Here is a 72089-nt window from a genome sequence, read left to right on the forward strand (position 1 = left end):
GAAACCCAAATTGAGAAGTTTGGAGATTCAAAGATTCAAAATTGAAACTAAATCTCAACCTAAACCTCTACTTAGTCTTCTTAAACCAATCCATCCATATTTTCATCATGAAAACTCCTCCTAAATATATATAAAGGTGTTTCAAGGGGTTAAGAAAGGTTTTATAGACTAAAGTTGATTTAAAATACTGAAAACAGCCTTTTTCAGCCAAAACCTGCACTTCAATCGATCAATGGATTGATTGAAGTAGTGTGGATCGATCGATGAATCGATCCATTGCGTTTCTATTCACGTAAAATGCCTTCTCAATTGATCGCCCGATAGATTGAGGTAGCTCAATCGATCGGGTGATCGATTGAATGCCTGATATGTCTGAAAGTTGACTTCAGCCAACTTCAAAAATTCTCCAAACATTCTACAAAATTCCAAAAATTATGAAATTTCACGTAGATATTACTTAGGGTATATATTATCAAGGAAAAATAGTTTTCTATGAAAATACTTCTTATTTTCAAAGATTGACATAAACTTGAAAACTTGTAAAAACTTTAGTATTTTCTTCAAGTTTGTGTCTAACTATTCAATGATGATCACTATCAAAAGATAGTCTTCACCAAGGTTTTCAAAAAGTATTTTAAAATCATTTTCAAAACCAATATCCAATAATATTCCTTGGGCTCAATGCACATGACTTGTACATTAGCTTTCCCAATGATTGAAAAATACATAACTATGTGTTTTGATGAACTTAAAACTCAACAAGATGCACTAAATCAACATCTTGAGTTTTGTTCACCATCCTAACATCTCACTTGTATCTAACGTGTATTAAAACACATACAAGTCACCTTATAGTTCTTTGTGAGATGTATATTTGGTCTTGCCCTAAACTAAGGGATCATGCATCTCTATCTAGGCATTGTAAAAATCATGATCATCCATCTAGGATGTCACTTGATATGATCCCTCTTGTTGGAACACTTCCATACATAATAAATGCCTTTTTTCCTTAATTACAAGGAAATTGACATAATGCATGATGATTAATGACATACATCAAAATAAGCAATTTTCAAAAGAAAAGCATGCTATAGCTACATGATGTATGTATGACATGACATGGTATTTTTATATTTTTCATAATAAAATATGAATGCTAAATATAATATCATGGCATATGATGGGCAAACAATCATGGAAAGTTAGCATAAATAAAATTTACCTAGATTACCTATCTAAGTATTCTTAACCCTAGCTAACTCAAAATTTAACCCTAGATTGCCCATGATTTCCCACGAAAATGCCAAAACCCAATTTTGACATTTCTTTTCCCTTTCTAAATTTGTGGCATTTTAAATTAAACAAATTCCTCAAAGTATGACACATTTTACTCTTTCAAAGAGTAAATGAAATCAAATTAAGGCTTAGATTCGCCGTTAACCTTCTAAGAAAATGCTAAAACCCCAACTTGACATTTCTTATCCTTTTCTAAATATGTCAATTTAAATTAAATTCAAATCCTCAAAGTTTGACACATTTTACTCTTCCAAAGAGTAAACATCTTACATTATGACCTAGATTTTCCTTTAATTACCCTAAGAAAATACCAAAACCCCAATGATATGGGTTAGGTTTTATGGGTCTCCCGATGAGGAAAGAAAAGGAATAAAAAAGATAGGTTAATATCGGTTGGGACGTGCCTCCATGATGAAGGAAGGGTAATATCGGCCGGGACATACCTTCAGGAAGGAAATAATCTAATATCGGCCGAAACATACCTCCTAAGCCAAACTAGGTTAATATCGGCCGGGACATACCTTCAGGAAGGAAATAATCTAATATCGGCCGAAACATACCTCCTAAGACAAACTAGGTTAATATCGGACGGGACGTGCCTCCATAGTGAAGGTAGGGTAATATCGGCCAGGACATACCTTCAGGAAGGAAATAATCTAATATCGGTCGAAACATACCTCCTAAGACAAACTAGGTTAATATTGGACGGGACGTGCCTCCATAGTGAAGGTAGGGTAATATAGGCCAGGACATACCTTCAGGAAGGAAATAATCTAATATCGGCCAAAACATACCTCCTAAGCCAAACTAGGTTAATATCGGACGGGACGTGCCTCCATAGTGAAGGTAGAGTAATATCGGCCAGGACATACCTTCAGGAAGGAAATAATCTAATATCGGCCGAAACATACCTCCTAAGCCAAACTAGGTTAATATCGGACGGGACGTGCCTCCATAATGAAGGTAGGGTAATATCGGCCGGGACATACCTTCAGGAAGGAAATAATCTAATATCGGCCGAAACATACCTCCTAAGCCAAACTAAGTTAATATCGGCCGGGACATACCTTCAGGAAGGAAATAATCTAATATCGGCCGAAACATACCTCCTAAGCAAAGCTACACTACAAAAAAAATACCCATATAGGGATGATTTTTTTTACTTTTAAGAGCGGCTTTCAACCACTCCTACACTTTTACCAACAGTTTGAAAACCGCTCCTCTTGTTGCCGTCCCTATATCCTATCGAAGCGGTTTTCGTAACCGTTGGTAAAAATTAAAAACCCGCTCCTATTATACTTTATAGGTACGGTTTGAAACCGATCTTACACATTATATACATATAACAACGATTTCAAACCACTTCTATAGCTATATATTCAGGAGCGGTTCAAATCGCTCTAAAACTCTTTAAGTGTTAGAATGGTTTTAAACCGCTCTTATACACAATGTATATAGCGTGTAAGATCGGTGCGGTTTCAAACCACTTCTATAACAATGGATATAGGAGTGATTTCAAAATGTCTAAATGTCATGATTATAGAAGCACTAATCCTACAGGTAGACTCTCCGACCTCGGGCTCTTAACCGGGTCAATGGGTCAAGTGCCCGTTGACCCTATTTTTATTTTATTTTAAAGTTGGAAAAGAAATTAATTGTTACTGGGATTCGAACCTAGGTCTCCTAAATTATAACCTAATATCCTAACCAACTAGACTACAGCTATTAATATTTGTATGTGTTAGTTAATTATTTAATAACTAGTCAATAGTTTCTTTTGTTATATTGTTATTCTTAGTAATTAGGAGAAGATTAAGAGATTTATTTATTTATTTATTAATTTATAATCACTTACTGATAGATAATTTTATATGCTAGTTAATTATTAAATAATTAATTAATAATTTTCTTTTACTATATATTTATTCTTAATAAATCCAACAATGTCGGGTTTAGTAAATGATTTTGATTACCTATGGGAATAGGAGACTAAGATGATCTATGGAAAGGACTTTGGTTCTAGTTGATGCTAAAAAGTGGAAAGGAAAAAAAATTATGTTAGCTTTACTTGCTATTAGAGGCTAATAAAAGTAAAAATTTAAGAGAAAAAAATAATAAGGTTAATATGTTTTAAAAGTAATGGTTCTATATAAATAATAATAATATTTAATAATATTCTGATCATAAATAATCTAATATTATTTTTTAATTTTAAAATAAATAATTTTTAATAAATGTCATTATAAAATATTTATAAAAAATATCAAAGCTATATTCTAGTAGTGAGAATTAGAAGATGGATAAAATTGAATAAAGAAAGAGAAAGGTTTTTTCAGAGTGAGATTTAGGACTTTGGAGTTGAATAGAGGAAGAAGAAAAGTTTTTGGTGTGAGATTTAGGTTCGGAGTTGAATAGAAAAAGAGAAAAGATTTTTGACATGAGATTTAGAATTTTGGAGATAGATAGAGAAAGATGAAGGTGTGGAGGTTGCGTGCGATGCCAGGAATGAAAGTTATGTGTTTAGGGAAAAAATATTAAGGAAAAAAATTTACAGAAAATGCATATAAGAAAAGAAAGAAAATTGGTATATATAAAATTAAGAATTTTCTTTTAACAAAAATAAAAATAAGAAAAGAATGAAAACCGATATAAATAAAATTAAGATTTTATAAGTTATTTAAAGAATAATTTATTTGACTAATAAATATTTATATTAAATAAATAAATTTAAATTTGAGATGTACAAAATAAAATTACATTAAGTAAATTGTACACTTTAATTGTTATTTTTTAAAAAAAATATTAATCAATTTTAACTTCGATAAGAGTGGTTTACAGAATGGCTGCTAAAAGTGTACTGTTTGATAACTGTTATTAGAAATTAGAGTAATAGAAACAGTTAGTAGTAGTGTTTAACATAGAACCGCTGCTAAATGTATCCAATATCAGTAGTTTCAAGATTGCTTTTAATAGTTGAATCATTAAGAGTGGTTTCAGCAGCGGTTTATTCAAATCGGTGTTAGAACTATTCAACAAGAGTTGTTGCAAAATCGTTCTAAAAAGGTAAGGCATTAGAAACGATTTAATTCAAACTGTTTCTATTGTTTGATTTTCAAGAACGGTGTTAAAATCGCTCCTAATAAACCACTCCTATACGGGTAATTTTTTTGTAGTGCTAGGTTAATATCGACCGGGACATGCCTCCTATGCAAAGCTAAGTCTAACGTCGACCGGGACATACCTCCTTGACAGAGTTAGGTTAATATCGGTCGAGACATACCACCCAGGCAAAGCTAGTCTAATATCGACCGGGACATATCTCCCGGACAAAGTTAGATACAATATCGATCGGTGCATATTGTTCAGGAAGAGTCAAGCTAATATCTGCTGGGACATGCCTCCCAAGAGGAGACAAGACCGGTTGATTGACCTATGATGGGGAAATACTGTGGGTAGAATATAATGACTCCGATCGATATAAGAAATGTTGGTGTATTGAATTAATTATAGCAAGAGGGGTAAGATATCCACAGTGCGTAACTATCTGACAGAAAATATATATTGTTTTGGCGGGAAATACGTTTTCATATTATGTTACAGGTACTAAATGACAAAGAAGGTACATTTGGGGTACGAAAAAGATTCCTTAAAAATCATCTACTACAAGTACGCAGCTGACGTCATCTCATAACGAACTCTAACAAACCGGGGTCCACTTCATGACTACGGAGGTTATATGAAGTGGTATAAAAGGGAGAATCCTCTCCGTTGGCCAGGTAAGTTAACAAGTTCACATCATTGCACACATTCATAACCCTAATTTCCAGCTACTGTTCATCATCTTCCTCTTTCTTCCATACCGAGAGAGATCACTGACTTGAGCGTCGGAGGGCCTAGCCAGGGATTCCCACCCCGGTCTTAGGTCACTGACGATAGTGTTGGTTGGTCTCTTGTGCGCAGGAGGTCTGGGAAGCTTCGGATATGAGTTTTTCCTCTTCAGATTTGGATTTCCTCTTCATCATTGGGTCTTCGTGCGAGGAGGACTCTTGGTAACTCTATTTTTCCCGATCCGCTGTGGGTTTCTCGGATCTGTATTCTGAGGACATCATTCTTCATCATCGCGGTGGGTTTCTTTCTTCCGAATCTCCGTCGTGTTCAGCTTCTCAGACAGGATCACCCAATTTGGTATTTCTTATGTTTTCCCAATTGTACCAAGTTAAATTAAATCCAATTTTCTTAGGTTTTGGCACATGTTACTCTTTCCAAGAGTAAATGATAATTCACTTCATTTTCAAAAGTTAATAATAACCTTGAAAATGCTCTTTGAGTGTCAATTTCATCAAAGTTGGGTTAACTACCCTTCCAATTTGAGTTGACACCCTCTAAACCCATCTAGGGTGTAGAGAATATGCTCCTAGGAACCCAAAACCTATTGGTGCTCCTTGAATGCTCTAGGTACTCACTAGGGATAACTTCCCTAGATACCTTCCTAAGGATCTTTCTAGGCTTCTTAGAAACCTTGGTCACTTCTACTAGTTCAACTTTAGGGATAACTTCCCTTGTGACCTTCTTTGTGACTTTGTTAGACTTCCTCGAGGTTTGGTTTAGGGTTTAGGGTTTAGGGTTTAGGGTTTCATATAGACTTCCTTAAACTTTAGGGATAGTCACATTGGTCTTGACAAAAGTACTCTTAGGGATGACTTCCCTAGTATTTTTGGCTTGACCACTAGACCTAGGTTTGGTTTCATAGCTATATGAAATCCTATAATAGGAAGTCACATTTTTCTTGGCTTTAGGTTTGAATCCCAAACCTCTATAGCCATTGGATGACTCTTGTCTAGCTTTTCTTAGGTTATGCTTATTTTGACCCTTAAGAATATTTTCCATTCTTGCTAGGGTTCTTTCTAAGTTATCAAGTCTTGACCTCAAGACTTGGTTTTCCGTCATTAAATCCATAGATTTGGATTTTTCTTGACCCCTATAAGCATTTCTATATTTCGACATACATCTATTATTCTTAAAGTTATTGCCTAAGTAGTTATCTACCTTCTTAACCTTAGGTGTGGTAAATCTAGCATGAGGAGGGATGTATTTATCCTTAAAGTCATCATGCTTCCTATTCTCATGATAAATAGCATTAAGATGATATGAATTATTTCTAGCATGCTTTTTATCATGTGTTAAAGGAATAGATTCATTAAATGATACCTTGGTTTTTACCTTGGAAGCTCCCTCTAGACTTGTGCTTCCTCCTTTGACTTTAGTTGGCTTCTTCCCTTTAGGACATTGACTTCTATAATGTCCTCTTTGATTGCATAAGAAACACACAATGTGCTCCTTGCTTTTGCATTCTACGGGATCAACCACCTTAGGCTTCTCCTTAACCTTTAGTGTCATTTGACCCTTTTTCTTAGCCAATTTGGGGCACTTACTCTTATAGTGCCCATGTTCCCTACACTCAAAGCATACGATATGATTTTTATTCTTAATTAAACTACTTATACCTTCATGTGTAGGGGTGATGCTTGATTCTCCATTTGATGTAGCTTGCATTGTGGATGTTGCATCATCTTCCTCTTCTTCTCCTCTTGAGGGTGTGGGTGCTTCCACTTCTTCAACTCTTGAGGATGTGGATGCTTCCACCTCTTCCTCTCTTGAAGATATGGATGATCTCTCCTCATCTTCCTTCTCCTCCTCTTCCTTCTTCTCCTCGAATGTTGGCCTTGTGTCAACATCGGATTGGTCCTTCTTTCCTTGGACCAATGAGCCCTTCTCCTTGGGCTCCTCCACTCCTTGAAGTTGTGTAGGGTTCTCATGGTGGGCAATGATATTTTTCCAAAGATCACATGCACTTGTGTATTCGCCTACACTCAAAAGGATATTAGAAGGTAATAAATTTAACAAGGTTTTTGTTACCTCCTTATCCGTCTCCGCTTATTCCCGTTGCTCCTCGCTCCAATGTCGAGATCGGAGGCGCTTGCCCTTTTTGTCCGTTGGAGCTTCAAATGGGTCCTCCAAGACCATCCATTGGTTCCAATCGATTTGGAACCAAGTCTCCAATCGGTTCCTCCAAAAATTGAAGTCCTCTTTGTCGTATGGAGGTGGAATTCGGATATCCCATCCGAGCGGTCCTTCAATCTCCATCTTCTTCTTCCTCTAGCTTCTTGCTCTCTTGGCGGTTAGTCCGTAGAAGAGCGACCTCGCTCTGATACTAATTGTTGAGACTGAAATGTAGCTAGAGGGGGGGGGGGGGTGAATAGCTCGTCGCGATCTCATGCTTGTCGTTGCTTGCTTCTTGTGATGATGTGCAGCGGAAAATACAAGAAACAACACACTACAATGCTAACACGTAGATTTACTTGGTATCCACCTCAAGAAGAGGTGACTAGTCAAAGGATCCACACACTCACACACTCTCCACTATGAAACCCCTCCTTTACGGTAACTACCGAAGGCGAAGAAGCCTTACAAGCTCACAATACAACAATAAGCAAGAAGGAAGTCAAATACAAATAACTCTTACAAGATTTTATACAATAAAACTCTAGCTTCTTCTTCTTCTTGTCGTAACTCGCCTCTTGACTTAGACGTGCCTCCAAGAATCTTCAAGACTGGCGGGGAGAGCTGTGGAAATCGCCCTTGCAAGCTCATGTAGAAAGGAATCAAGTTCTACCGAAGAAATCGCACGCCAATGCCTTTATCTGCGCCAACGGTCGAATCCTAATCAATTGGATTGCTCCCAATAGATTGGGGAGGCTTTGGATCGATCGGCTGATCGATCCAAAGCACCTCTGTGCTCTCTGGAAATCCCCTGAATCGATTGCCCAATCGATTCACTATGTTTCGTGCGATTTCTAGAGATATCGCACGAAAATCCAACATCCCAATCGATCAGCCGATCGATTGGAGGCTCCCAATCAATCGGCCGATCGATTGGGAGGCTTTCTGTGCTATCGACAAAGGCTCCCAATCGATCCATGGATCGATTGGGAGAACCCTTTGTCACGGGTGCTCTCCCAATCGTTCAACCCATCGATTGGGCATGAGCCAATCAATCGGTTGATCGATCCAGCTCCTGTGGACTTGCCCAATCAAGTCCAAAGCCCCCTAAAACCAACATCCGGTCAATCCATAACCTATTGGTACATCATGCCTAGCATCCGACCATACCCAACAAACCTCGAACTAGCCTTCTAGCCTCCTCCATCAACCTTGCGTCCCTCGGATATTTCCCCATCCTTCACGTCTTGCCTTCAAGAGCATCCTTTGGCCTCATCCTAGTTATCGAGTTCTCCTTGCCAAGTCACACTAGGACTTTCCATTGCCTGGCTCCTCACCAGGACTTCCCAATTGCCTGGCTCCTCACCAGGACTTTCCACTTGCCTGGTTCCTCACCAGGACTTTCTCCTGCCTAGCTCCTCACTAGGACTTCCCATTTCCTGGCTCCTCACCAGGACTTTCTCCTGCCTAGCTCCTCACTAGGACTTTCCAAATGCCTAACATCCAGTTAGGACTTTCCCAGTCAAGTCTCCTGTCAACCTTAACCTACTTGACTTGTATTCTCATCAACTTGGTCAACCCTTTGACCATCTCCATAACCAGACAATTGCTCCAGCAATCTCCTTATATTGTTAAACATCAAAACTCAAATCCCGACTCAAGCTTGACTCAACTCAAGCTTAGTCAAACTGGTCAAACTTGACCTAGGGAAATTGCCCCAACAAAACTAATCATATTATTGAATCTAAAATTGATACTTAGAAATACATAGTATAAGGTCTTATATAGTTAAGTTAAGAAACCCTAAACTCTATTAAAAAAATAAAAAAAGTCCAAATTACCATAAAAGCTATAAACAAATAAATATATAATCTAATATCCCCCCTCAAACTCATGATCTTACAGCTAGAAGCATTGAGAGCTTGTTAGATAAGAAACGAAAACGTGAAGCGGAATGTGCCGTGGTAAACATATCAGCAATCTGTAGCTTTGAAGGAACAAAAGGTAATGTGATAGTACCAATCTGAAGACGGTGATAAGTAATATGACAATCAATTTCAATATATTTCGTTCGCTCATGAAAAACTGAATTACGTGTAATTTGAATAGCACTCTGAATATCACAATATAACGGAGTAGATTGATAAAGAGAGACACCCATATCCGCAAGCAATCAACGCAACCAAACTATCTCACAAGTAGTTGAGGCAATGGCACGATAATCAGCTTCTGTGGAAGATCTAGAAATAACATATTACTTTTTACTCTTCCAAGAAATGAGGGAATCACAAAGAAAAATACAGAAGCCATTGGTAGATTTGTGATCCGTAAGATCACCAGCCCAATCCGCATCAGAGTATGCACGCAGCTCAAGAGATGAAGTAGAAGAAAATAAAAGGCTTTAAAATTGAGTGCCCCGAATATACCTGAGAATACGAAGAACAACATACTAATGAACTGTAGTTGGTACAGTGACAAATTGACTAACCACATGAACAACATACGCAATATCTGGATGAATCATGGTGAGATAAACCAAGCTTCCAACAATAGTTCTGTACAAACTAGAATCCGGCAAAGGTGATCCATCATATGGAGAATATCGACCATTAGTCTCAATAGGAGTATCAACAACTCTATTATCAGTAAGACGAGCACGCTCAAATATATCAGATATATACTTTGACTGAGATAAAAGATAACTTTTTGAGGAATAAGCAACCTCAATGCCCAGAAAGTAGCGTAGTATACCAAGTCTTTCATAGCAAAACCATGAGCCAACTCAGACTTCAAGAAAGCAATTCCATCAGAATCATCACCAATAATAATCATATCATCAATATATAATGATAAAAGAATATGGCCTGCACTCGTACATCTGACAAACAATACTGAATCATGATTACTAGAATAAAAATTAAACGAAGTAATCACTGTAGAGAACTACTCAAACCAAGCACGAGGTACTTGTTTGAGACCATAAAGCACTTTACGAAGCCTATAAATTTCACCAGGTTGGTGTGAAATATCAGAAGGAGGTGTCATATAAACTTCTTCATGAAGATCATTGATCCTGTCTGAAAGCTGCGGGATGAAGAGCTGGATGGTGATAGGCGATGATGAATGATGGCTCCTATTGGATCGTGAAAGTCGATAGAGGCGGGGGGGGGGGGGGGGGGGGAATATCGATTTAAAATTTCATCGAGTAAACATAGCAGAAAAGTGAAAACAATGCTAACAAAGTCAATTTACTTGGTTCGGAGCCTTTGACGACTCCTACTCCAAGGCCCGCACACAAGGGTGCTTTCGATGGGCAATCCACTAGCAATTCGAATATTGATTACAAAAATTAAGTACAGAAATGCTAAAAAGAAAATACCGACAATAAACAATAAGAAGAAAAAGAGCATAGCTTTGTCGGAGAGCTTTCGCAACGTCACAGGAGCGCAGGAGAGCAGGTTTTCAGTTGTTGTTCTGATTCCAGCCTTGACCCTCCTTATATATGAGGTTCGGGGTGCCTGGAACCATCAGGGCGCCCTGGTTGTGACGTAGCCGAGCCAATCAATGAACTCCACGCACTGAAATGACGTTGAGGATAAATTTTTGCCTCAGGGCGCCCGGATACCTCTCGGGCGCTCGGACCTCCGGGCGCTCGGGTACCTTCCGGGCGCCCGAACCTTGATTTCTAGCAGCTTCCTCCCTGCAAGAAAACGTTAGTCCGAGACACTTGTATCTCCTGCAAAACAGATTATTAGCACAGTTTATAGTTTAACAGAAAGAGTGTTAATTAGATTTCGTCTCTCCAAGACCGGAATCTAGTCAAGATCTCGACTTAGAATTCTGAAATGATTCTAAGTCAGATCAACTCCTAAGTTCCCTTCCCGGGAACGCGTCCTCACAGTCACTCCCCTCTGGTGACTTACCTTTACCTACCTGCCAGATGTCCGGTCAGCCCTTCGACCCGTCTGGTCTTCGTGCCAGCTATCCGGTCAGCCCGTCGACCTAGCTGGACTTTGTGCCAAACGTCCGGTCATCCCGTCGACCCTTTTGGACTTCGTACCAGCTATCCGGTCGACCCGTCGACCTAACTGGGCTTCGTGCCAGACATCCGGTCAGCCCGTCGACCTGTCTGGACTTCTCATGCACACTCGGTCAGAGTGTTAGACCAACAACAAAACTAACTTAACCTATTTTCTCATTCATCAAAACCTGGGTTAGACCGTTAGTGCTAACTGCACCAACAATCTCTCCCTTTTTGATGGAATGACAACTTGGTTAAGTTAGTGTAAAATGCAAGTAAAACAAGCATTAACATGTTTTTAAGTTAGTTTTTATTTTCAATTTGTTTTAGCTAACTTAACCACCTAACCCTCCCCCTTTGGCATTCATAAAAAATAAACATAGATCAAATAATCATAAATAAAAACACTGCAAAAAAAATACAAACACAAATCAGATCGACTCAGGGGAGTTAAATAATTAGAAATTTTGCTTAAAAAGTATCTCTTATTCTTTTTAAAATAGCTAAGTTATAAGAAATATAATTTAGAAAGAGTAATTTTTAATAACTTTTTAAAATAGCTAAGTTTTGAAAAATGACTAAGTTAGAAAGATAGCTAATTTAGCAACATATCTTAGTAGTAATTTTGCAGATTAATTTTCGAAAGATAATTAATGCAATCATAAAAGATAATTTTTCAACTATGAGTTAAGAAGAATCCAAATTTCCAAACATAAGTTTATATGTTCCAAAATTTTCAAAATAGACTTGAGCCTGAAACATTTTTTAAGCATAAATTCTATAAAGAAAATTTTACAAAATTAAAAGTTTCAAAAGTCAGGTAAAATTCAATGTTCAAAACCTAATTCTTCAAAGTTTGTGAAATCTAATTTGCAAAACTGAGTTTCTATTTTCTTAAATTAATATTCAACATTAAGTTTGAACAATTATAATTTCAAAACTAAGTTTGTAAAATTCGATTTTCAAAACCAGTTTTCAAACCAAGTTTATAACATACAATTTTCAAAACAAAAAAAATTTAACATAAAACTTAGTTTTACACAAGATAGGTTTTTAAAATATTTTTAGAAGAATATTTTCCAAACCCTAATTTCAAAAATATTTTTAAAAAATGTGAAAGTAATTAGTGCTCCCCTTGAACCTGACATTATTGAATCTGTCTAACAGTTAGCTACTTACTGACTATTCAGAGGATAGCAGCTTTCACTTGGTTAGTCAAGTTAAGTCTAAATATCAGTTAGTGTTTGACTACACTGAATAACTTAATTTGATTAATATTTATTTGATATTTAACACCCAGACTTATATTGATGCACTGACATAAGCATCTTAAGTTCAGGCAATCTGCCTATGCATCTCACCCATTTCTATGTTTGACAATCACAAACAAGGGAATCCTAGGGGGTTGGTGAGATGCTCAAATACTAGCCCTAGGGGAACATGATTTCTAAGGAATTATTCTAGTCTAAGGCTAAAACTGTTTTGAAATTCTAAAAATAGGAAATTTTGAAAACATAAAAGCATTTTATCTTAGAATTTAAAAATACCTAATTTTGAAAACAATTTTAAAATTCCTAATTTATTAGGCACATCCCTAATTTTCTACGTAGATTGCTGAATTCACTTTCTGGGAGGGGTTTAGTAAATATGTCAGCTAAATTAGACTTTTACTCAATGTACTTGAGTTCAATGTCTCTTTTAGTGTCATGATCCCTGATAAAATGATGTTTTATTTTAATGTGTTTGGTTCTGGAATGATGCACTGGATTTTTTATTAAATTAATTGAACTAATATTGTCAATTAATACTTTTACATTTGTAATGTTTAAGTTAAAATCTTTTAAGGTGTGCATCATCCATAATAATTGTGCAACACATTCTCCTATGACTATATATTCTGACTCAGTTGTAGATAGAGGAACACAGTGTTGCTTTCTACTAAACCAGCTAACAAGTGATGGACCTAGTAGTTGACACCCACCACTTGTGCTTTTGCGGTCTAATTTGCACCCAGCATAATCTGAGTCAGAATACCCTATTAATTCAAAATTATTAGTTCTAGGATACCAAATACCTACATTTGTTGTTCTTTTAAGGTATCTAAAGATTCTTTTAACTTGAGTCAAATGTGATTCCTTAGCGCAGGTTTGGTATCTAGCACACATACTAACTGCAAATAAAATATCGGGTCGACTTGCAGTTAAGTACAGTAGGCTACCTATGGCACTCCTATAATATTTTAAGTCAACTGATTTTCCATTTGGGTCATTATCTAGGATTGTGTTCACGACCATAGGCATTTTTATTTCTGTAGTATTTTCCATTCCTTATTTTTTAAGTAATTCTTTAGTGTATTTTTGTTGATAAATATAGTTTTCTTCATTTGTTTGTTTGATTTGTAATCCTAAAAAATAAGTTAGTTTTCCTACTAAACTCATTTCAAATTCTTGTTCCATTAGACTTGTTAATTCATCTAAAAATTCTGAATTTGTTGACCCAAAGATGATATCATCTACATAGATTTGGGCTATGAAAATATCCTTTTGTATTAACTTAACGAATAGGGTTGGGTCAATTTGACCTTGGTTGAACCCTTTAGAAATTAGGTAAGAAGTTAGTCTTTCATACCATGCCCTAGGGGCTTGCTTAAGTTCATATAAAGCCTTCTTTAATTTAAAGACATAATCAGGGTGTTCTAGATTTTCAAACCCAGGCGTTTATCCTACATAGACTTCTTCTTTTATCAGTCCATTTAGGAAGGCTGACTTAACGTCCATTTGGTACAGTCTAAACCCTTTGTGGGCTGCATAACTAAGTAACATTCTAATGGACTGCATATGTTTCATCATAGTCAAGTCCTTCTACTTGACTGAACCCTTTAGCAAGTAGTCTTGTAAAATACCGGAAATAGGCGATTATGAATAAGGGAATTTTCTGAAATTTTTGGATATTTTTCGGGAATTTTTCGGAGACCTTATGTGCGAGTTTATGGGGATGAAAAACTGGGCCCCGGGAAAGCCTGTTTAGGTTACCCATATAATTGAGGAAATGTTTTATTTTCCTTTTTAAATTCTTTTCCTTTTCTTTTATTTCTTTTTCCCGTTTCTTTTCCCCATCCTCGCCGAACCTGCGGTTGTCTTCTCCCAAGCCAACCCGATCGCCACTTCTCCTTCTACTTCTTCCCTTCTCCTCCGTCCCTGCACAAGCGCCGGCGAGCACGAGCCACTGCCGGGCGAGCCATCGCCGCCTGATTTGGCTGATTTCCTGAGCCCTAGGTTGGGTTCACAACCTGACCGAGCCTCCACTCCTTCTTCTTCTCTCCCTCTGCCGGCACAAACCACCCGACGGCGCCACTTTGCTCCGCCACCTCACCGACGCCCCAAAACGAGCCCAGCCGAGCATCCCAGCCGTGCCCTAGATTTGATCGTGCTGCCGCCGAGTCTGTTTCGCCGACCCCCGTTTCCCTTTCTCTCTGCCCTAATCTGCACGCCGGTTGTCTCCTCCATGCCAGCCACTGAGATTCCTCACAACTCTCCTTTTCTTGCTGCCGTCGCCCAAGAAACACTCCACGCCGCATGAGAACAGCAACCTGAAGTAGTTCATTTTGGGTTTCTGACCAAGAAGGGTGTTGCTGATTGGAGCGTGCAGACAACTCAAGAAAACTGATTCAACATTGATGATCATGTTGTTGACCAAGCATCAACAAGTTGGAGAACAATTATTGGTGCTCCAAGTTGAATGTTATTGATTGGGTGATTCTTCTAAGCAACCAAGCTGGTTCTGTTCTGACCAAAAGATGGATGTGCTGCTCCTACTTCGGTTGTGGATCAAGAAACAACAGGCTGTGAGTTTGAGGTAAGAGTTAGGATTTTTGGACTTCGTTGTAGAGGATTTCTAGTGTGTTAGCATTATATGTTAATTTGGATTCATGTGTAGGTTTCAATTGAAACTGAATAGTGGAATGGTTAAGGTTAAATAAAACTAACCCTAGTTAACTTGAGTTATATTTGATTAGGGTTTTACCCAAATTTTAGGGTTAGAGGTTGTATTTAGCTATTTATGTGAAATGTAGCTAAATAAAAAGATTTAATGTTTGATACAGGACTTTAACGCGAGACGAGTATCTCGGAGTCAGATTTGGACCTTTTCGATTGGAGGCGGGTACTTTTGACTTATTGTCTTTGATATGCTTAGTAATGAAAATAATATGTTGCATTAATTGTGTTTCCTATTTGTTTCAGTTAATCACTGCCCAATACATGTTACCTGTTTGATTGATTGTTTGTTTGCATCTCGTATTGATCTTGTACCTGATCTATCATGCTCATGGGTAGTGATATAACCATGTTTCACATGTTCAGGACCTAGGTTTGATACCTTATTGATCAGTATATCTTGATATGATTTATTCACTATGGTGCACATTGTTATATGTCCAGAGGTTGGTTTAGTATATTACCATGCTTAGTGACATGCACCATTTGCATGATCGCATGCTGTGCGATAGATTGCTCCATTATTGTCGAGCACTTTGCCAGTTTTCATCACTGTTCGGTGCTCCGTTGTGACGCTCATGGGTAGCGTGACACAGCGTGGTAGCACGTCAGTTTGACTCTTCCGGTGCTCCATTGATCCGCTCCTGGGTAGTGTGACGCAGCGTGTAGCACGTTAGAGATTCCTCCCCGTCATAGCGTACCGGGAGATGAGAGCATTGCGCTCCCCCATTTATGATTTGGGGTAGGAGTACGTATGTACTCCGACAGCATCCCGTCCACTCGGTCACTCATCAGGGGTAGTGATGCAGAGTGCACGATTGTCACAGCCCTACCCACTTGGTCTCACTTTTGTTATGAGTTGGCTGACTGGCGTCAGGGGTGACCATGACATTGGCATCATATGCATGATGCATTTATTATTTGTGTTTGTGTTTGTTGCACTTATATGCTGCACATTGCTTGGATACCTTGATTGACATGCATACAGGTCTTCTATACCTTTCGGACTGTTTGTCCTTTTACCGGGTCCTGGTTAGTACAGTTTCTCTCCTGCTTACTTCAGTTTGGTATTTACCTTTATTCATCAGGAGACTGTATGCATGATTAGTGCTAGGTGTTATTTCCTTACTTTGCATATCAATTGTACCTGCTGAGTGTTGGACTCACCCCGCCTCCATTGTTGTTATTTTCAGGTTGATACTGTCAGGAGGGAGTTCCAGTTGCTAGTCCCCTGCAGACCTCCAGCTATTTGCTATCGTTTGTATTATTTTTGATTCTCACTTGACTATATTTGGATTTGGATGTTGAATACTTAGATATTATATAAGTTGTCTCGTTGATGGATTGTTTTCAATTTTATACTACTACATGCCTGCCTGGACGGCAGAAGAGGTAAGAAAAATCGGATTTGGGCTTTACGAGTGTAGTTGAGTAGGGTTGATTTCGAGTCAGAGTATTACTATGTTGTTTATTTTATTAACTGCGTGGTTGTGACAGCAAGAGGATGAATACTTATATAAACTGCGTGATGATTAGTTTTATTTACTGTTATTATTCCAGCCGCCTGTGGCTGAGGTATATGGGTTATGTAGAAGTTTCAGATTGTCCGCCGTACAGGGAAGATGTTGCCGAAATTTCTTCGGACAGGGACTCCTCTGGGGCGTGACAAGTCTAGCTTTACTTCTTGTGATTTCCCCAGTTTCACTTAATTTATTTCTAAATACTCATTTTGTTTCTATTATCTTTTTATTTTTGAGTGGTGGCACTAAATCCCAAACTTCATTTCTTTCAAATTAAGCTAGTTCTTCTTGTATACTTATGTTAAATAATTTATTTAATAAGAGATCACGTTTCGTTACCTTTGCGTCGCTTATTCCTTCATGTAGCTCGATCAACTTGTCCCAAAGTTCTTTTGCATTCTTGGGCGGTCCTACCCGGTTCAGCTCTTCCCTTGTTAGTCCGCATTGTAGCGTGTTGACTGCCTTGTACTCTATCGACGCATTTTTCTTCATATCTGGAGTCCACTGTTCCGGGTCTAGTGGATTTCCGGAGTTGTCAACCGGCGCCTTGTAGCCTCTGGTGACGGTGAACCATTGGTCGAAGTCCGTCTTCAGGTAGACCTCCATCCTTTTCTTCCAGTACGAAAAATCGTCCCCATTGAACAGGGGAGGACGTAGTGTACTGAAGCCTTCAAGCTGAGACATTTTAATCTGCACACAATCAAACAAATAGACAAGAGAGGTCCCAAAACTTGGTCTTGGATTAGCAGTGAGATAGGAAATAATATAAAAGCTGAATTGGTGTTGCACCAATTCAGATAAAATGTAACGAAAAAAAATCCCAAAAAGGTAATAATACCAGTTTGGAATAATGCGAAAAATTGAAAACCGACAAGGAAAGAAGAGAAAGAAAATAGCTTCACCCCTATCTGATTGGTGGTTGCACCAAATCAAAGCGGTACCTGCTCTGATACCACTTGTTGGATCGTGAAAGTCGATAGAGGGGGGTGAATATCTATTTAAAATTTCGTCGAGTAAACACAGCGAAAAAGTGAAAACAATGCTAACAAAGTCAATTTACTTAGTTCGGAGCCTTTGACGACTCCTACTCCAAGGCCCACACGCAAGGGTGCTTTCGATGGGCAATCCATTGGCAATTCGAATATTGATTACAAAAATTAAGTACAGAAATGCTAGGAAGAAAATACCGACAATAACCAATAAGAAGAAAAAGAACAGAGCTTTGTCGAAGAGCTTTCGCAACGTCACAGGAGCGCAGGAGAGTAGGTTTTCAGTTGTTATTCTGACTCCAGCCTTGACCCTCCTTATATATGAGGTTCGGGGAGCCTGGAACCATTAGGGTGCCCTAGTTGTGATGTAGCCGAGCCAATCAGTGAACTCCACGCAGCGAAATGACGTTGGGGATAAATTTTTGCCTCAGGGCGCCTGGGTACCTCCCGGGCGCCTGGACCTTGATTTCCAGCAGCTTCCTCCCTGCAAGAAAACGTTAGTCCGAGGCACTTGTATCTCCTGCAAAATAGATTATTAGCACAGTTTATAGTTTAACAGAAAGAGTGTTAATTAGATTCCGTCTCTCCGAGACCGAAATCTAGTCAAGATCTCGACTTAGAGTTCCGAAATAGTTCTAAGTCAGATCAGCGCCTAAGTTCCCTTCTCGGGAACGCGTCCTCACAGTCACTCCCCTCCAATGACTTACCTTTACCTACCTGCCAGACGTTCGGTCAGCCCTTCGACCCGTCTAGTCTTCGTACCAGTTATTCGGTCAGCCCATCGACTTAGCTGGACTTCGTATCAAACGTCCGGTCAGCTCGTCGACCCGTTTGGACTTCGTGCCAGCTATCCGGTCGGTCCGTCGACCTAGCTGGGCTTCGTGCCAGATATCCGGTCAGCCCGTCGACCTGTCTGGACTTATCCTGCACACTCGGTCAGAGTGTTAGACCAACAACAAAACTAACTTAACCTATTTTCTCATTCATCAAAACTTGGGTTAGACCGTTAGTGCTAACCGTACCAACAACTCCAACGACGATGAGCAGAGGATCCGAGAAAACCACAGCATATCTGTAGGTGTTACCTTGTAGAGTGATCCCCGGCAAAGTACCTTCGTGTAAAAAATGAACTCTGATGAAGAAACACCTCAGAGCAGTGAAGGCTCGATGATCTAATGGATGACCTACTCCTCCTGCGCACCACCATACCAACCAACAAAGCGTTAGTAACCTAAGATCGGGGTGGGAATCCCTGGCTAGGCCCTCTGATGCTCAAGTCAGTTTCCGGCGAGAGGAAGAAGAAGAACAATGAAAACGGAATTAGAGTTTGATTAAGATGCAATGCGTATGCTTGCGTATGATTGTGTACCTTGCCAATGGAGAGGATTCTCCTTTTTATACCACCTCATTTAACCTCCACAGTCATGAGGTGGACCCCGATTTGTTAAAGTTTGTTAAGAGATGACGTCAGTTCAACCTGTAAAACTAGTTTAAGGAATCTTTTTTGTACCCCAGATGTACCTTCTTTATCGTTTAGCATACCTGCAGAAACTTCGAGAAACCATTTCCCGCCTAATTAATTGAGATGTCATATAATCACATATTGTTCATATATCATATGCTTGATTAATTACTCAATTTTGACATAAAAATACCTCTTATTACCATAATCATGACCAGTGGTCTATACTCGACCGGTTATTCACACTCGATCAAGCTTCTCCAACTACATTCATATGCCCAGCCGATTTATTATGCTCGGTAGGTTTTCATTTGCCATGCGCGATATATTCTATCGTGCGCAAGGTTAAGGGCATCTACGCTCGATCAAACCTTTATACTCGGCTGGTCATATAATGTCGACCGGTATCAGCTTACCGGGTGCCTCTAAACATTCCGTCTTGTATAAGGTTAAGTACTTCTACGCTCGGTCGAGCCTTTATGTTCGGCCGGTCATATAATGTTGACCGGTATCAGCCTACTGGGCACCTCTAAACATTCCGTCTCGTATAAGGTTAAGTGCTTCTACGCTCGATCGACCCCTTATGCTCGATCAGTTATATATGCTCGTCCGATTTTAGCCTTCCGGACGTATTCATTCATTTTAGGTCACATAAGGTTAAGCCCCTTTATGTTCGGTTGGTCCTTTATGCTCAGCCGAGCACGCATGCTCTATCGGTCTTTGGTTGCTAAACTCATCCGCTAGGGTGACCTTACCATGCATTGGACTGCCTAAGGTTAGGCGCCCTTACACTTGGTCGATCCTCTATGCCTGACCGACCACACATACTCGGTCGGTCTCTTATATTCGGTCGGTCTCCGCCTGCCGGCCTTATATGCTCGGTCGATCCACTACGCTCGGCCGGTCTTTCCCTGTCGAGTGTAACATGTTCCTTCCACTATAAGACTGAGTATTCTCACACTCAACCGGTTGTTCGCTCTCGACCTATCTCAGCCTGCCAAACTCATGTACCCGGTCGGTCCTTTCCTTTCGACCGGTATCTGACTGCCGCATGTATGGCAACATTCTAGCCTGGTCGGACCTCTTACGAGTGGCCTACCATGCCCGGTCGGTCCATAGTCTCTGAGTGCACCACTACACCTTCCTCCTACTATTGTTGACTTTTCTTGTCTTATCATCTTGTTTCCTCTTTGCTATCCTAGGTCCGTTTATCATAACCCATATCAATCACCATTTAGATATTCTCCATCGACAAACAGAAGCAACAATAATCAAAGTATGAACAGTCATCATTTTTGCAACAAGAGCAAATGTTTTCTCATAATCCATGTCGTACTCCTGAGAATAACCTCACTACAAGAAAAATCCTCATAGGCATCGGTGGAACAACAGTGGTTTTAAGTAAATTTTGGTGTCTTTGAGTATTTTACACCGGTTTTTCCTAAAACCGGTGTCTATGAGCACAGATTTTCGCTCATAGACATCGATTTTTTTAGCCGATGTTTATGAGCGCCTTTTTTTCGTTAATAGACACCGATTTTAACAGCGGTTTTTAAAACCCGGTGTCTATGATAGCTTCCTTGTTCTATCTACAAAATCGGATAGTAAAAAACCGTTGTTAAAAGTGGTGTTAATGAACCAAAATAAAATAATTTAATTTTCCCACCAATACTTAGTCAAAATTTGCAACACTTCACTCTTCTCTCCAAACCTAAACCTATATCGTGCCGTCCACCGTATACCGTCGTGACGCCACCACCATTTCCTCCTCCTCGCCATTGGCCGTCCGGCCATCTCTCTCAGCCTCATCTCCCTCTTCCCCTTCCTAGATCGACGCTCGCCTGTGTAAGTAACAGAGAAGTAGGGTTTGGGGGAGCGAATCAGCAGCAGGAGGAAGAAGGAGAAGAAGAAGAAGTAGCAAACATGAGGCCGATTTTGATGAAAGGCCACGAGAGGCCACTGACGTTTCTAAGGTACAACCGGGAGGGAGATCTGCTCTTCTCCTACGCCAAGGACCACACACCCAACGTTTGGTTTGCCGACAACGGAGAGAGGCTCGGTACTTATCGTGGGCACAATGGCGCCGTCTAGTGTTGCGATGTCTCCCGTGAGTTCCTCTTTCTCCGCTGCTCCCGTTTTCACAACTTTTTTGTTGACAAGGTTTGGTTGATAAGACATATCTTATATGCCTTTGTTCGGGAAGGAAGTTAGAGTTTGTCCGTGTTGAGACGCCAATTTTAACAGATTTTTCTTCTTTTCTTACCTTGGACGTGGAGCTGATAGCTCTTAATCTGATGATTCTAGGGGATTCTATGCGGTTAATCACGGCGAGCACGGATCAGACCGTGAAGCTATGGAATGTGCAGGATGGAGTTCATCTTTATTCTTTTGATTTTGACTCTCCAGCTAAATCTGTGGACTTCTCAGTGATCCGTGTATGCAATACTGAGGTGGGTTTGTTTATATTTTTCATTATATATCTTCATAGTTTCCATATATTAGATAAACAATTTCACTATAACTAACGTGTTTTCCTCTGCTATCATACACATTCATGTATTACATATATAACAAAGCTATTCGTTTTCTTGGAATTATTTACCAAAGACTTGATGGATGTTTCTATCTTCTAATTTGTAAATTTATTATTTCATGATGCGACATTACCTAAGTATGGATTTTTTTTCCTCTGATACCATATTAGTCCCCCCTACAATTATTGTACCAGTTCCTAATATATCATTCTTTCACATGGTCTACTTTTCATGTTTGCCATGTTTTGTGGTGACTCTTATCTTTCAAGGAAATTTTATGCCGTTTGACAACATATAATTATAAGAGACTGTTATCATATCTAATTTAACTATCATTTCATTCTTGATGAGCCAAGGAAATCAAATCGGTTGCAAGGAATAGCAGTACAAAATCTAAGATATATAAAATTTTAGACTTATTTGATTTCATTTTTTAATTAGTCAAGACCTTGCCCAACTCTTCATCACAGCACAGTCAATTTCATTCTTGTTGTCATTGGGCAACATGTGTATTCATTGTGGTATTTTTGTGTGAACTTTTCAAACTGGCAAACTGCTGAAGGAGGCATACAAAGAAATTGGTCATCAGAAAACGATTACCTCCCTATCAAAATCTGCAGATGGCTCTCATTTTGTAACAGGTTCATCAGATAAGTCTGCCGAGGTGACAGCCACTTTTATCTAGAGTTTTTTATCTTACACTTCAATTTTTTGTTTACTTCATAAATTTTATTTTTTCCAATTTCTTTGGTTTAGCTCTGGGATGCAAGAACTTTGACTCTTCTCAAGACGTATGTGACAGAATGTCCAGTGAATGCTTGTGCAATATCTCCACTTCTTGATCATGTAAGCAACTATTTGTTACAAAATATTTTCTGTTTACCTTCTCATTTGATTGATTCTGCTTTGTCAATTTCCAGTAGATGAAAGCAACCAAGCATACAAGAAATGTGGAATTAAAAGTATCTACTTTACATAAACAAAGATATTTTCCTTTGTTTTGGTAGATTTGCCCTTTTTTGTTTTAAGCTCCCCGTATTTGCCTTGACATTTTCTTTTCACCTACAAAGCAATACCTTATGACAGAGCTACGTTAAATGAGCTGTTGTAGCTTCAATTTGCAGCTTGAAACCTGCAGTATAGCTATATTGTAATTTGATACTTGAATTAAAAAATTTTGTAATTGCTTAACATCTACCTTCTCTCATTATGTTTGATATTGACACACTGTTTTTTGTATGATAATGTGGGACAGTGGAAACTTATGCTTTATATGGAGAGTGGAATACATGGCTACATTATATGACTTCATGTTGTGATCCAGTGTCTTGAATTGAAAATGTGACATTGTTATTTAAATGGGAATTTCTCATGTTGGAAATTAATTAAAGTTTGAAAGTAAACAACAGTGTACGTACTTAGTAAATATTGTATGCCTACCCTTGTAAATCTGATATTTATATGGGTAGTCACATCAACTTTTCCTTACAGTTGGTAGTTGGCACTCCTTATAGTGTTGCAGGTCTTGAATTCTTGATTTTTAGCTTCGTGTATTGGTTTTATTTAGGTGGTTATTGGAGGAGGCCAAGAAGCAGTACATGTCACTACCACTGACCGCCGTGCAGGAAAATTTGAGGCGAAATTCTTTCACAAGGTGAACTATTTTATTAGTTTCCCGAATGCTATGATATTTATTATAATTTATATTATGTTTTTATTTTAACTAAATATTTATTAATCATTTTTTTTAACTAATAGAATCTTCAAGAAGAAATTGGTGGACCAATAAATGCTCTGACTTTCAACCCTGATGGGAGAAGGTTTGCTGCACTGCTTATGTTTTATAAGCATGCTAAATTTCAACTATGCTAATTGTCTGATAAAAAAAACTACTATCTAATCCTAACCTAATTCTTCCCCCTACATGTTCGTATAGTAGATATAGGTTATTAAGTTGATGTATCGTGCTGTATTAATTAGTTTATTTTACTGCAATTATCCTCCCTCTTCCCCTTCCTCCAAAATTTGCTGCTGCTATGCTTTTCCTTTAGTGCTTGATGTATTTCTATGTAGTCTTTGAACTTCTCTTATGTGAGATAAACAAGTAGATAGATCCCTTTTAGATATTCGTTGCTCCAGTTGTTGCGCTTGGGGTTTATGACTTGATCTTTCATTTGATTTCCTCTAGTTCTACAAAGTTTCTGTCTGGTTGAAAGAATAGTCTTGAATTTGTCGAGTTTGTTCTTAGAAATGATTTCATAAGCCTAGCTCAAAGAGGATAAAGTTTGAAATTCATGTTGACTGGTTTGCATTTTAGCTATTTTCCCCTTGAAATAAAAACTTGTTTTGATGTTTTTGTTTCATTGGAAATCATATAAATGAATTGATGTTACTCATCTTTATTGTTGCTCAGGAATTTATTTACTTTCCATGTACTATTAGTGATAAAAGTTAATTTAATATTTGCAAACTAAAAGTGAATTTATTTACTTTCCATGTACTTTTAGTGATAAACAGTTATGTCATTTGGGTCGACTACTAATGAATTGAATTTGAAAGATTAAAATTGTTGTTTATGTAGTTGGATTCTTTTAAATTTTTAATCAAGGTGATTTAGCCCCTGTCGGTGATTTGTCATCAGCCAATGCGATTTAGGCATTATAGTTAATTATCTTGGAATACAACTAAGTTTATACTCGAACAAAATACATATAGCCCCTCTAGTTGATGACCAAAACTATAAATCTTGTAAGAATATCTATATCAGCAATAATTCTAGTGAAAAAGACTTACAGTTCAGTATTCAACTTGTGAAGAACTGATGTTTAATACTAAGGTTATAAATTGCATATATTTCAACAAATAACCTTCTTTTTATAATGTTTTAGATATTCAGACTTGGTGAAATTTGTTTTTGTTTGTATCTTTCTACTTGTATATAGTGTAAGTCGTAAATAAGTACTGATTAATTAAATTGCAACTATGAGAAAACTTCGTTGCAATAATTTCTGGTTTGGATTATTAAGTTCTCAGGAATGATAGATCTATCACTATATGATGTGGTTGAGATAATTGATGAATGTTTCTCTTTTTAAGCATTCCAATTAGTTATCTTGTTACCTGGTGCTCTTACTACTTTTTCAACTATGATTTTTGGTCTTGGTTTACTAATATATTATTTATGTGTTTTTACAGTTTACAAATCTCAAGTACTCCAAAGTTGAAATTGATGAAGTGCGGTTTGAGTGGGCTGAATGCATGCTAGATTACATTTGAGTAGATAAGGTATTTGAATTTTGAAAACTTTGGATGATGCATGCATTTGCATAGAATGTGTATAATATCTATTACCTTTTGATGTTGTAAAAAGAATATTTATGTATTTTATGGATACTGACTTGATGTGTACAATATCTATTACCTTTTGATGTTGTAAGAAGAATATTTGTGTAATTTGTGGATACAGACTTGATGTGTACAATATCTATTATCTTTTTATATTGTTAGAATAATATTTATGTATTGGTTACATCGATATTGACTTGGTATGTTTAGATACACTGATGTATAATAATATTAACTAAATTTTATACTATTAAAATGTTGTATAATATCGATTTTTCACTGTTTCGGAAATCGAATCGGCGTCGTTAAACAATACTGATATTATATCGGTTTTCCACCACTGTTAAAACTGGTGTTATTAACATATATTACATCAGTTTTACACCGTTGCTGAAACGGTGTCGTTAAGTGATGCTACACCGGTTCATAACTGATTCAAAATTCGGTGTCGTTAAGTGATACTACACTGGTTATAACCCGATGTCTAAAATGGCAGACTTTTTACATCGCCTTCATAGACATCGATCGATTTTGTAATAGACAGCGGTGGAAAACCGATGTCTATGAGGATTTTTCTTGTAGTGTAATAATGAATTACCAACCAAATCATCATGAATTTTTTAAAAATATATATATATTTTAGATAATTTTTTAAAAAAAATATTGTAAAAAATTACCGACCAAATATATATTTAGCCGTTATTTTAAAAATAATTTATCAGTCATTTGCTTAGTTGGTAATTTTTTTAAAAAAATCCGGGCAAAATAATAGTCAAGTAAAATATTTACCAAACCATGGTTTACCGATTAAATCCTAGCGAAATTTTGTTGCCGGTAAAATGGATTACCGGTTATTTTTATTTGTCAGTAATTCTATTTTTTTCTCATAGTGTCATAAAGTATATATAAAATAGGTGAAAGAAGATAGATTCAGCAGATCTAAAGTCGTCAGGTCAAGTCTTCTTCAGTAAATTCTCCTAGCATCTCATTCAACTTGCTGAAAATTTGTGGGTTAAAAAATTAATTATGAGATGAGACCGTTGGAGTAAAATAGGTGATATCGTTTATCTTAAATGGTCTAGTGTCGTTGGTCTCATTATAAAAAATAGATAGATAAATCATGGAGAGTATTTTATCCTACTGTGATGATTCTTTGTATGAGCAGGATTCTTTGCATGAGTAAGGTCAGATATCTAATAAGGTATGAGGATGAGAAAGTGATACTTGATGATGTGATGCATAATTAAGATATCTCGAGAAGCAACTTTGTGTTTTGAATATCTAATAGTGTCTATGTCATCCTTAAGTATCCTTCATATTATAATATGATCATTTTGACAATTCTAATTTAATTTTGTTCTCACTCTAGTTGTCATGAAATTAATTAGATGAAATATATAATTGTGTTAGCCTTGGCAGTGATCAAGAAGGTGCTGCGATATGATTATGTAGTGATATGACTAAATTTATCTATACAGGATAAATATTTTTCATAATATATTATTTTTAACAAACAAATAATTAAACGCTGGGATAAATATACAAATGGTAACAAAAGATTGAATTTGTCATCCTAACGGGCCTCACAGTTATAGATGAGAAGGTAAATCGAAAAGTTATAATTGACTAGTATGGGGAGAACTTTTTTTTCTCAATTTTATCGAGATTCGAATCCTTATCTTATAGTAGTAATTTTATTCCGTACTAACCAACTCAACTTTATTCTGAGGTTTGAATAGAGGAGGGTTGTGGAACCAATTGTGTGAGATGGATGGGATGACGAATTCCCTCTCGTATTAAGTATACAAATGTACCATAGATAGAGGAGGGTTAAAGATTTTACGCAAACATGCACGTTATTGTTTCAGTCAACCAACCTAACATAATGGGCATTTTCGAAGAAGCAGTTGAGAGGTGTCTTTCATGTTTGCGCACATAATTGACTTCATTTATTAGACAAAAAAAAAAAAAAAAGAGGACATTTTCTCTTTCTCTTTCTCTTGACATCAAATCTTCAGCTATCATTTCCTTAATACTCGGTTTGGTATCTTTTTATTAATATTTAGTTGTTCGTTTGAAAACATTATAAAAATTAAGAGAGAGAGAGAGAGAGTGAACAAGAAAAATAAAAGATAATGTTACAGCAGTTTTGAATATATATGAACTTGAATCACCGTGAGAAAAGGAAACTAATAGCAATTGAATCTAACTAAATAATATTTGTAGAATTAATTGGAAGTTTTAGTGATCCCAATGAACCATATCAGTTAATCCTTCTCACTTGACTCGCTCAACTCATTCATCATGTGTATATAATAGAATGTTTAATTTTTTTTGTTTGTTCTTTGCATTTCTTAATCTAATAGTACTCTTGCATCGGTAATTCTTTCGGTTGTATAAGAAATAAAAACGAAAGAGAAAGAGGAACGAAAAACAGAAATAGAAATTAAAGAAAAACCGAAGAGAAGGAAACAATATATTTTTTTGGACTGCATTGAGTTTGTTTATCTAATTGAACTATCCGATTTTAAAAAGACTTTGACTGATTCAACCAACGAAGGTAATGATAGGTCTCTATCGAAGAAGAGCATATGCAAGAAAGATTTGAGACAATAAGTGGGTGATACGGCGCGTAAAGGAGAGGACGTGGTAGTTAAAGTCAAGAGGATGTGACAGTCAAGGGTGGTCCAAGTCATGGGGACGTGGCAAGTAAGGACGGTCAAAGTCAGGGAGACGTGACAATCAACGGTCAGAAGGAAGAAGCCAGCTCACCATAAGTCAGGGGTCGTATAATCCCCGGTCGGGTATCCCGGGCCCACAGGGCAGGAGCTCTAGTACCAGCAGCCTCAGCATTGTCCAAGAGCTTCGTACGGGGGTCCTGTTTCCTGACGTACCAGTGCATACCGTGGAAAAGTCCTCTCTTCGTCAACACTAGTGTCATCGTAACCGGCCTTCCTCTGACTCAAATTCTGGACAGGATCAGTGAGTATTAAAAATTGACTTAGATCTATTGACAATAATATCCTTACACGAACCAACTGTATCAGTCTGTGGAACATTTGTCCCTCTGTCTCTTGAGTCTATAAAAAAGATGTCTCTCCACTAGCCTTGTCAACCCTCCATCACTACCAAAGCTTCGATTGGCCTGCTGCTAGCCATGGTTTGCCCCAATTTCATCTTCAACATAATCGTCGACAATTGCTTCTGCGGGTTATGGAAATCCGGTGGGCAGCCCAAAACCGATATCAAGAAGTTGAAGATAGAAATGGAAAAGCTTAAAGCTGAACGGAACGATATCAAAAGTAAAATCGAAGAAGCCAGGCGTGAGGGAAGACAAACAAGTGCGGAAGCCAAGCAGCAGCAGCGCGACCTGAAGTCATTGGAAGGCCAAGTAGTTGCTATCTTTGAGGATTTCACAGGGATCAGTAAGCATCAATTCTCCTATACCGTTTCTCTTCTTAATGGTTTACATCCTTCCACGCCAATTCAATAATGAAATTTTAATCGAAGAAAATAATAAACTCTAATAAGTTAGCGAGCCTAAAATAATAGATTTTCAATTCCAGTGTTAATTAACCAGCTTATGTTAATATATAAATCAGTACAATATAATATGTGCATTCATAGTTCATTTTCTATCCTCTCCATATTTTTTTTCCTTTTTGTATTTCGTTGAACAATGATGGTAATTAACAACAACACTAGCTAGCCTAAGCAGATCCAGATTATCCTCTTGCTTTTACAGTAATGACAAATTATATATATAAATATATATATGTTTTAGAGTTTCAAAATAACATCAAGGTTGGACCATGGGGAGTCGCCGGCGACTGCAACTTTGACATTGGTGGATCTGTGTCCCAAATCACAAAGGTCAGACTCCACACAGGTGGCGTCGTCGATAATTTGGAGATCTCCTACATAGTCGACGGGAGTAATTTCGACACACCGACACTAGGCGGCAGCGGTGGTGGCACCTATCACTCGGTACGTGAAGTGACCAACGCTCTACATGGATAGTAAACATCGTTATATCGATCCTTCTTGCAGTTCACACTCGATCCTGGCGAATATATCAACTCGATGGTTGGGTTCGTCGGCGCTTATAACGGCGAAAGTTGCATCTCTCAGCTCAAATTTAAGACCAACTTCGGAAATACGCATGGGCCTTTTGGGGGAGGAGGCGGCAAGGAGTTCACTGTTCCGGTCACGGCGGGTCGAATTGTTGGATTCTTTGGCGAGTACGACAAGTATCTAAAGGAGATCGGAGTCTACGTGGCTCTTAATTAATTAATTGGCCATCTATATAATATTTCAGAATCTCATCGTCTGTTGTCTCTACTTCACTTAATTCGAAAATGTCCTCATATGTGCTTAGTCATTTGTAGCTATTTATGATTTACTTCTTCTTCTGTAAAAAAAATCTAATATTTTTAAGATTTATAATTGATATAGTATATTTGATTTAAAAAATTAATCAAAAGTGTTACTAAGTTTCCTTAGAGGGTGCAGTGCATATAAGAACCAACTACTACACTTGTAATTTAAGATAAATGAAGGGGGAAAAAGTGACAAGGCACTCTATTTGATGGATCTAGTGGTGAATTCCATAAAAGGTACATGAAAATTTGGTACATTGTAGCTAATCAAACTTTACAAATGGACTTTATAAATTTTTCTTGGCATCAGATGCAACTTGTGGATAATTTATTGGTTAGAAAATTAATTAATTATGCGGGAGAGTAGTGATGGTGATGCGTGATGCACATGCAATAGAATAATCTAATTGATCGAGCTTCATCGATTCTATATGGAATAGTGACCATAATTGGCTTGATTTGCCATTTAAAAATAACTATTTTCAGAATTGCAAGTTTAGAATGATCCTAGCTAGTGGATCAGATTGACTTTTTCAATATATATCCGGACAATCCAATTGATCCATCTGGTGTGCCATTCGGGCATTTATTAAAAAAAAAAAAGAAGAAGTTTTTTCTAAGGGTAAAGACAGTTTGTCGTCTTTTAATATCAAACTTTCAGCACGTCGACATATCGACTGCTTTATTATTTCCTAAAAACTCATCCATCCAATTCAAAAATTTTAAGTTCAAGAAAATTGAATCGGATAAATTCCACCAAATTCATGCTTGATTATTATTATTATTATTATTATTATTATTATTATTATTATTATTATTATTATTACATCATGCTTGATTTCTTCTCATGACATGTACCTTTAGTTGTCATCATGGTGGCAAAAATTGAATATGTTCGCTCCCAGTGTCTCGTCAATCCGTCTCAAGGTCAACATGGAGGAGGTAAATCACGGGCGACTATTAACCTTTGAAATAATGACTAACACATAAGAGAGATATTTACTTCGACTGTACCGAGATTCGAACCTCAGATCTCATGATGACAACACTTCATGCGCTAGTCACTAGATCCATTCGAGGAGACTACCTTTAGTTGTCATCATGCATACGAAGAGGGACAAGAAGGATATTAAAGATAACGTTTTGAAAGTATTAAAATCATGCAACTTGAATCAGGCATTATCAGAACCAAAAAGTAAATTCATATTTTATGAACCAAAAGATGAATCATAAATGATGATTCATCCATTTAAATGGACTTAATCAATTAAATAAATAGAGTTCATTCAAATAAATCAATGAATAAAATAATTTATCTTCTACATCATCAAGTACAGTCTCGCCTAATAGGATGTTGTCTTTCTTTCTCATCCGAAAGCGGATCGGATGACTTTTAACATGGGTAACGATATATGCAAAATGTTACATGACTAAGCAAACTCAAAGCAAAAAATTAAACCTCAATAAAAAACAAACGATTTAAAATATAATAAAACGACTCGTTGTTAAAATTAAATTAATTCAATTTGATTAAAAAAATCATCAATTTATTGAAATTATTAAAATTATTTTAATATAGTCAAATTTATATTAGAATTATAATAACAATAGTTAATTAGGTATTACAACGTTTACTAATAATATAGCTAGCGGTCCTACAATTAATTACCTACTGTACTATTGTAATATAATTAAGAGCTATACATCCCTTGGATTGACTCAACTGCCCGGTGCATGAGTAATGGTCATAGAGGTCCGGGGTGGTCAAATCTCGACAGGCTCTTTACTGTATTTACATCTCTTTATATTTATAGGATCAATTCTACTGTTAGGATCTCATCGAACTCAGCAGGACGTAGAGTTAGTTCACACTATCAGACGGAAGATGTCAAAGGCTCGGGACCGTCAGTAGAATTATGCTGATCGGAGACGGAGATCCCTGGAGTTTTCTACTGGTGACCATGTATTTCTAAGAGTTTCACCCACAAAAGGGGTGAAGAGATTTGGTCTTCGAGGTAAGCTAACTCCTGGATATATTGGGTCATTCCAGATCTTAGAGAGGATTGGAGCAGTAGCTTATCGTCTGGCGCTACCACCATCTCTAACTGGCATTCACAATGTATTTCATGTATCAATGCTGAGGAGATACGTATCCGACTCAACACATGTTCTGTCAGATTTATTATTTCATATATCTAGCCTGACATTATTTACGAGCAGGTTTCGGTACAGATTTAGGACCACAGAGAGCGTCAGCTGCGGAATAAGACTGTCCGGCTGGTTAAGGTCGGATGATAGTATCATTTAGACGAGGAGGCTACTTGTGAGCTCAAGGATACGATCCGAGCTCGATACCCCTATCTTTTTACTTGAGGTATGTGGGTTAGAGTTATGTTCAGCATTTATACTGTTTTTCTATTTATAGTGCCTGCTAATGGTAGATAACGAAATTTGAGGACCAAATTTTTATTAGTAGGGGAGAATGTAATATACGATAAAAAAAATAATAAGGTTAAATGGAAGAATAACCTTAATGGAATTTTACAGAATTTTTAGAAATTTTTTGAGAATTTTTTGGAGCTCGTATGACGGGTTTGAAGGGATGAATCGGCGGGTTCGGAGAAAAGCATATTTAGGTTATCCCATTTAAGTGAGAAAATGTTTATTTTATTTATATATCCTTTTTCCTTGTCTTTCCCCCAACCCATCGCCGATCCCGACCTTTCTTCCCGTGTCGAACACCTCCCTTCTTCCTCTCGTTCTCTCCCTCACGGTTTCCCCTCGCGCCGATCGCATCAAGCTCATCGTCGACAGCAATATTCCTCTCCCGAGCTCCGTCGAACTGAAGCGGCGGTCATTCCCTCACGTCGCCCTCGGTCTCCACGGCCGACATCAGACGCCAGCCAACGAGTGCCACCCCGATCCTCTCTCGCGTGGACGACCCGACGCCGACGATCGCTGAGGTTCTACTCACCAACATCGATAATCTATGCCCTGGCGGTGAGTGGATGCTCTTGATTAAACCTTTTTTCTCGCTGTGGTCGCATTCTTATTGCGATCCGTGCCCTAGATCACCGACACACCATTTCCAGTTATCACCTGAGCCGATCGCGATAGATATGCTTCCTTGGGTGTCTTTATCCCTCTGTCGATGCTAGACGGATCGATCTTTCTTGCAATCTGATTGTCGGGAGAAGGAGATTCAACCGAGGGAGTCAAGAAGATGCTGTGGAATTGGCATTAGGGCTTCCAGTAGCAACATTGTCGGATCTTAGGTCATCACATGTAGTAAGAGGGAGAGGTAAGGTGCACAAATGGTTTCTGGAATTAGGTTGTTGTTTGATTGGTGTGTTGAATTGTTGATTTCTTTCTTGATCCGGTCAATGAAGAGGTTTCTAGTAGGTGATGTGTTGTTCAGTGGATCTGGAATTGTGGGTATTCAGTTGCTCCATCTCTAGCTGTGGGGTTTTTTTAGGTCCTGGTGGTTACTCCTTCCAGCAGCAAACAACCCCCTAGTTGTGCAGCAATAGCGGCTGTGAATTAAGGTAAGGTGTAGGAATTTGATCTTAGTTGTAGATCATAGTGAATTTAGATTTAGGTTTGAATTTCTAGTCTAATGGATGATTAGGGATTAGGTAACTAACCCTAATTAACCTTGGATGTAGTTTAGGTAGGCTAATGGGGATGTGATTAGGGTTTTATCCTAATTTAGTCTTAAGGATTTTATTTAGCTATTCATTTGAGTTTTAGCTAAATAAAAGCATATATATATTATTTAATGCAGGACTCTAATTTGAGACGAGTGTCTCGACGTCGAATTTGGCTTAATACTACCTTTTATTTGAGGTGGGTACCCTTTGACTTATCTCTTGATAGTATCTTATGATATGTGTAGTATATATATATATATATATATATATATATAACTAGTGGTAATTGGTAGATTTATCATTTTCCTGGTTTTAGCTTACTTGATACCTGTTACATATTTCTACTGTTAGCTGCTATACATTAGACTTGTATGCTCTTATTTCTTGACATGCGTATCTATGTTCATAGAGATAGATGATATATATATAGTGCTCCTGTATACTGGATTAGTTGCTACACCTACTTGATATGTGTTCTTGGATTCATGTGGCTTATACCATTGTTATATATGCTTTTACCTTTTTGGCACATATATTATGGATGAGGATATGGTTGGATTTTCATGCTGTAGCATCATGCACCATACTGCATGATTGCATGCTGGGTGATTGTCGACTCTATTATTGTTGAGCACGTCGCTGATTACATGGGCCTGCACACAACGTGACCACTCCATGGGTAGTGGCACAACACTCAGGGTGTGTATGGCAGGTTGCTCTGTTAGGATCCGTTGGTCCGCTCATGGGTAGTGTGACACAACGTGGTAGTGGGCAGAGATCCCTCCCCGTTATCGCATATCGGGAGATGAGAGTATTGCGCTCCCTCACTATGTTTGAGATAAGAGGATAGATGTACTCCGACAGCATCCCGTCCACTCGGTCACTCAAGAGTAGTGATGGCAGAGTGCACGATTGTCATAGCCCTACCCACTCGGTCTCACTATCGCGTGTGAGATGACTGATTGGCGTCAGGGTTGACCATGTCATATTGCATCATATGCGCAAATTGCATTTTTGTGATTGTTGCATATTGGATGTTGCATTTTGATGACTGCATATAATTAGCATACATACAGGATACATTCTTATTTGGTCTGACTAACTTTACCTGTTGTATGTTCATAGTTATATGCTCAGATAGAACTTGCTAGCGAGTACAGTTTATTCAGTTATGCATTTCTTATTATTGTTGCAGTGGACTGTATTACATTGTTTATTACTGGTTATTACAATTTATTCAGTTATGCATTACTTTATATTGTTTAGGAGACTGTACTCTAGGTTATTGCTGGTAGTTATATGTTACTGTACATATCTATTGGTTACCTGTTGAGTTCATTGAATTCACCCCGTTGATATTACCATTTTAGGTTGAGGCCATCAGGAGATTTCGGTCGCTAGCCCGTTGTCGTGATGGATTTTAGATTTTCGACTTTATAGTTCCTTGTTGAGATTTGTTATAGGATAGACTGTGTGAGTGTATTTGTAGACTTTATGTCGAGCGTTTGAGTTCGCTACTCTTGTTTTCCGCTGCGGTATTTTCATTACTTCGTGGATTTCATCTTTCTTCGTTGTAGTGGAGTAAGTTTACATATATCTGTCATGCTTTTCTATATCATTGTGTTCTTTTAGTAATATCTGTTGTCAGCTAGAGGCTGCATTATAAACTGCGTGGTTTGTTTTCTTATTTATGTATTGTATTGTTCCAGTCGTGTGATCCGAGTATATGGATATATGTATATTGGGTTTCATATTGTCATCGGTACAAGTGAGAGGCTGTCGGATTTTCGTCTAGCACGGACTTCTCGGGGCGTGACAATAATTTCCGAATTGAGCGAGCTTAGCAATTTGGCTTCATGGGACGAGACTGATCAATTAATTTAGTCAATTTGAAAAATTGAATACCTAATATATGTCATACTATGATTCTTCGTGGGGCTTAGCATGGACGATTGACTACATTCGGGGTGTTCGAAACACATTGGGCGTCGCTCGACATCCGAGCGACGCCCAACATATCAAGTTATATATTTATCTATCTACCTATCTAGATATATATATTTCCGAATTGAGCAAGCTTCATCGATTCTATATAAAATAGAATAATTTAATTGATCGAGCTTCATTGATTCTATATGAAATATTGACAATAATTGGCTTGATTCGCCATTAAAAAATAACTATTTTCTGAATTTAAAGTTTAATTATAATGATCCTGGTGGATCAGATTGAGTTTTTCAGTATCTATTTATCCAGACAATCCAATTGATCTATCTCTTCTTTTAATTAATATCAAATTTTCGGCATGTCATTTAATGATATCGACTATCATTTCCTTATAGTATTTATTTTATCATTTCCTAAAAACTCATCCGATCTGATTCAAAAAATTTAAGCTCAAGAAATTTAATTTTAATAAATTCTCTGAAATAATAATTTTACTCATGGGATGAAATCGAATCGGATAAAGTCGAACAAATTCATGTCAATTGTCAACGTAACCCCTAGCATAAACGGGACATTTTTGAAATTCAACAAATATGTAAGCTTGTTCACTCTCGTCTCGTACCTACTTCTATACGATTAATTAATTAATTAATTAATTAATTTGGAATTGATTGATTATCTAACTAGGTGACGTCGTAGGAATAGATGACGTCATGAAATTAGTTACGTTGTCATATTTAAAACGAGCAGGCCAGAAAATAATTGTGATGTCCTTCCGCTAGCTGTAAACTGGTGTGATCATGTGGTGACAAAAGATGAATGATAAAAGATGAATATGTTTATCTTAGTATTTTTGTTAATTTATTTCAGATTAATACGGAGGAGGTAAATCACGAACAGTTACTAATCTTTGGAATAATAATTAACACATAAGAGAAGTATTTAGTTCGATTTTATCGAAATTCGAATCTCAGACCTCATAATCACAACATCTTATGTATTAGTCACTAGATTCATCCGAAAAGATAAATTGATGCGATCACATGGCATGATGATACGAGTGTAGTGGATGCAATAGTCATACATTTATGGGCTTAATGTTCTGAAAATCAAATTAAAATGACTGTATATTAACTCAATTAATAATTCCGATTTTTAAGTTAATTTTACCTATGTATCTTTAAAAGTCTGTTTGTTTGTTTTTGTTTTTTTTATTTTTATTTTTTATTTTTTTTTATAAACACGAACCAACCTCTTAAAGCTTGTCTCTTCATCATGTCATGTGAAGAGGAACAAGAAGAATAAAAGATAACGTTATGAAAGTACTCGAATCATTATGAGAAATTTGACTTGCACATTACAATAATTAATTCAGCTGATCCATCTGGACTGCTTGTAGCTAGTTTTATGTACGTGGTAGATCATCTCATTTGCTTGCTCTCAGTTCAACTCATTGGTGATGCACATGCATTAGAAAAATAACTATTTTCATAATTATATTGGAAGAGTTTTTAAAGATATATCTTTTTTTTATATATAAAAGATAAATTATATATATGGAGCGAAATGAATGTATAACAACCTATGACGCATAAATTCTCGTCTGTCATATCCAGACCAAAAATATATCTTTGATCCTGTCCGAAATAATATGAGTCAATCGAAGGTCGGATGAGTTATTGCTGGTATTGACGGAGAGGTGACTGGGATATCTTTCTCGTATGCGCCCACAAGAATGGCTCCTCACGTGGTGATGACGGACAATGATGACTGAGTCAACAGTACTTGAGCTCTGGGCACACTCAGACAAGCACACGGAACGTTAGAGGCCAGAAGCCAGGGAAAAATTCCCCGGAGCAGGCCCTCCGATGCTCAAGTCAAGTACTTTTTCCCCAGAAGAACAGTGTACGAAGGAGAAAGAAAAGTAGAAGACAAGTGTGGATGTGCGAGAGAACGTACCCACGCAAGAGAGAGGACCTCACTTTTTATATGACAATGCGTACCTCTAGAATCTGACGGATGTCAGGGAATGTCGGGTGTTAGAACCTGTCGGGTGATGGAGGACGCGTGGCGCCCTTTTGTGGATTGGAAGAAGGTTCTATTCGCAGATGACCACAGACCCTTGGAATATTTCCTGATATACAACAATTATTCTCTGACAGGTGGTTACGATTCCCTGACCTTGTTGTCGTGTAGCACCTTCTATCCTGCCCGAGTATAAATAGGGCAGCTCGGGATGATCTGTTGAAGTCTTATATGAAGGCTTGATGAAAGGATGAGATATGACGAGAGCCTTATCTTTCTCGTTGGATTTGATCCAGACCCGACCGGGAGTACCAGGTCTGTATATGTAGTCTGGGCTAAGGAAACCCGACCGGTAAGAGATGTTGGAACCCCAAGGTTATTTTGGTGTGATCAACAAGTTAAGTTAGGTCCTGTGTGTTTTTAACCTTGTGTCTAAGTGTTAGTTTAAGAAGTCGAGAAGGGTTGTGGTTTTATTTTGCAGGCTATTCAATCCCCCTTCTAGCCGGCCCAGCGGTCCAACAAGTGGTATCAGAGCCGAGGCGCTTCAGGAGGACTAACCGCCAATCGAAGTAAAGATAATGGCCAGAGCTAACATCTATCCACCGACGTTCGAAGGAGAGCTCACTTTTTAGAAGCGACGTATGCAGGTATTCACTACAAAAATACCCGTAATTAACGACGGGAGTAGCGACGGAATTTATATTCCGTCGGTATTTTCCGACTGAACTAAATTCTGTCGGAATATACCGACAGAGTTATATTCCGTCAGTAATTACCGACTGATATAAATAAGCAGTCGGTAATTACCGACAGAATGTAATTCAGTCGGGAATACGAACGATAGGCAACGGATCTGGGTTAGCGGTCTTCGTGAATTACCGACGGCCCTAGAATTCAATCGGGAATTACCGACTGAATTACCGACTGAATTATATTTCCGTCAGTGAGTTTTCGCCCGCACCCGCTAATTTTAAACCCGTTAAAATTTTATACCGATAAGCTTTACTGCTTACCGACGGAATTATATTTCCGTCGATAATTACCGACGAAAGTAATTATTCCGTCGGTAAATACCGACGGAATTATAATTCCGTCGGTATTTTAGTATTAGGGCACCAAATCGGCTGCTTTCCTCTTCGCGCGATCTGCTTCCTCCTCTTCTCTCGGCGATTTCCGTCCACGACTCGACGATTTCCCAGCGCGTCCTTGTTGGTTGCTACTCGGAAAACCTAGAGATTCCACTGTACAAAAATTTTGTACAAAGGTCTGAACCTTTTCCTAGCTACCATGTGTTCTTTTAAATTAAATTTTTGATCGCCTGCGGAACTTAACACTTTTGATCCAAAACTTAATCTATATGTTCTTTTAGGTTTAGACTTGGATCTCCTGCGGAACTTAGCACGTTCGACTCAAATCACCTTAAGTTATTAATTCCATTAAACATTAATTTCCATAATTGGTTCCCAGTACTGACGTGGCGAGGCACATGACCTTCTTGGATATGGGAGCAACCACCACCGACTAGACAAAACCTTTTATGGAAAGCTAATATTTAATTTCCTAAAATAACTTTAGGTTAACCGAAAAGAACAATCAAATCACAAGGAAAAGAAAAACAAAAGAACACTATATCGAAAACAAATTTGAAACACTAGCATCGTAAGCCTCTTGTATTTGGTATTATTTCCAAAAATAACTAGTATGATGCGGAAAGAAAAAATACTAGTTATACCTTCTAGAAAGACCTCTTGATCTTCTACCGTATTCCTCTTCTAACCTCGGACGTTGTGTGCGCAACGATCTTCCGAGATGAGAACCACCAAGCACCTTCTTCTTCCTTCTAGGTTTCGGCCACCAAAATTCTCTAAGAGAAGTAGAGGTCCGGCCACCACCACCAAGCTCCAAGGGATGCAAGAAACAAAACCTCCTATCTCTCTTTCTTCTCCTAGCTAGAACCGGCCACCATCAAGAGCTCCAAGAGGGATTGCCGTCGGCCACAAGAAGAAGAGAAGAGAAAGAAGCTAGGGCCGGCCACCAAGGAGGAAAAGAGAGGAAGAATAGAATAGAGTTGTTCACCATGAAGCCTTCTCTACCCCCTCTTTTATAATCCTTGGTCTTGGCAAATAAGGAAATTTAATTAAAAACTTCCTTAATTATTTTGCCATGAAAAATAAAATTTTATTTAATTAAAAATAATTTCCTTTTTACAAATACAATGGCCGGCCACACCATTTCACAAATCAAGGAAATTTTAATTCACACAAGAATTAAAACTTCCTAATTTGCTTTCGGAAATTTATAAAAATTTCTCAAATAATTTTTCCCTTCATGGTGGTTAATAAAAAGGAAATTTTATAAATTAAAATATTTCTTTTAAACATGTGGATAAAAGAAAGTTATCTCTAAAATTAAAATCTCTTTTAATCTACAAATAAGGAAAGATATCAAATCTTTTCTTAATCTTTTGTAGAAACTTATAAAAGAGAATATTTAATTTTAAACTCTCTTTAAATCATGAACATGATTAAAATTGAAAGTTTTCTTAAAATTTAAAATCCTCCTTTAATCAACAAATAAGGAAAGATTTCAAATTTTAAACTCTCTTTAAACATGTAGATGATTTACAAATAAGGAAAGTTTTACCAAAAATTAAAACCATCCTTTTAATCTACAAATAAGGAAAGAGATTAATCTCTTCTCTTAATCTTTTGTAGAAAGTTATAAAAGGAAATTTTAATTTTTAAACTCTCTTTAAAATCATGATATCCACATAAGAAATAATTTTAATAAAATCCTTTTAATATTCTAGTGGCGGCCACCCAAGCTTGGGACCCAAGCTTTGGCACCTACATGGCTCATCCACTTGGACTTGGCCAGCCCTAGCTTGGGTTCCAAGCTAGCTTGGCGGCCCATTGGATGGGTAAGAAGGTGGGTATGCGGTGGGTATAAATCTCTATATACTAGAGGCTACGATAGGGACCGAGAGGAGGAATTGGTTTTGGTCTCCCGATGAAATTAAGCATCCCGTGTTCGCCCCTAACACACAACTTAATTTCATCAATAATAATTCATTCCACTAAAGAACTATTATTGAACTACCGCATCAATCCCAAATTATATTTTTGGGCTCCTTCTTATTATGAGTGTGTTAGTCTCCCTGTGTTTAAGATAACAAATGTCCACTAATTAAGTAAGTTACTGACAACTCACTTAATTAATATCTAGCTCCAAGAGTAGTACCACTCAACTTCATCGTCATGTCGGACTAAGTCCACCTGCAGGGTTTAACATGGCAATCCTTATGAGCTCCTCTTGGGGGCATTCTCAACCTAGATCACTAGGACACAGTTTCCTTCTATAATCAACAACACACACTATAAGTGATATCATTTCCCAACTTATCGGGCTTATTGATTCATCGAACTAAATCTCACCCATTGATAAATTAAAGAAATAAATATCAAATATATGTGCTTGTTATTATATTAGGATTAAGAGCACACACTTCCATAATAACTGAGGTGTTTGTTTCTTTATAAAGTCAGTATAAAAGAAACGACCTCTAATGGTCCTACTCAATACACTCTAAGTGTACTAGTGTAATTATATAGTTAAGATAAACTAATACCTAATTACACTACGACCTTCCAATGGTTTGTTCCTTTCCATTATGGTCGTGAGCTACTGTTTATAATTTATAAGGTACTGATAACATGATCTTCTGTGTGTGACACCACACACCATGTTATCTACAATATAAATTAATTGAACAACTACATTTATCATAAATGTAGACATTTGACCAATGTGATTCTTATTTCTAGATAAATGTTTATACCAAAAGCTAGGCTTTTAGTATACACTCTAACAGTCCTCTCCTCCCGTTCACCGGCATCTGCAACCAGCAGTCAGGTATGCTCCGTGCCCCTCTCTCTCTTCGTTTTCACACAGCCGGCGGCCGCCTCGGCCTGCTCGCGGCGAGCAGGGCGCCGCGGCCGGCTCGGGGCCAGCGTGGCCTGATCGCGGGAAGCATCAAGGTGGCCGGCGCGGCCTGATCGCGGCCAGCTGGCCGCCGCGGCTTGCTTGCGGCCAGCTGGCCGGCGTTGCCTGATCGTGGCCAGCTGGCCACCGCGACCTGCTCGCGGCCAGCTGGCCGGCGCGGACTGCTCGCGGCCAGCTGGCCGCCGCGGCCTGCTCGCGGCCAGCTGGCCGGCGCGGGCAGCTCGCGGGCCGCTGGCCGGCGCGGGCAGCTCGCGGCAGGCCACCCACCGCAGGCAGGTCCTCGCGGCAGGCCACCCACCGCAGGCAGGTCCTCGCGACAGCCAGTTGCGGCAGCCCAGATTCCCTTGTTTGCGGCATCCCAGCGGTCGCAGGCACCTGCTCGCTGCCTAATCGCGGCCAGCCAAGTGAAGTTGATAAAGTTAGTGTTAACTGTTAAGCACTTTGTTCATTCTCCTCTATATCTAAATTATCCTGCTATTGAACAAACCAAGTGAAATTGATGCAAACTTGATATGTACACAAAAGCTTGTATTCTCTTTTAATGTTATAATTAGAAAAAGTTGTCTTGTAGCAAATCTTCAGCTGCACTACGATATAGCATTTGATTCTGCTTATGTAATGGATCACTGGATCACTAGCTCTCTTCCTTGGTTCTAGTGTTTTATTGTAACCTGCCCTTATTTCTTTCTTTAGTTGTATAAAGTTCTAATGCTTGGAAAGAAAATGTTGCTTAAACTTTCACTTTGAATTCGGATATATGATATGTTAGTTGTTCAACAACAATAAGAAGTCCCTTCCTATTGGTTTTGAACGAAACGGGCATTACTTTATAGTTTGCATTTCGGAGATATATTAGTTTCATTTATTTGCTTTAGTGTAGAGGAGATTTATTGTAATATGATACGATGATTGTGAGATGAAATTGTGGGAATTTAAAATTATTTCAAGTGATATAAGTTTAATAATGTTTCAAATTATATTCTCTTTAGGTTATAACAATGTATATGAACATGTTGGTTGCTACTCGGAAAACCTAGAGGTTCCACTGTACAAAATTTTTGTACAAAGGTCTGAACCTTTTCCTAGCTACCATGTGTTCTTTTAAATTAAATTTTGGATCGCCTGCGGAACTTAACACGTTTGATCCAAAACATAATCTATTTGTTCTTTTAGGTTTTTACTTGGATCTCCTGCGGAACTTAACACGTTTGATCCAAATCACCTAAGTTATTAATTCCATTAAATATTAATTTCCAAAATTGGTTCCCAGTACTGACGTGGCGAGGCACATGACCTTCTTGGATATGTGAGCAACCACCACCGACTAGACAAAACCTTTTAAGGAAAGCTAATATTTAATTTCCTAAAATAACTTTAGGTCAACCGAAAAGAACAATCAAATCACAAGGAAAAGAAAAACAAAAGAACACTATATCGAAAACAAATTCGAAACACTAGAATCGTATGCCTCTTGTATTTAGTATTATTTCCAAAAATAACTAGTATGATGCGGAAAGAAAAATTACTAGTTATACCTTTTAGAAAGACCTCTTGATCTTCTACCGTATTCCTCTTCTAACCTCGGACGTTGTGTAGGCAACGATCTTCCGAGATGAGAACCACCTAGGCACCTTCTTTCTTCTTCCTTCAAGTTTCGGCCAAGCACAAGAACTTCCAAAGGATGAAGAATTTTCCACCAACCAAGCTCCAAGGGATACATGCTTTCTCTCCTTCTTCTCCTTCCTTGATCCGGCCACATCCTCCAAGCTCCAAGAGATGATAGATTTCGGCCACAACAAGAGGAGAGAAGAGAAAGGGAAGGGTCAGCCACCACACCAAGGAAAAGAGGGAGAAAAATAGAATAGAGTCCTTAGCCTTGAAGGCTCCTCTACCCCCTCTTTTATAATCCTTGGTCTTGGCAAATAAGGAAAATTTAATAAAAACTTCCTTAATTCTTTTGCCATTGAAAAGGAAAATTTATTTAATTAAAAATAATTTTTCTTTTCAATTTGTAATGGCCGGCCACCACATAAATTCTCCAAGCAAATAAAATTTTGAACAAAAATTAAAACTTCCTTATTTACTTCCGGAAATTTATAAAAAATTTGTCCAATAATTTTTCCCTTCATGATTGGTTTATAAAAAGGAAATTTAATAAATTAAAATCTTTCTTTTAAACATGTGGATAAAAAGAAAGTTATCTCTATAAATTAAAATCTCTTTTAATCTACAAATAAGGAAAGATATCAAATCTTTTCTTAATCTTTTGTAGAAACTTATAAAAGAGAATATTTAATTTTAAACTCTCTTTTAAATCATGAACATGGTTAAAAAGGAAAGTTTTCTTAAAATTTAAAATCCTCCTTTAATCAACAAATAAGGAAAGATTTCAAATTTTAAACTCTCTTTTAAACATGTAGATGATTTACAAATAAGGAAAGTTTTTACCAAAAATTAAAACCATCCTTTTAAACTACAAATAAGGAAAGAGATTAATCTCTTCTCTTAATCTTTTGTAGAAAGCTATAAAAGGAAATTTTTAATTTTTGAACTCTCTTTTAAAATCATGATATCCACATAAGAAAAAATCCTTTTTAATATTCTAGTGGTCGGCCACCTAAGCTTGGGACCCAAGCTTTGGCCGGCCACCTACATGGCTCATCCACTTGGTCTTGGCCGACCCTAGCTTGGGTTCCAAGCTAGCTTGGCCGACCCCATTGGATGGATAAGAAGGTGGGTATGTGGCGGGTATAAATCTCTATATACTAGAGGTTACGATAGGGACCGAGAGGAGGAATTGGTTTTGGTCTCCCGATAAAATTAAGCATCCCGTGCTCGCCCCGAACACACAACTTAATTTTATCAATAATAATTCATTCCACTAGAGAACTATTATTGAACTACCGCACCAATCCCAAATTACATTTTGGGCTCCTTCTTATCATGAGTGTGTTAGTCTCCCTGTGTTTAAGATAACAAATGTCCACTAATTAAGTAAGTTACTGACAACTCACTTAATTAATATCTAGCTCCAAGAGTAGTACCACTCAACTTCATCGTCATGTCGAACTAAGTCCACCTGCAGGGTTTAACATGACAATTCTTATGAGCTCCTCTTGGGAACATTCTCAACCTAGATTACTAGGACACAGTTTCCTTCTATAATCAACAACACACACTATAAGTGATATCATTTCCCAACTTATCGGGCTTATTGATTCATCGAACTAAATCTCACCCATTGATAAATTAAAGAAACAAATATCAAATATATGTGCTTGTTATTATATTAGGATTAAGAGCACACACTTCCATAATAACTGAGGTCTTTGTTCCTTTATAAAGTCAGTATAAAAGAAACGACCTCTAATGGTCCTACTCAATACACTCTTAGTGTACTAGTGTAATTATATAGTTAAGATAAACTAACACCTAATTACACTACGACCTTCCAATGGTTTGTTCCTTTCCATCATGGTCGTGAGCTACTGTTTATAATTTATAGGGTACTGATAACATGATCCTCTGTGTGTGACACAACACACCATATTATCTACAATATAAATTAATTGAACAACTACATTTATCACAAATGTAGACATTTGACCAATGTGATTCTTATTTCTAGATAAATGTTTTATACCAAAAGCTAGGCTTTTAGTATACATTCTAACAGAACAAAGCTTGGATGTACAATCGATTAGATAATGGTTTTATTAGAGAGGATTTTATTGCTGAAGTTGACCAGTTTGTGACCTTTGCTAAAAGTCATCCAGAATGTATGAATGGTGCTGAGTTACGGTGCCCCTGCAATCATAAAAAATGTCAAAATAGAGCATTTCGTGATGAGGATACTGTAAAAATGCACATATGTAGAAATGGTTTTGTGCCAAATTACTACAATTGGTACTGTCACGGAGAGGCTTATTTATATGAACCAATTGGGCCTTCTGCTGGTTCATCTTCTGGGACTACTGTTACCGCTCCTGAAACATCAAATAATATTGATATTTCAATGCAATCAATGGTTCAAGATGCGATGAATGCAGTTGATTATTCAAATATAGATGAAATACCAACCCCTGAATATCAGCAACTATATGAAATGTTGCAGGCTAGTGAAAGAGAAGTGGGGAAGGTATTCCTTCTGGTCATTCTCAACTATCAGCTACTGCAAGGTTATTGAATATGAAAGTAGAACATCATTTCTCAGAAATGTGTTACAATGACATTTGTCAATTGATGTCAGAGTTGCTCCCTGCTGATAACATAATGACTGATAGCTTCTATGATACAAAGAAATTGATCAGAGGTTTAGGTTTGCCTGTACAGAAGATTGATTGTTGTATAAACAACTGCATGATATTTTGGAATGAAGATAGTGATTTGAATGAATGTAAAATATGTACTCACCCGCGTTTTAAGCATTGTACTCGCCTAGCAGGGAAGAAAAAGAAAAATATTACTTGGAAAGTGATGTATTATTTTCCATTAACTGCTAGACTGCAACGATTGTATGCATCTGCAGCTACAGCTGGCCACATGTTGTGGCATCATGAGCATGAGCATGAGCACGATGGAGGTATAATGTGTCATCCTTGTGATTCTCCTGCATGGAAACATCTTGATACTGTGTTTCTCTCTTTTGCAATGGAACCACGTAATGTGAGATTGGGACTTTCTGCAGATGGATTTCAACCATTTGGCCAGTCGGGACAACAATATTCATCTTGGCCAGTTATATTAACACCGTACAACTTACCGCCATGGATGTGCATGAAAGATGAATTTATGTTCCTTACCGTGCTTATTCCGGGTCCAGTTAATCCAAAAGATAAGATAGATATTTTCATGCAACCTCTAATTGCTGAGCTGAATGAATTATGGAATGTAGGGTCGGTGACTTATGATATTGCAAGTAAAACTAATTTTACATTGCATGCTGCCTTATTATGGACGATCAGTGATTTTCCAGCATACTCAATGTTGTCGGGATGGAGCACGGCGGGTAAATTAGCATGCCCACATTGCATGACAGAGTCCGATGCATTTTCATTATCTTGTAGTGGGAAGGTATCTTGGTTTGATAATCATTGTAAATTTCTACCACTGGATCACCCTTTTAGGCGAAATAAGAAAAATTTTCTAAAGAATGTTGTAGTCAGAAAACCTCCTCCAGCAATCCATGCTTCAGGTGAAGAAATCATTGAACAAATAGATAATTATGGATTTCTCCCAGTATCTCAGCCTAATTCTGATGAGATAAATAAATATCTTGTTAGGATGTGCAAGTGTGGTTGGAAAAAAAGGAGCATATTCTGGGAGTTGCCTTATTGGAAGTATCTACTCATTCGACACAATATAGATGTGATGCATGTTGAGAAAAATTTCTTTGATAATATCTTCAACACTATGATGAATGTACCTAGAAGAAGTAAGGACACTGCAAAATCACATGAGGAATTAAAAGAACTAGTCAACAGACCAGAGTTACATCAGAATGAAACAACCAATAAGTTTCCCAAAGCGTGTTATACATTGGACAAAGATAGTAAACAAGCTTTATGTAGTTGGTTAAAAGAAATTAAATTTCCAGATGGATATGCTTCGAATATGGCTCGATGTGTTGATATGAACAAGTTAAAAATGTTTGGAATGAAGAGTCATGACTGCCACGTGTTCATGCAAAGACTTATTCCAATAGCTTTTGATGATTTACTTCCCAATAATGTTTGGCAAGCACTTACGGAGTTAAGTCTGTTTTCAGATTTGACAATGAGGTGTATTATGATGACCGATATGCTTCGGCTAGAAATAGAAATTCCTCTCATACTTTGTAAAGTGGAGTCCGTATTCCCACCTGAGTTTTTTGATTCAATGGAACATCCACAAGTACATTTACCATATGAGGCACGACTAATTGGTCCTCTCAATATGGATGGATGTATCCATTTGAACGGTTTTTGAGAAAATTAAAGAATAATGTCCGTAATAAAGCAAAAGTTGAAGGGTCAATAAGTAATGCTTATCTGGTTGAGGAAGCATCTTCCTTCTGCTCCTATTATTTTGCTGATCATGTTAAAACCAGAAGGAACAAATGTCCTAGAAATTCCGATGATACTCAGAATATTGACCCATCGATGCTTTCTATTTTCAAATTTGCTGGTAAACCAATGGGTGCATCTATTTCTAGATGGTTAACTCAACAAGAATATCATGCTGCAAGAACATACATACTCTTAAATTGTGATGAAGTCAAACCATACATCAAGTAAGTTAACTTACCCACTCAAACTTTAATCTTGCTATATTTGTTTTCTTAATATCCGAAATGCCTCAAATTAACCATTGTTGTTCACAGCTTGTATGAACAACAATTATATCTACAAAATCCATCAATGAGTGCAAGTCAAGTTGCTGACAAGTTAGAGATTGAATTTACATTATGGTTTCAAATTTATGTAAGTTAGAGAAATTTTCATAATTCTTCATAAAATTAAGATCGATCCTAGCTAATTTATATCATACATCTTTTGATAGGTGAAAGACAGTAGAATATCAAATGTGCAAGATGATAGAATATTGAATCTTGCATCAGGACCCCTTCGCCAAATAATGGTCTACTCTGGTTACTATGTTAATGGTCTAAAATTCCATGTGACACAACGAGATTCACGGAGATTAACTTATAATTCTGGTGTTTGTGTAAAGGGATCCATCGACACAAATAACACTGAGTTTGATTACTATGGTAGACTTAAGGAAATTATAGAGATTGAATATCCAGCATTACCTATAAAAAGGTGTGTGTTATTCAAATGTTCATGGTATGATCCGACCCCAAGAACAGGTACCAGAATACATCCAAATTATAATTTAGTTGAGGTTAATGCAAATAGAAGGTTCAATAAGTTTGAACCTTTCATTTTTGCAATACAAGCGGGTCAAGTTTTTTATCTTGAATATCCTACGAAGAGAAGAAGAGCTAGTGAATGGTTGTCTGTTTGTCGAATGAAGCCTCGTTCGATCATAGAAATGTCGAACACCATTACTGCTCAAAACCATGATGTATTTCAGAATGATGAAGTAGAGAGACATTCAGTTGATTCACAACTCCCTTCTACATCACAATTACTTGTAGATGTTAATGCCAGTGACGAGGAGCTAGATGATGTAGAGACATCTAGCAGTGAGGATTTTGCTCACATAACAGAGTCTAGCGACGACGACTTACAAACTGTTGATGTTGAGTAGAACTATTTCCAGAGACTGACATTGATTAAATTTTAGCATTATTGATCTTTAAGTAAGTTATGATTCAATCCTGTTTTATTGTCTAATTACCATGTTTGTTCACTTTATTGTATGATGTTTTGTAGATACTCATGGCAGATCATCCAGCACCACCACTTCGTGGATCTACAGTTCTTAGGGTTGTTGGAGAGACGTAAGTATTTTTTTAATTATTATTAATTCATTTTCTTTTTTTAAACATATAGCTTATGTTTTAAAATTGTTTATATGCAGATTTACTCCTGACGGCCATCGAGTATCCACATATATTAGAAAAAAATTTAAAGAAAGAGTCTGCATTGCTGGTACTACATGGAGACATGTAGATAATGCGACTAAAGATTTTTATTTTAATGAATTTCTGGTAAGTAAGTTGAATATGTACAATATATTTAATCTTTAATATACTAAATTTTTAACTTCTATTTGCAGAAAAAATATACATGGGAGGAAGGACAGGAGGGAAAATTTGTAGGGACTTGGAATATTTACTGTGCCAAGTTATACAAGGACCTTTTATATTATATGAGAAAGGATGACACTAGACCAGCTTATGTATCTGAGGAAATTTGGAGTGCATGGACGGCCACTTGGTCTGCAGAAAAATGGCAGTCAAAGGCTCTAAAAGCTCGAGAAAATAGGAATACAGAGTCATGTGGCCCGAGTACCGGATCTGCTCGCCATACATCAGGATCTCGATCTATTATTGAGCACGCCATGGATCTGGTGAATTGAATTTAATAATTTGTAAATTATATTTTTATTTATTAACAAGCTTGTATATATGTGAACCAACTTATTTGTGCATGCAGGAGCGTTCTTTAGAAAGACAACCCACTTGCCTGGAGGTCTTTCTTAAGACTCACAAGAGAAAGGATGACACATACGTAGATCTTCGATCGAAGAACATTGGGGTTTGAATTTTTAACTTTATTATAATTAATCGCTATTCATTATTAAATAACTCTAGTAATTGTGTACAATATATAAATTGTATATTTTTTTCCTACACAGGAGGAAATGACAAGTAGGGTTGCTCAGGCATCTCAGCCACCAGTAGAGGGAGGGGAGTCACAGGATCTATCCACCCAGCAAATAAATGAAATTTATTATGATGTTGTGGGTGGAAGGACAAAGAACTCCTCCCTCTACGGTCTTGGCTCCCAGGCCAAGATGGTATTTGATCGCTTGAGGACTCCTAGGGGTCGTGCCAGTTCCTCTTCTTCTTCTTCTTCTTCTTCTGAGGTGGAGTCATTAAGAAAAGAAAATAAAGAATTGAAGACTCAGATGACTACCATGGATCAGAGGTGGGAGGAGAGATGGGCTGCTCAGGAGCAGGCATTGTCCCAGATGCAAGCAGTCATTGCTAGATGGGACCGATCACAGCCGCCCCAGTCACAGGATCCCCAGTCAGAGCATGGTATTGAGTCATAGGAGACTCGAGACCCATTAGACCCTGCTGATGATTAGATTTTCCTGAGGTATTCAATCAATTACAACTAAATTTTTTTCTTAGTGCAATCATTCTAGTTGTTATTAATTCAATATTAGTGTTGTTTGATTGTGAACCGAACATATGGTTTATTTTCCCCATCATAAAATTTTTCATAAACATTTAATAACCATTTAGATTAATTGTTTATATTTTTAAATCATAGTATTTTTTCTGTCATTTGTCTTATTCTAATGTTTATTTATTGTATTTTTAATTTTTCTTCTCATGTTCCAATAATGTGCAGTGTACAACTTAAGTTTCATTTTTAGTTAAAGCATGAGTTTAATTTATATCACTTTCAGTTTTGCATATTGTTGTAAAGGAAGGATTTGAAAATCCCATCACCTCTGACTAAAATATCTGTAAAGTTAAATTGCTCTTATTATAACACAACTATTAAAACTTATAGTAAGCTTATTCAATTGCTTTATGGTATATATAGTAGTTTCTAACAAAGCTATTATTACTCATTAATGATAGCACTATTGTATCAAGATACATACTTCCAAGTTTTTGCTATGTCTTGTGTATTTTCAAATTTCAAATACCAAATGCATGCTGAAAATAAATCTGACACTACCATGAGCATGTTGCATACATCTTGCTTTCCACTAATGCTTGAATATGATTAATTGTTTCCTTATCTCTTATAAGATAGAGTAGTCATAACAATTTCATATTCTTATTAGGTTTTAGATATTTATCTTAAATTGTATTACATTTTGTAGGAGTCCGTATTGATACAATCACCACCGTACTATCATTGGATATCTACAATATAATCCAGGTATTTTATTACATGCAAAATTACTTATATATTACAATTCTTGAGGTATATATTACATTTATATCGATTCAGTATGATTATAATCTTCTATATTTGACTTTTACAGGATTATATTTGGATATATGTGTAGGTGATGTATCAGTGTAAGTTTGGATATTTTGTATTTGATGTTAACTTGTTAGTACTTTTGGATATTTTTGATTGTCAGTATGTTTTGGATATTTGGAATTTTGGAGATATGGACACTTGTTACTATGTTTTGTATTGTTTTTTAGACAGTTTTATTATTTGTTTGTAAGCATATTGTATGTTGTGTTGATTGTGTGTTGTATGTATTGTTATTATATATGATTTGAGTTTGTGTTACCATCGTTTTATTGTATAAAATTTGTATGTATGATAAATGGAAAATGCAGAGCAGACATTTCAAAACTTACTGGATATTACCGACGGAATTCAAATTCCGTCGGAAATCACCGACGGAAATATTCATTCCGTCGGCAATCTATCGAATCGCACCAGGTATTTAAGATACAATCACCGACGGAATAGTAATTTCCGTCGGGGATTGCCGACGGAATTTAAATTTCGTCGGCAATCACCGACGGAATAGTAAGTTCCGTCGGCAATAAAAATTAAATTCCGTCGGCAATCCCCGACGGAAATTAAATTCCGTCGGCAATCCCCGACAGAAATTACTATTCCGTCGGTAATCCCCGACGGAAATTACTATTCCGTTGGAAACTATCGAATTCCCAATACTCATTTACGATACATCACCGACGGAATTCATAATTCGTCGGTATATTGCCGACGGAATAATAATCCGTCGGTAAACTCCGTTACCCGCCGTTGGCCCTTTCTCCGACGGGAAACTTTTCTGTCAGTAATACTTACCGACGGATTTTATATTTCCGTCGGTAATTACCGACTGAATATAGTTTCCGTCTGTAAATTAACCGTCGACCCAATTCTTTCCTATAGATAAAACTCCGTCAGTATTCCGTCGGAAAACGCATTTACCGACGGAATATTCAGTCGTTATTCGCGACTTTTTTTGTAGTGGTTGTCTCAAAGTTCAAATGGATATATTATCAACTCGTCTTGTCTAGTATGTAATTGATCTCAATCTTGTTAGAATGTATACTAAAAATTTAACTTTTTATATAAATATTTATTTTGAAATAAGAATCACATTGGTCAAATGTCTACATTTATGCTAAGTGTAGTTGTCCGTTTAATTTATATTGTAAATAACATGGTGTGAGGAGACACACAGAAGTTCATATTATCAGTTCCTTATAAATTATAAACAGTTGCTTACAACCAAGATGGAATGGGACAAACCATTGGAGTGGTTGTAGTGTAATTAGGTATTAGTTTATCTTGACTAATAAATTATACTAGTACACTATGAGTGTATTGAGCAGGACCATTTAAGGTAGTTTTCTTTTTATACTGACTATATAAGAGAACAAAACCTCTGTTATTAAGGAATTACGTGCTCTTAATCATGATATAATAATAAGAATGTATATTTAATATTTATTTCTTTAATTTATCAAAGGGTGCGATTTAGCTCGTTAAATCAATAGACCCGATAAGTTGGGAAATGATATTATTTATATGGTGTGTTGTTGATTATAGAATGAAATTGTGTCATAATAATCTAGGTTGACGATGTCCCCTTGAGGAGCTCATAAGGATTGTCATGTAAACCCTGCAGGTGGACTTAGTCCGACATGATAATAAGGTTGAGTGGTATTACTCTTGAAAATATATATTAATTAAGTGAGTTGTCAGTAACACATTTAATTAGTGGGCATTTAATATCTTAAACACAGGGAGACTAACGTACTCATAATAAGAAGGAGCCCATATTATAATATGGGATTGGTGCGGTAGTGCAATAATAACTCTTTAGTGGAATGAGATATTATTGATGAACTTGAGTTGGGTGTTCGGGGCGAACACAAAAAGCTCAAGCTCACCGGGAGACCAAAACCAATTCCTCCTCTAGGTCCCTATTGTAGCCTCTTGTTTATAAAGTCTTATATCCACCAAAAATCCAACTTCTTACCCATCTCTTGGTGGGCGGCCAAGCCTAGCTTGGAGCCCAAGCTAGGGTCGGCCAAACCAAACCAAACCAAGATGGGAGCCAAGTTGTGGTCGGCCCTAGCTTTGAGCCCAAGCAAGGTGGCCGCCCACATTAATATTAAAAGAGATTTTTAAATTTTAAAATCTTTCCTATTGTGGAAGCCATGATTTTAAAAGAGAGTTTTAAAAATTTTAAATCTTTCCTTTTATACCTTTCTACAAAGGATTAAGAGAAAGGTTTTAAATCTTTCCTTATTTGTAGTATATAAAAGAAATATTTTAATTTTTTATAAAACTTTCCTTTTTTGTAATCATCCACATGTTTTAAAAAGAGATATTTTAATTTCTAAAAATTTTCTTTTATAACCAACCATGAAGGGATTTAAAAGAGAAATTTTTATTTTAAAAATTTTTCTTGCCAGAAACAAATAAGGAAGTTTTAATTTTATGTTTAAAACTTTCCTTATTTGGAGCACAAGGGGTGGCCGACCATGACAAGAAGAAAAGGAAGTTTTAATTTTTTTTGTTTTAAAACTTTCCTTTTAGTCATTGGCAAGGAATATAAAGAAGTTTTAATTATGTTTAAAACTTTCCTTTTTTGTCAAGACCAAAAATTATAAAAGAGAAGGAGGGGTGCCTCACCTAACAAAACATCTTCTAATCCTCCTCTCTTTTTCCTTGTGGCCGGCACTTCCTCTTCCCCTTTTCTTCTTCTTTGGTGGCCGGCGGCATCAACCCTTATGGAGATATTGGTGGTCAGCTTATGCTTGAAGGAGGCGTAGAGAAAGGAAGCATTGTTTCCTAGCATCCCTTGGAGATTAGTTGGTGGTTGGAACTCATCATCCTTGAAGGTTGTTGGTGGCTGAAACTTGGAAGCAAGAAGAGAAGGCTTGGGTGGATTTCATCTTGGTAGATCGTCGCCCACACCACTGTTAGGGTTGAAAAGTAGCTAGGGGGTGAATAGCTCTTCGCGATCTTGTGCTCTTCGTTGCTTTGTTTCTTCGATGATGTGCATGGAAAATACAAGAAACAATAACTACAATGCTAACACAAGGGATTTACTTGGTATCCACCTCAAGAAGAGGTGACTAATCCAAGGATCCACTCACTCATGCACCCTCCACTATGAAATAACTCCTTTACGGTAACTACCTAAGGCGGAGAAGCCTTACAACACTCTCAATACAAGAAGAAAGCAAGGGAAGACAAATACAAGAAATATCTTACAAGATATGCAATGAAAACCCTAACCCTAGCTTCTTCTTCTTGCTGTAGATCCGCCTCTTGACTTGGAAATTCCTCCAAGAACCTTCAAGATCTGGCGGTGAGAGCTCTGTGGAGAAGCTGTGGAATCGCTGTGGAGAAGAATGGAAGCACTGCCCAGAAAAACGCTCGCCAACAGCTTTATCCGCGCTAATGGTCGAATCCCAATCGATTGGATTGCTCCCAATTGATTGGGGAGGCTTTGGATCGATCAGTCGATCGATCTAGAGCGCCTCTGTGCTCTCGGGAAAATGTCTAGATCGATCGGCCGATCGATCCAAGGCTCATCGCGCGAAATCGCAGCTCCCAATCAATCGGCTAATCAATTGGAGGCTCTGAATCGATCGGTCGATCGATCCAGAGTTGTTCTGTGCAATCATGAGCTTTTCCCAATCGATTCACTAATCGATTGGGAGGAGACTTGTCGTGGGGACTCACCCAATCGATCAGCCGATCGATTGGGCATGAGCCAATCGATCGGTTGATCGATCTAGCTCATGGTTTTTGCCCAAAACCAAGTCCAAAGTCCTCTAAACCAACATCCGATCATCCATGACCTGTTGGTACATCATGCCTAGCATCCGGTCACCCTCAATCTGCTAGGACTCTCTCGCCATGTGTCCGGTCAAACCCTTTGACCCACATGGACTTTTTTCCTCGTGCCAAGTGTCCGGTCATCCTTGACCCACTTGGACTTATCTCCATCAGGTGTCCGATCAACCTTGATCCATCTGGATTTCCCGTGCCTGGCTTCACTCACCAGGACTTCCCTTCTGCCTAACTTCACTCACTAGGACTTCTCATCTGTCTGACTTCACTCACCAGGACTTTCCTTCTGCCTAGCTTCACTCACTAGGACTGTCCTTCTGCCTAGTTTCACACACTAGGACTTTCACCTGGCTTCACTCACCAGGATTTTCCATACTGCCTAGCTTCACTCACTAGGTCTTTCACCTGGCTTCACTCACCAGGATTTTCAAATTGCCCGGCTTCACTCACCAGGACTTTCGTACTGCCTAGCTTCACTCACTAGGTCTTTCACCTGGCTTCACTCACTGGGATTTTTCAATCAAGTATCCAGTCAACCTTGACCTACTTGACTCTTCATCACATCTGAACTGGTCAACCTTGACCAAAAAGGGAATTGTACCAATAATCTCCCAACACGAACAATTACAAAAGTCAATCTGATCCACTAGGATCATTTTAAACTTGCAATTCTGAAAATAGTTATTTTTAAATGGCAAATCAAGCCAATTATGGTTAGTATTCCATATAGAATCGATGAAGCTCGATCAATTAGATGAAGAAAAAAATTATGAGTCTTACTCATAACAATTGGATGTAGAAAAAAAGATTAAATATATAGACTCAGACAATTGATCAATAGAAATAAGATTAAATGTAAGACTAGGAATATAATAGACATCAGGAAGAGACAAGCAAGTTGTAATAACATAACTAACACCTAATAATTGCATTGGAGTACCATCAGTCGTCATAACTGGTAAAGATGAATTAAAAGATAAGGAGATAAAAGATGACAAATTAGGTGACATATGATGAGAAACTCCAAAATCTAAGATCCATAAAAAAGAAGATATACCTGATGTACCAAAGGATGACAAATCTATATCAGAAGAAGCAGACATGGCAGAGGGATGCGAAGCAAGGAATTGTTGAAACTGCTCAAATATATATATATAAAGGGGGCAACCACTGCATTACTATACTGAGATAGTTTATTTGGCAACTGTTGTGGTTGATTACCAGATTTTTATGAAGCATTCTAATATAGCAGTGGTGGTTATTGAGGTTGTTGCTGCTGATATTGCTGTCAGACACTGATCGATTGAAGCGAATCTTCTGTGCGATCACTCATGATGATAGAACAAATTATGTTCATGAATAACCGAACACCAAACAAAACCAAATATTGCGCAAACAAAAGAAACTCAATCAAAACTGTATGGTTGCTTCCTTCTTGGAGGTTCCTCTTCTTGTCTTTTCTCAATTTTTCCTTTTTTACGTCAGCCCACAGGATAATCGCTATCCTGTCCGGCGTCACTTTCCCACCTAGGTTATAATTTTGGGTCAGGGTAGGCAGTCGGAGTAAGTGTTCGATCAACCGTTACCGACTTAGACATCACTTCTCATGTCAAGTATCTATCTGATATTTCATGATCCACTTAGACTTTCCTTCGCATTCTAAGTGTTCGGCCAACCACAACTCACTTGGACATTGTCTTTAATGTTAACTCCCTATTGGACTTTTGATCACAAGTGTCTGATCAACCGCGATTCACTTAGACTTTTTCTTTTGCCAACTTTCAGTTGGACTTTCCCATCGTCAAGTATCTGATTAACTTTGACCTATTTGATGTTTAACTCAACTAGCTATCATATTGCTCACACATACTTATCAAATTGTACAAACATGTGTTAGTGCATGAAACACTAGATAATCAAACCTAATTTGATATTAGTAAAAGGGTTTAAATTTAAATTGTGTTGTGATCTAATGAGGTTGACCAAATGTACAAATAGTAAAACCAAAAAGTCATAATGAGCCTAGGCAAGCGACTAAGATAAAGAGTTATTTTTCCACTAGAGAAAATTAATTTACAGTGCACTGCAATTAAGAATTGATTCCTCGGTATTTGATTAAGTGTGGAAGCTTACTACCATGGTATCATAGAGAACAAATAGCTATTAATTATAAAAAAATATAGAATTGTTACATCAATTATCTCTAAAGTCGGTCTTATGAATATAAAAGGAGGTTAAATAGAGTAGAGAGATGAAATCCCACCAAGATTTGACCACTTGACTTCTACTATCATTACCTGTGCATCCCTCCGTTGATTCAATCCTAGGGACCAATCACTATTGGTTATAGGAAAATAGTACAGTAGCTAATTAATTTGTGGGGCTGCTATATTATTAGTCAATGTTGTAATACCTAACTAACTATTGTTATTGTAATTTTAATATAAATTTGACTATATTTAAATGATTTTAATAAATTCAATAAATTGAAATCGATGATTCTTTAATCAAATTGGATTAATTTAATTTTAACAACGAGTCGTTTTATTATTTTTTTAAACCGCTTTTATTGATGCTTAATTTTCGCAGTTTGCTTAGCCATATAACGTTTTGCATATATCGTTTCTGTTGTAGCATTTATCATTTTGGCTATAACGGTTGCTTTCGGATGAGAAAGACAACATCCTATTATTTACTTTTTGGTTCTCATAATGCATGATTCAAGTTGCATGATTTTAATTACACTCAGTTCATCATTGACTTATCTATTCAGTCATCATAATTTATCTCGTTCGTTCGTATTAATTATGACACCGATTGATAGAGATAATGGAAAATATATTCACCTCTTGTCACAAGTTGCATGATCTTAATATTTTCCCTTTTCTTGACATGAATTTGGTCGAATTTATCCGATTCAATTTTCTTGAACTTAAAATTTTTGAATTGGATGGATGAGTTTTTAGGAAATAATAAAGTAGTCGATATGTCTGAAAATTTGATATTAAAAGACGACAAACTGTCTTTACCCTTAGAAAAAATTCTTTTTTTTTTTTAATAAATGCCCGAATGGCACACAAGATGGATCAATTGGATTGTCTGGATAGATATTGAAAAGTCATTCGGATCCACTAGGATTATTATAAACTTTCAATTCTGAAAATAGTTATTTTTTAATAGCAAATCAAGCCAATTATTGTCAATGTTCCATATAGAATCGATGAAGCTGGATCGCTTAAACTACTGTATTGCATGTTCATCACGCATCAACATCACTAACTCTTCCGCATAATTAATGTTTGATCCAATAAATTATCCACAAGTTGAACTGATGTAAATTTAATGTCTAAGTTCACGAGGAAAGATCCTCTATCCGCATAAAAGTGGATTAGGGAATAAATTATTTATAATCGTGATCACGATCTGATCGTAATTAATTGCGATCTTTCCCTAAATTCATCGTCTCCCTAAATTGTAGTTTGGGTCGGAACGAACAACCAGAGGCCATCCCCCACTAGGCGCCCGGCAGCTTGACCATTTGCATCATCGACAGCCTCCAGATGGCCTCCGACCACCCGTCTCGATCCAAATTACAATATGTGGACGGTGGACTCAGAAAGAGATCATAACTAATTACGATCGGATCACAATTACAATTTGATCGTAATTATAAGTGATCGATCCTTTGATCCACTTGTTTATAGATGAGGGAGGGGACCTGTCCTCCTAAGTTCACAAATTCGCATGAGATGCGGAGAAAGATTAATTCCGTTGAGAAAGACAACAAACTTGGCAATTGCACATCCATTTAATACGTCTCCTTTCAACTTTGCACCCCAGATTTGTGCTCCATAGATTGATCAATCACTTTGTTGATCGTTAGATCTTGTTACGATGATCTAATAATTGTTTTCTTGGTAGTTGTATTGCTGAGTCAAAAGACTTTATTAATTATCTTTAGGTCTTTTCTTATCAACTAAGTCCACCTTCTTGTTATTAGAGGTGTAATCCAGTCGAGCCGAGTTAAACTCTTGAATATTTGAATTTGACTCGTTTAAAATTGAGCCGAGCTCGAACTTTATTTAACGAATATATTCATGACTGACAAGCTTATTCAAACTTTTATTGAGCCTAAACGAGCTTAATAAATATAAATTATAAATTTCAAGATTTAGTAAAAAGTAATTTATATATTTAAAGATAATTATAATATTCTTATTAAAATTTATAATTTTATTCAAATAAATAAATTTAATAAATTTGTCTATATTTTCCATAAGTAGAGTGTAAAATCTATAAATTCAATATCAAAACTATTTTTTTCATTTAAAAGTTGATTCATAAACTTTCTAACGAGCATGTTCACGAACTAACAAACAGAGTATTGTGAATTTTGAGTTTGATTTGTTTATCTTAACGAGCCTTATTAAACGAGCTCAAACGAGTTTTTATTAAATCGAGTTTCAAATAGCTCATGAGCAGCTTGGTTCATTTACACCCTTACTTGTTGTGTTACATGCCATTATCAACAAATATATATATATATATATATATATATATATATATATAGTCAACCTTTACTGACTCGAACTTGGTTGCTCATGTCAAGTGTCTGATCCTTGATGACCCACTTGAACTTTACTTCGCATTTCAAGTGTTTGATCTACTGTAACTCACTTGGACATTTCTTTTAATTTCATGTCAACTTGCTTTTAAACTTTTAATTACAAGTGTCCGGTCAATCATGATTCACTTATACTTTTTTCTTTTGCCAACTCTCTCAGTTAGACTTTCTCATCATCAAATATCTAATCAACCCTGACCTATTTAACATTTCACTCAACCAACTATCATATTGCTCACGCATACTCATCAAATTGGGCAAACATGTGTCACTGTATGAAACACTAGATAATCGAATCTGATTTGATATTGACAAAAGGTTTAAATTTAAGTTGTGTTATGATCTAATGAGGTTAACCAACCCAACCATTGACGAACTCAACTATCGAGTTGATATATTCGCCAAGAAGTAGTTCGAACTGCATGATCGATCGATCGATATAACGATGTTTACTTTCCATGTAGAGTACGTGTGGCGACTTCACGTACCGTGTGATAGGTGCCGCCACCGCTGCCGCCTAGTTGACGTGTTTCGAAACAACGTAGGAGATCTCCAAATTATCGACGATGCCGCCTGTGTGGAGTTTGACCTTTGTGAAGATCGACCAACGTCAAAGTTACAGTCTCCGACAACGATCCCCATGGCCCAACCTTAATGTTATTTTGAAAACCTAAAACATATATATATATCAGAATTTAATAACTTGTCATTAATTACTATAAAAACAAGAGGATAATCTGTCTGCTTAGGCTAGTGTTTTGTTAATTACCATCATTGTTCAACGAAATACAAAAAGGAAAAAAATTTTGGAGAGGATAGAAAATGAAATCTGAATGCACATATTGTACTGACTTATATATTAATATAAGGTGGTTAATTAACACTGGATAATCCATTATTTTAAGCTAGCTAACTTCTTAGAGTTTATTTTTTCTTCGATTAAATTTTCAGCATATATGCACATATCTAGTGAGGAAAGATCAAAGTTATAAGTAAAGTCAAAGTAGTATATTTTTCTAGGATATCAGAAAGGAGTTAAAGACTTCAAGCTTTGAGATCCTAAGGCAAACATGGTGGTGATCAACAAAGATATGATGTTTGATGAGAAGACTATGCTATAGTGTACTTAGGAAGAAGGAAAAGAAACACTGCAGAGCAACATGTAGAAAAATGTTATACATGGAGCTAGAGACTCATGTCTCCGATGATTCTAACTCAGAGCACATGGAGCATCACACAATAGCTGGTGGCAGAACGAGATGAGTCGTAAAATCATCCACTAGATACAGATTCGAAGACTTGGTATCTTATGCGCTTATCACTAGTAGCGGAGACCTTACATCTTTTCAGGAAGCGATACACAGCTCTGAGAAGGACAAGTGGATGGGTGCTATGACAGAAGAGATGAAGTTGTTGCATAAGAACCAAATGTAGGATCTAATGGAACTTCCTGAAGGAGAGAAAGCTATAGGGTGCAAGTGAATATTCAAGAAGAAAGAAGCAATGTCAAAGGGAGAAGAAGTGAAGTTCAAGGCTTTGTTGGTAGTAAAGGGGTATTCAAAGATAAAGGGGATTGATTAACTATAAAGAAATTTTCTCTCTAGTGGTAAGACATACGTCAATTAGAGTAGTGTTGATTTTAGTGGCACATCACGATTTACAGCTGGAGCAAATAGATATGAAGACGACATTTCTTCAAGGAAATTTAGAGGAGTGGATTTTTATATCACAACCTTAGGGATTTAGTCAGCCCGGACAAAAACGGTTGGTTTGCAAGTTGAAAAAATCATTCCATGGATTAAAACAATGCTCTAAGAAATGGTACACACATTTTGATTCATGCATAATTCAAAACGGATATAGGAGATGTGAGTATGATTGCTTCATATATGTGAAGAGCCTTAAAGATGAATCACCGTTTTTCTTACCACTATACGTAGATGACATGCTCATTGTTGTGAAGAAGATGAACGAGGTCGACAAATTGAAGAGGCTACTGAGTAAGGAATTTGACATGAAAGATGATGAATGAAAAGTCGATGAGCATACCCCTGGCGCATCACTTCAAGTTATCCAGTACACAGTGTCCAAAGACGGATGATGAGATTCAAGAGATGTCAAATGTTCCTTATGCCAGTGCAGTTGGTTGTCTGATGTATGTCATAGTTTACACAAGACCATATTTGGTGCAAGCAATTAGTATGGTGAGCAAATTTCTCTCAAATCCTGGTTGACCACATTGGGATGCAGTGAAATGGATATTCAGATACTTGAGAAATACAACTGATTATGATATCATATTCAGTAGATAACCAGAAGATCCTTCAATTGCTGGGTATGTAGATTGGTCGATCGGGCAAAGTTAATGGCCAGACGAACAAGTAGTAGATTGGTCGACCGGGCAGTAAGGTCGAGAAAGTTTGGCCAAATACAGAGCCGACTGGGCGAGAGGCCTGTTGGATGAGTAGACAGGTCGGGCGAGAGGTCGGTCAGGTGAGCAAACAGGTGAGTGAGAGGTCGGTTGGGCGAAGCAGACAGGCTGAGCGAGTCGGGCGAAGCAGACAGGCTGAGCGAGTCGGGCGAAGCAAACAAGCCGAGCGAGAGGCCGGTCAGACGTAGCAGACAGGACAGTTAGGGGAAGCAAACAGGCCAGTCAAGCGAAGCAGACAGGCCGAGCGAGAGGCTGGTCAGGCGGACGATGAGACCGAGTGAGCTGACCGAGACCTGCGAGAGTTGCAGCTTCCTTGAAACATATTTGCCCCACCTTCGGCTGTGCTTCGAGCTTTACTCAGGTCATCTGCTTCCCATGATACAACGGTTGACCATGATTCTACCAAGCACTGGTGGTCACGGCGAACTGAGTGACACCCAATTACTATCACAGGTACTCTGTCAAGCAGGAATTGCATGATAGAGGAGGAGGAGGGAACACAGGTGGAGAGCTTCTGCTACTGTTCTGTGTGTGTATAAACCTATGATCGCAGCCTCCTTATATAGGAGTTTAGATCAACGGCTGCATTAATGGTCGATTAATGACCATTACTTGCTGAGCTTCAAAACGCTAGTGTTTCGCTCAGTCATTTTGCTCCTACATTAATCTTACTTTAATGCATCCGTTACACAAGCAGCAATAAGGTTTACGTGGTAAAATGTTGGTTGTTCCACTTGGTCAAATTTTGGCTCTACCAGTCCAACATTCGACGCGTGCAGGTCGTGCTTGCACATAAGTTAACATGGTTTAGTGCAATGCATGTCCTGGATTTGTACCCCCTGCGCACCCACACATGAAAGAGAGCATCTCCCCATGCATTTGTTCACATCCTCAATGCATGTGAATCAATATAAATCAACTAACATATCATGAAACTCCTAATCTGGGACTAAAGTCTCATTCACAATGGAGTCTCTTTCCTCTTCCACCTCTTCTCCATTCACATGTCTTATATCCAACACATAGTTCTTTAATAGGTCAGGATCTAAGACAATTAAGCTTTGTGAAGAAAGAAACCATCATCATTCCGGCTAGAATCTAGCGAGAGAAAATTTTACTTTTGACAAAGAATAGGGAAAACATGAATAATGTGTAGTTAACACCTTATCATCCATAATTGAATAATTAATATGCCTGCTTTTGTTCGTTACTTCAATCAGTTGCCTTCATTTTGCTGCCACCTACACAAAGAAACCAGAATATGGAATTATAGTAACTCTATTGAAAAATTATCAAACTTTGACTAATTGAAAGGCATACCAATAGACTTGCAATCCTTTTTGATGATAGAGCTCTAATGCTTGGCATTGCTGATCAAGTTTCACCAGGAGAAACTTCTAAAATAATTATGATACACACATATGAAATCTCAAATGTTTATTTTTTAGAAAATTAACAAAGTTGTTCACTTCTCCAGTACTATCTTCTAGTCTTGTCCTTAAACAGAACTATGATACTTGTCCAGCTGGCCAAAGCCAACCAACGATTGTTACAGATCAGTATAGAAACTGTTCGATCAAACTTGAACAAGATCTAGAAGAGAAAAACTAGTACTCCAGGCTAACTTGTCGGTCCCGTGCGGAGCAATATGCTCCCGTAGTAAATCATCCTCTTACAAGAAATCAAGATCCAAACCCTCAAAACCTCAATTTTACAATGGCAGCAGCATATCAACAAACAAAAAAGACTGGAATTTGGGACCTAAGGGTCCAAGTCACGATATGCTTGTCCTTCTTCGAGGGGATAATCGGTGAAGGAGGTTCTTGCCAAGGAGGTAGACCACAAGGTTCCAAGCATAGGGGTAGACCCGACCCCGGGCCGGGTCTGGCCCGGACCCGGCCCGGGCCCTGCTGCTCGGTGAGACGGTGGTGGCAATCGATCCCGCCGCCCGGTCGGTATCGACCGAAAGCGGCGTGAGCATCGGTTATGGCGAGTTGAACCGTGATTCAGCCTAAATTTTTAAGCGGCTTGAACACGGTTAACCGTGATTCATAGCGTTGGAACCAGATTAACCGGCGGTTCGTAGCCGTTGGGAGGGTTTTTTAAGTATTTTTTTTCAACGGTTAGGATCATTTGACCGTTTTTTGATCAATGACTATGATTTAGTGTCTGTTACTATCAAAACTCTATAAATAGAGAGCTTATTTCATCATTTTTCACACACATCTTCTCTACTCTTAATCTCATTTTCGTATTCTCTAATCTCTACACGCTTTCGTTTTCAGTTTTCAATTACAATGGAAGGAGTCCGCGGAGGTGCATCATCTCGAGCTCGGAAGGGAAAGCAAATAATGAATCCGCGGGAGGAGGACCCCAACATTCAATCCACCGATGATGAGATCGAGCATCTTTCGAATCCGACACCCGACACACAAGGAAGTACCGATGCAATTACTTCTAAGGTTCGGGAACTTCCTTCTCTAAAGTCTTCTATTTTTACTAAACATTTAGAAGGTCACTCTTCCGTCGAGAGAAATGCGTGCAAAATGTAAGCACTGCAATGCTTCCTACAAATTCCAAGCCGGCGGCGGCTATGGGTCGTTGAAACGACATGTAGAAACGAAGCACCCGACGGAATATGGACTCGACCGTTCTCAAACACAATTATCAAGATTTTCTTCAACTAGCGGTAGTACCGATTCCGGTTTATTTTTATATTCGGATAATAAATTAAGAGAATCATTAGCTAAATTTGTTTCCGTAGAACATCTTTCTTTTAGTTTTGGATCTAAATGCACATTTGAAGATTTTTGTAAAGAATCTCTTAATCCATGTGCTAAACGTGTTCCTAGGACTACACTTACTCGTACAATTAAAAAATTAGTAAAACAAGGAAAAAAGAATTTAATTGATGAATTTAGTAAATTAGATAATAAAGTTTCTTTATGTTCCGATATTTGGAGTGATCATTGGCAAACACATTCGTATATGGGTGCGACTTGCCATTGGATCGATAACTCTTGGAACCTCCAAAAAAGATTATTAGCTTATAGAGTTTTTGATGAATCACATAATGCTCATAATATCGCACAATTATTATGTTTAATTTTAGAAGAATATGGTTTAACTCATAAAATATTTTCAATATCATTAGATAATGCTAGTTCTAATACCGCTTGTATAGATGATCTAAAATTTGTTTGTCAACCTATTATTGGAGGTTTATTTTTTCATATTCGTTGTGTATGCCATGTTTTAAATTTATGTGTTCAAGATGGTTTAAAAATTTTAGAAAGTTATATTAAACCAATTAGAATTGCAATTTCTTATTTATGGTCTCATCCATCTATAATGAAACAATGGGGTAGGTTTTGTAAAATTAATGGAATGAGACCTAAAAAATTTCCACGTGATGTACCAACACGTTGGAATTCAACATACCAATTATTATAAGATTCATTTCAATATAAAGAATTATTATGTTCATTTTTTGCACAAAACACTAATACTAATATATATTTATTTTCACAACAATGGAATATTTGTAGTAGTATTTATGAAATTTTAAAAGTATTTAATGATGCAACCGAACAACTTTCCAGTGTTTATTATCCCACTGCTCAATTAGTTTTAGAAAAATTTTCTAATATAGTATTAGATTTAAATGAACATATTGTTGGTGCAATATCCCTCAGGTCAAGGTTGACCTGGGTAACCAAGCTGAGTCTTGGTTTGAGTTTAGATGTTTGACAATAAGATATTGATTGAAGAAGAGTCAAGTAGGTCAAGGTTGACTGGATACTTGACTGGGAAGTCCTAACTGGGATGTTAGGCAAAATGAAAGTCCTGGTGAGTGAAGCCAGGCAGAAGAAAAGTCCTGGTGAGTGAAGCCAGGCAGAAGGAAGTCCTAGTGAGTGAAGCTAGGCAGATGGAAATCCTGGTGAGTGAAGCCAGGTGAAAGTCCTAGTGAGTGAAGCTAGGCAGATGGAAATCCTGGTGAGTGAAGCCAGGTGAAAGTCCTAGTGAGTGAAGCTAGGCAGATGGAAATCCTGGTGAGTGAAGCCAGGTGAAAGTCCTGGTGAAGCTAGGCAAATGGAAAACCCTAGTGAGTGAAGCTAGGTGAAAGTCCGGTGAGTGAAGCCGGGCAGGAAAACCAGATGGATCGAGGATGATCGGACATCTGGTGTTGAGAAGTCCAAGGTCAAAGGATTGACTGGATACTTGGCATGAAAGAAAAGTCCAAGTAGGTCAAAGGATTGACCGGATACTTGGCAAGGAAGGAAAACCAGTGGGTGAAGGGATTGACCGGACACTTGGTAAGGGAGTCCTAGCAGGTCAAGGGAGTGACTAGATGCTAGGCATGACATACCAACAGGTCAAGGTTGACCGGATGTTGGTTTGGGAGGTTTAGGACTTGGTTTTGGACAAAAACCAAGTGCTGGATCGATCCGTGGATTGATCCAGGCTCTGGATCGATCAGTGGATCGATCCAGACCTGTCCCAGCGAACAGAGAGCTTCTGGATCGATCCGTGGATCGATCCAGAGGTCCCAATCGATCAGTGGATCGATTGGGACGCGGCTGCTTCGCGCGATAAGCGCTGGATCGATCCGTGGATCGATCCAGGCGCGACAGAGGCGCTCTGGATCGATCCGTGGATCGATCCAAAGCCTCCCCGATCGATTGGGAACATTCGAATCGATCGGGATCCGACCGTTGGCGTCGATTTAAGCTGCAGGCGTGCGATGGCTGCGGCACCTCTTCACCGATTCACTCCAGATCTCTCGCCAACTCCTCCACAGCTCTCTCAAAGATCAGATCGCCAGTTCTTGAAGGATCTTGGAAGCTTTCCAAGTCAAGAGGCGGATCAAAGGCAAGAAGAGAAGCTAGGGTTAGGGTTTTCTGTACTCATTGTAAGCTTTGCGCTTGTATTTTGTTTCCCTTTCCTTTCTTCTTGTACTGAGAGTCTTGTAGGGCTTCTCCGCCCTCGGTAGTTACCGAAAAGGAGTGTTTTCATAGTGGAGGGTGCGTGCGTGGTGTGGATCCTTGGACTAGTCACCTCTTGTGAGGTGGATACCAAGTAAACCAACCGTGTTAGCGTTGTTGTATTTGTTTCTGTATTTTCCGCTGCATATTCTTGAAGAAACAAGCAACGCCGAGCACCGAGCGAACGCGACGAGCTATTCACCCCCCCTCTAGCTACTTTTGGTCCTAACAAGTGGTATCAGAGCAAGGTTGCTCTTCACCGGAATCATCGCCGGAAGGGTCAAGCATATCAAGAAAAGCTAGAGGGTGAAGAAGTTGGAGCAAATTCTTCAAGTTCAAGACTTTATCAAGCTCAACTTCAAGATGCAATTCCAAGATGGGCTTGGATTTGACACAAGGGTGGCTCCACCATACACTTCTACGAGTTTCGATTCTTGGAAATCAAGAATCGAAAATTTTCTTATGATGGAGATAGAGCAATGGTTTGCTCTAATGGAAGGCTTCAAGGCTCCAAGAAATTCAAAGGGCAAAGTTCTAAAGAAAAGCAAATGGAGCCCGGAGCAAGTCCAAAGGTGCGAGGCAAATGACAAAGTGACCAAGCTTTTGGTCAATTTATTGCCAAGCACCATCCTTTGCAAAATTGGAGAGTTTGAAGATGCAAAGGAGCTATGGAGCAAATTAGCCAAGCTTCATGAAGAGATCCCCTCCACTGTACAAGATCATGAAGAATCCAGAGAGGGTGACTCTTTGGAGCAAGACCAAGATGACTCAGAGGTTGAGAGATGCTTAACCTCCGAAGAAGAAATCCAAGAAGCTTCATCCTCAAGGGAATGCAACGAATGGAACAAGGAGGAGCATACTCCTTGTTTCATATTCAAGATGATGAAGCCTCCACCTCTAGGATTGAGGGGGAGCAATCCTTGGTGACACCGGATCAAGAAGAAGGAGAAGCTTCTACATCCGGGTCAAGAGAAGAAGAGGAGGAAGAAGCTTCTACCTCCACAAGTCAAGAAAAATCAAATGGAGGAGAATCAAGGTCCGATCAAGAGGAAGCTTCTACCTCCGGATCCAAAGAAAAAGATGCCACCCCTACAAGCAAAGGTATAAATATTTCAATTAATAATAAAAATCATATAATATGTTTTGAGTGTAGGGAACATGGGCACTATAAGAGCAAGTGTCCCAACTTGGCCAAGAAGAAGGGCCAAGTGGCACAAAAGGGCAAGGAGAAGCCCAAGGTGATCACCCCCGGGACAAAGAAGAGCAAGGAGCACATTGTGTGCTTCTTGTGTCAACAAAAAGGGCATTATCGAAGTCAATGCCCCAAGGGGAAGAAAGTGGTCAAGGCTCAAGGAGGCACTAGGCAAGGGGGAGCCTCCAAGGTAAAGAAGAAGGTAACATTTATTGAGCCTACCTCTTTACATTATGGTAAAAAGCATGATAGTTCTAACTTTTATCATTTTAATGCGATTTACCATAAGAATAGGAAGCATGAGGGCTTTAAGGAAAAACATATAGCTTTTCATGCTAAAACTACTACACCTAAGGCTAGGATTGTAGGTAAAAACCTAGGCGATAACTCTAAGGATGTAAGATACAAGCCTAGAAACAAAAATGCTCATGAATCAAATACTAAGGACTTAGTGAGAGAAAATCAAGTCTTGAGGTCAAGACTTGATAAAATGGAGAAGACCCTAAAAATGATGGAAAATATCCTATTAGGGCAAAGTGAGCATAACTTAGGTTTAGGAAAATCAAAGTCATCCAATGGCCATAAAGGTTTGGGATACAAACCAAAAGCTAAGAAGGATGTGCCTAGTTATCATAGGGTTCCATATAGTTATGGAACAAACCCTAGGTCTAGTGGTCAAGCCAAAAATACTAGGGAAGTCATCCCTAAGAGTATTTTTGCAATAAATGTGACTAAGACTTCTAAGAAGTCTAAGAAAGTCACAAACAAGGTCACAAGGGAGGTTATCCCTAGAGTTGACCTAGAAAATGTGACCAAGGCTTCTAAGAAGCCCAACAAGGTCACTTGGAAGGTATCTAGGGAAGTTATCCCTAGTGAGTACCTAGAGCATCCAAGGAGCACCAATACGTGTTGGGTTCCTAGGAGCATCTTCTCTACCCCATAGATGGGTTAGAGAGTGTCAACTCCGATTAGAAGGGTAGTTAACCCAACTTTGAGGAAATTGACACTCAAGGAGCATTTTCAAGGTGTTTGTTAACCTTTGAAAATGAAATGGAATTATTGATTACTCCTTGAAAGAGTAAAATGTGCCTAATGGTGGAAGAATTGATTTTAATCTTAAATGGCACATATTGGAAAATTCATAAGAACTATCAAGTTGGGTTTTTGGTATGTTCTTAGGCAATTTAAGGCAATCCGGGCCTTAAATTTAAAAGTGCTACTCTTGAGGAAAAATAGAATATGCCAACATTTGAGGACATGTTTATTTTAATTGGCATAAATTAATCAAGGGAATAAGAAATGCAAACTTAGGTTTTGGCACTCTCTTGAAGCACTTTGGGCAATCTAGGGTTTAAGGTGTAAGTTTAGCTAAGACTTTAAGGATACTTAGATAGTTAATCTAGGTATATTTTATTTATGCTAAATCTTGCCATGATTGTTTGCCCATCATATGCCATGACATGTCTATTTTTGTATTCATGTTTTATTATGAAAAATCCAAGAATACCATGTCATGACATTCATACATCATGTAGCAATAGGATATTTTCTTTTGAAAATTATGTTCTTTTGATGTATGCCATAACATAATCATGCATTAAGTTTAATTCCTTGTAATTAAGGACAAATGGCATCTAATGACACTTATTGACAAGTGACATCCTGGGTGGATGTCTAATATCTCTAAAATGCCTAGATAGATATGCATGATCCCTAGAATAGGGCAAAACCAAATTTTACATCTCACAAAGAACTATAAGGTGACTTGTATGTGTTTTAGTGCATATTATATACAAGTGAGATGTTAGGATGATGAACAAAACTCAAGATGTTGATTCAGTGCATTCTTTTGAGTTTTAGGTTCATCAAAACACATAGTTATGTGTTTTCCCATCATTGGGAAAGCTAATGTACAAGTCATGTGCATTATGCCCAAGGAACATGATGGGATATTGGTTTTGAAAATGTTTTTAAAATGTTTTTGGAAAACCTTGGTGAAGGCTATCTTTTGATAGTAATCACCATTGAATAGTTAGACACAAACTTGAAGAAAAACACTAAAGTTTTTGCAAGTTTTCAAGTTTGTGTCAATCTTTGAAAATATGATGTATTTTCATAGAAAGCTATTTTTCCATGATTAAGTATGCCCTAAATAATGTCTACACGAAATTTCATAATTTTTGGATTTTTGTAGAATTTTCTAGGGGTTTCTGAAGTTGACTGAAAAGGAATTTCAGCAACTATCAGAGCTCCGATCGATCCATGGATCGATTGGAGTTCCATGAATCGATCCATGGATCGATTCAAACGGAAATTCCCGCGAGTAGAAGCTCGCTGGATCGATCAGCCGATCGATCCAGGGAGTCTGAATCGATCCGTGGATCGATTCAGAAAGGTTCAATCGATTGGAACCCAACTTCAATCGATCCAAGTTGCTGATTTTGGCTGGGAATGCCTGATTTCAGCATCTTTGAACCTCTTTGAGTCTAGGTAACCATTCCAAACCCCTTAAATACATTTGTATACATACAAAGGGTGTTTTCATGTTGAAAACAAGGATGGATTGGTTAACGACGACTAAGTAGAAGTTTAGGTTGAGGTTGTTTCAAATTTTGAATATTTGAACCTCAAAACTTCTAAATTTGGGTTTCCTAATGTTTTAGGGATTCCAAGTCATTGTTGGTGCAATGACAGAAGTTACCACCATGTCTTTAGGGGGAGGGACTCTTTAAAGACATGAAAATTATTTTTCATGAACCTTGGAAGGTGGTTAACCTTCTGTTGTGAACTTGCTCAAGGTTGAGCATTTAAACTTGAAATGGGGAGAAATGGGGAGTGGATATCCTCATTATTTCAAGTGGACACTCAAGTGGTAGATAATGCTCAAGGTTGAGTAGTTGTCTACATTGAGGGAGACGTTAAGGATAAATGAAGGGTATAGGACCTTCATTATCGTGTTGATCACAACGAGTGATGTTGTGAACAACGATGAGCAACTCTTCAGGGGGAGAGTCTTCAACAAATGGATTTGTTGAAGTGTGCCCAGAATTGGAGCATAGGTTGATGTGTGTCCAACGATGGGTTGATGTGTGCCAATAGGGGGAGAATGTATGGTTAAGCTTAGTCCTTCATTACCTATGGGAAGGTCATAGGGGGAGAATGAAAGGACTCATGAAAGGGAGTAAGTTAGGCTTTCATTACCTAGAGGGAGTTTGCCCTCTTAGGGGAGAATGAAGAGCTTAATTTATGCTTTCATTACCTAGTGGCATGAAGAAGGAGGCTATGGGATTAGCCTAACTTACATATGGGATTGTAAGTGTTATTGTGGTATTGTCAAACATCAAAAGGGGAGATTGTTGGTGCAATATCCCTCAGGTCAAGGTTGACCAGTAACCAAGGTGAGTCTTGGTTTGGGTTTAGATGTTTGACAATAAGATATTGATTGAAGAAGAGTCAAGTAGGTCAAGGTTGTTGGATATTTGACTGGGAAGTCCTAACTGGGATGTTAGGCAAAATGAAAGTCCGGTGAGTGAAGCCAGGCAGAAGAAAAGTCTGGTGAGTGAAGCCAGGTAGGAAGTCCTAGTGGGTGAAGCTAGGCGGATGGAAATCGTGAGTGAGGCGGTGAAAGTCCTAGTGAGTGAAGCTAGGCGGATGGAAATCTGGTGAGTGAAGCCGGTGAAAGTCCTAGTGAGTGAAGCTAGGCGGATGGAAAACCCTAGTGAGTGAAGCTAGGTGAAAGTCCAGTGAGTGAAGCCGGGCAAGGAAAATCCGGATGGATCAGGATGATCGGACATCTGTGTTGGGAAGTCAAGTAGGTCAAAGGATTTGGATACTTGGCATGAAGAAAAGTCCAAGTAGGTCAAGGTTGGCCGGATGCTACTATGAGAGAAAAGTCAAGTGGGTCAAAGGGATTGGCCGGACACTTGGTAAGAGTCCTAGCAGGTCAAGGGTGACTAGATGCTAGGCATGACATACCAACAGGTCAAGGTTGACGGATGTTGGTTTGGGAGGTTTAGGACTTGGTTTTGGACAAAAACCAAGTCTGGATCGATCGATGGATCGAGGGCTCTGGATCGATCGGTGGATCGATCCGGACTGTCTGGACGAGCTCGGATCGATCCGTGGATCGATCGAGGTCCCAATCGATCGATGGATCGATTGGGGGCCCTCAGATGAATAGCCGGATCGATCCGTGGATCGATCCAAAG

At 37.9% G+C, this 72089-nt stretch overlaps 1 protein-coding gene and 1 pseudogene across 1 annotated transcript; both read left to right on the forward strand.

Annotated features, from left to right (window-relative positions):
* Positions 1–21206: 21206 nt before the first annotated feature.
* Positions 21207–23689, forward strand: LOC122044302 (annotated as a pseudogene).
* Positions 23690–28253: 4564 nt separating this feature from the next.
* LOC122040323 (horcolin-like) lies at positions 28254–29543 on the forward strand. The gene is made up of 3 exons (XM_042599646.1): positions 28254–28587; positions 28947–29149; positions 29213–29543. The coding sequence occupies exons 1-3, from the start codon at positions 28320–28322 to the stop codon at positions 29450–29452; spliced, it is 711 nt and encodes a 236-aa protein (XP_042455580.1). The 5' UTR covers positions 28254–28319; the 3' UTR covers positions 29453–29543.
* The last annotated feature ends 42546 nt before the right edge of the window (positions 29544–72089 follow it).

The sequence above is a fragment of the Zingiber officinale genome, chromosome 2A (genome assembly GCF_018446385.1).
Source record: "Zingiber officinale cultivar Zhangliang chromosome 2A, Zo_v1.1, whole genome shotgun sequence".
Taxonomy (NCBI): domain Eukaryota; kingdom Viridiplantae; phylum Streptophyta; class Magnoliopsida; order Zingiberales; family Zingiberaceae; genus Zingiber; species Zingiber officinale.

Bases quoted from the DNA above. Each gene is read 5' to 3' on its own strand.
- LOC122040323 (XM_042599646.1), top strand. From the start codon at position 28,320: ATGGTTTGCCCCAATTTCATCTTCAACATAATCGTCGACAATTGCTTC. The intron at 28,588-28,946 runs GTAAGCATCAAT...TATATGTTTTAG, and splicing joins TGAGGATTTCACAGGGATCA to AGTTTCAAAATAACATCAAG. The intron at 29,150-29,212 runs GTACGTGAAGTG...TCCTTCTTGCAG, and splicing joins GTGGTGGCACCTATCACTCG to TTCACACTCGATCCTGGCGA.